The sequence below is a fragment of the Saccostrea cucullata genome, unplaced genomic scaffold (assembly GCF_032062105.1).
Source record: "Saccostrea cucullata isolate Sc308-1 unplaced genomic scaffold, CSIRO_AGI_Scuc_v1 ctg2612, whole genome shotgun sequence".
NCBI lineage: Eukaryota > Metazoa > Mollusca > Bivalvia > Ostreida > Ostreidae > Saccostrea > Saccostrea cuccullata.
In genome coordinates this window covers 160,023-232,111 of record NW_026926865.1, presented here as the reverse complement: position 1 = coordinate 232,111, position 72,089 = coordinate 160,023, and the positions used below count along the sequence as shown (strand labels likewise).

At 34.1% G+C, this 72,089-nt stretch overlaps 1 protein-coding gene, 1 long non-coding RNA gene and 1 pseudogene across 4 annotated transcripts; 1 reads left to right on the top strand and 2 right to left on the bottom strand.

Moving 5' to 3' along the window:
* Positions 1 to 32,563: 32,563 nt before the first annotated feature.
* On the bottom strand, positions 32,564 to 37,848 carry LOC134272787 (uncharacterized; annotated as a pseudogene).
* On the bottom strand, positions 33,920 to 36,681 carry LOC134272784 (uncharacterized). Of its 3 annotated transcripts, none has more exons than XR_009993288.1 (3): positions 36,575 to 36,681; positions 35,035 to 35,156; positions 33,920 to 34,458 (listed from the first exon to the last, which is right to left on the bottom strand). It is a non-coding gene; the product is annotated as an uncharacterized LOC134272784 (long non-coding RNA). The 3 variants fall into 3 exon arrangements; XR_009993289.1 differs by having other exon boundaries at positions 36,604 to 36,681; XR_009993287.1 differs by having other exon boundaries at positions 35,035 to 35,182; positions 36,575 to 36,675.
* Positions 37,849 to 39,198: 1,350 nt separating the features above from the next.
* On the top strand, positions 39,199 to 40,797 carry LOC134272783 (uncharacterized). The gene is made up of 3 exons (XM_062754957.1): positions 39,199 to 39,460; positions 39,720 to 39,833; positions 40,039 to 40,797. Exons 1-3 carry the CDS (start codon positions 39,423 to 39,425, stop codon positions 40,265 to 40,267), a joined length of 381 nt encoding a protein of 126 aa, XP_062610941.1. The 5' UTR covers positions 39,199 to 39,422; the 3' UTR covers positions 40,268 to 40,797.
* The last annotated feature ends 31,292 nt before the right edge of the window (positions 40,798 to 72,089 follow it).

Sequence of the window (72,089 nt, the reverse complement as noted above, 5' to 3'; positions counted from 1 at the left end):
CAGTGTAGGCCTAACTTCACATTTAAAACATATTGCAGTAGTTAATTAATTAAGAGAAAGGAAATATAACTTCATAACTGAAATTGGTATACTTACAAATTTAACAGAAACTGAAAAGGCTTTAAAAAATGCACACTTACTTCAGGTCAATACTAATACATGAAACCTTCAATTTTCATTTTTTTTAACATGTAAATTTAAATCAAATTATGTATGAATTAAATTAAATCCTTTTTCAATAAAAGAATTCTCAATACACAAATACTTTGTATATATATGTATAAAATTTAATATAAATGGTAAATATGTTGTGAATGTCGTTACGCGTTATGACCAGATTTTTTTCTTTCAAAATCTGGTCATGACCAGATTTTTACATGCTGGAGGTTGGCAAGTATGTTCTACACGTTACACGATCTTGCACGATTGTTAACGCAAACGCACGTTTCTTCACTCAAATAGTTCAAAATATTTAGGAATTAATATTTTTAAAACGAAATAAAACTTAATACTTATTAAGATTTCAAAGACTTATTAATATTATTTCATAGACTTTAAAAAAAAAACGGAAAATGAAATTTCTCTCTGTAACTAAATATATGCAAGACTTAATATTTCAGATTAAAAATAATTATTTCTAAGGTAACTCTCCGATCAAAGAAAACGGATTTTGTTCGTTCTATTAGACGATGTACTTGTATGTGGGTCGTATAATTTGATTGAATTGGATATCATGATATGCAGAAAGGGGGATACGATTCAACAAAAATGGCAGCATTGAATGACTTAAATTATAATAACTAATTTTGTCCTTACGTTTCCATTTATTCAATGTCTGATAAACTTGCTAATTATTCAACTTTTTTATTTGAGGAAATTTAAAATTAATTAGTTACAAATAAGCTCAAGACATACACACAGATAATCAAAACTCGAGAAAATCATGCCGTGTGCATGAACATTTGTCGACAAACTGCAATGTAAGCATTGAGAAATGTTTATTTCTTTGTAAAAAAAATATTTTTTTTATTTATTATTTATATTATTTATTTTCAATGAATTGATTTCAAGATTATCTTGACCACAATAAGAAGTAAATAATAATTAAATCAGATTTTTCAGAAAGGCGAAAGAGATCTAAGTACGGTTTATCACAATATTGATCGCGCTATGTGACGAGAACTTAATATTGTACGACTTACTATATTTCTTGTTAACGAGCGATAATTAGTTCGTTCTGCATTCTATTATGTTAAATGTGCTTTTCATTTTATTTAATAAATTAAGAAAACCAAACAAGGGAAATGCTTATTTTAGAAATAACATTCCGATAAAAACTTACAAAACGAAATTTACACGATTCTAAACGCACGATCTCGCACGATTAAAAACGCACACGATTGAGCCTGATACACGAACGATCTTTCACGTTAAACGAACGATCACTCAAGTAACACGAACAATTCTACACGATTGGTTTGTCAACAATAACGTTCCAGCCACCGTACGTACGTCCAGCCGCTGTTGAGAAAACAAAATCCATTCAAACACCTTAAAAAATAGTAAATCGAATATTTTTATCAAAATATTAAATTATTAAATTGTTTTATATTTTTCCTGGCTCCTTTGACTGATATTTTACAAAGCAATTCAAAAGGTGCGAAAGGTTTTCACCAGGTATCCCTGTCTGCGTCATATTCTATAAATAAAGGTTGTACTATCAGGCTAGTTAACAAACAGGGAACATCATTAATGACATGATGCAATTCTCCCCGCTGAGGACACATCAGTCCAGAGTCTTTTGACCTCAATTTATCTTGTTGCAACGGAGTTTATTTACTTCTGTTTGTAATAAAACGCCGAAACGATACATGTGATAAATATTTTACGTTGTTAATTTCTAGCTATATTTTATTTAATTTTTAAAACTTTTTAATACTAAACATGCCATTTAGATATTTTTGTGTGTAACATATCCTCTAAACGTCTGAACATTATTTTAAACTGTCACCATTGTCTTTTTTTAATTAACATGTAAATGAGCGCGGCTTTCAGTACTTCCGAGTACTTTGATTTATAAACCGATTCGCGGTTTATAAAGCGTAAACTGTCCCAAGTTATGTTATATCGAATAACATAAGTTGAAATTAGCTTCATTCCTTAATTAAAACAGTGGCCTGTATAACGGTTGTACTGAACATTAGTACCATTTGGCAAAATACTTTAAGTAGCATTCGCAACACAGAATTGCACGCAGCTGCACAGATGCTTGTAGTGCTGTTTGATTCTAAAGTGGCCTGAGATGGTGCTATTTCCTCAGCATTTTGCGCCGGTGCTGCCCCGAATGTGACACTACTTACAGTGTTTGTTCTGTTGATTGACCCGCAAAGTCATCATCTTGTTTTGGAAAAACATCAGCTTTTCTAAGTTCACCTAAAACACCCTGAGTTTCCGCTGATGTAATTGTTTCTACCATTGAAGCTGAAGGCGGTTCATTGTTTGTCTCTGACACTTTCCTTTTGGTTTTTTAGCTCACCTGAGCCGAAGGCTCAAGTGAGCTTTTCTGATCACATTTTGTCCGTCGTCCGTCCGTCCGTCCGTCTGTCCATCTGTCCGTCTGTCTGTCTGTCCGTCTGTAAACTTTTCACATTTTCCACTTCTTCTCAAGAACCACTGGGCCAATTTTGACCAAACTTGGTACAAAGCATCCTTGGGTAAAGGGGAATTTAAATTGTTAAAATGAAGGGACATATCCCCTCGCAAGGGGAGATAATCAAGAAAAGACAAAAATAGGGTTGGGTCATTAAAAAATCTTCTTCTCAAGAACCACTGGGCCAGTAAAGCTGAAACTTAAGTGGAAGCATCCTGGTATAGTGTAGATTCTAAATTGTTCAAATCATGACCCCCGGGGGAAGGGCGGGGCCACAATGCGGAATCAAAGTTTTATATAGAAATATATAGGAAAAATCTTTGAAAATCTTCTTCTCAAGAACCACTGGGCCAGAAAAGGTGAAACTTATGTGGAAGCATCCTGGTATAGTGTAGATTCTAAATTGTTAAAATCATGACCCCCGGGGGAAGGGCGGGGCCACAATGGGGAATCAAAGTTTTATATAGAAATATATAGGAAAAATCTTTGAAAATCTTCTTCTCAAAAACCACTGGGCCAGAAAAGGTGAAACTTATGTGGAAGCATCCTGGTATAGTGTAGATTTTAAATTGTTCAAATAATGACACCTGGGGGAAGGGCGGGGCCACAATGGGGAATCAAAGTTTTATATAGAAATATATAGGAAAAATCTTTGAAAATCTTCTTCTCAAGAACCACTGGGCCAGAAAAGCTGAAACTTATGTGAAAGCATCCTGGTATAGTGTAGATTCTAAATTGTTAAAATCATGACCCCCGGGGGAAGGGCGGGGCCACAATGGGGAATCAAAGCTTTACATAGAAATATATAGGAAAAATCTTTGAAAATCTTCTTCTCAAGAACCACTGGGCCAGAAAAGCTGAAACTTATGTGAAAGCATCCTGGTATAGTGTAGATTCTAAATTGTTAAAATCATGACCCCCGGGGGAAGGGCGGGGCCACAATGGGGAATCAAAGTTTTACATAGAAATATATAGGAAAAATCTTTGAAAATCTTCTTCTCAAGAACCACTGGGCCAGTAAAGCTGAAACTTATGTGGAAGCATCCTGATAAAGTGTAGATTTTAAATTGTTCAAATAATGACACCTGGGGGAAGGGTAGGGCCACAATGGGGTATCAAAGTTTTATATAGAAATATATAGGAAAAATCTTCTTCTCAAGAACCACTGGGCCAGAAAAGCTGAAACTTATATGGAAGCATCCTGGTATAGTGTAGATTCTAAATTGTTCAAATCATGACCCCCGGGGGAAGGGCGGGGCCACAATGGGGAATCAAAGTTTTACATAGAAATATATAGGAAAAATCTTTGAAAATCTTCTTCTCAAGAACCACTGGGCCAGTAAAGCTGAAACTTATGTGGAAGCATCCTGGTATAATGTAGATTCTAAATTGTTCAAATAATGACCCCCGGGGGATGGGTGGGGCCACAATCGGGAATCAAAGTTTTACATAGAAATATATAGGAAAAATCTTTGAAAATCTTCTTCTCAAGAACCACTGGGCCAGAAAAGGTGAAACTTATGTGGAAGCATCCTGGTAGTGTAGATTCCAAATTGTTCAAATCATGACCCCCAGGGGAAGGGGGGGGGCACAATGGGGTATCAAAGTTTTATACAGAAATATATAGGAAAAATCTTTGAAAATCTTCTTCTCAAGAACCACTGGGCCAGAAAATCTGAAACTTATGTGGAAGCATCCTGATATAGTGTAGATTTTAGATTGTTCAAATAATGACACCTGGGGGAAGGGTGGGGCCACAATAAGGAATCAAAGTTTTATATAGAAATATATAGGAAAAATCTTTGAAAATCTTCTTCTCAAGAACCACTGGGCCAGAAAAGCTGAAACTTATGTGGAAGCATTCTGGGGTAGTGTAAATTCTTAATTGTAGGAATCATGACCCCCAGGGGAAGGGCGGGGCCATTATAGGGAATCAAAGTTTTACATAGAAATATATAGGAAAAATCTTTGAAAATCTTCTTTTCAGGAACCACTGGGCCAAAAGAGCTGAAACATATGTGCCAATGGAAGGATCATGGGGTAGTGTAGATTTCAAAATGTCTAAATTATGATCAGTGGGATAATGTGGGGATGCATTATGTGTAACAAAGGTGAAATCTGGTAAAGAACAGAATGGTCAAAGCTTCTCAGGTGAGCGATGTGGCCCATGGGCCTCTTGTTTAGTTGATCTACTATTACTCCTGGCTTTGTTTGTCTGTTTCGTAGGTCTCATCCTGTAATTTTCTGGAGCTGTTAAGAATATATATGAATAATATGTTTAATGAAATCAACTAACTTAAATAACGCATTCTACTGAATACTTTACATCAAGGAACGTGATGGGTTTTATTTAATAACCATCAAATATTGTGTTTTTTAAGGTAAGCAATATGTACGTGTATATCAGATAACATGATACAAAAATGTTTCTTGACCGACGCCTAAGCCTAACTTCACTGCGTGATGGAAATGCGATAACAGACATTGTGAATTAAGACTCAATATTGAAATACTCAATACTAAGTACCTTTACATAATCCAGAATACTTTGTTTATCAATTAAAAATCCAAAAACATGGAAATCTATTTGATTTAAAATGTAACATAATCACCAATGCACATGGCAAATATCAAATCTCAAGCTTTAATTCATGTATACTTTAATAAATTCAATAATAGTATTCAAAGTACATGTATTTCTATTTGATAAATGTTACACAATACCAGCGTACTTTGCCTAAATCAAGTATAATTATCAAATATTTAACATATACATTGTATATTAACTGCCAAATTAAAAGGCATAAATCAAGTATGTTACCATACCTAAAGTACAAGAAAATTACTTTTCATAAATGCACAATATAATGCCCAGTTACTTAATGATATTTCCAAAATACATGGAAATTTCTAATGCATTTATTGATAATCTTTTTATATATTTTGCTTGATTTCCTGCAATGGCACTTTCTCTGAATACAAAATTGAAAGTTTTGTCATCTTACGGGGTATTTTTTTTTACTTTATTCTTTTCCAACTTAGGAACAAAACTTGAACTCAGCCCATAATGAATCGTTACTGACCATCATCATTAAATCTCCTTATCTAATAGTCAGAACGTGGTATTGCATACCATTGTAAAGAACATTCCAAGATAAACATTGTTCATAAATCTACAATAGAGCATGAAATACAGCCAATCGAGAGCTTTCATCTTACAGAGTCCTCTGTTATAAGATGTCGCACAAGAATCACTGACATATTTGTTGATCATCTTAAACAAGTTTTTCTTGTACTACCTCCCACTAGTGAACGCCAGGAAATAATAGACAAACCTGAAATTTGAACAAAAAATATTTCAAGGTCTATTGGGTGCTATAGATGGAGCTCAAACTGCTATGAAAGTACCTAAAAACCATCCAGAAACTTATCTTAACAGAAAGGGGTTTTACTCAAAATTTTTGCAAGGATGTTCTTCTAGATCAAGGCTTTCGTCCTCCAGCTGCAGAGTTGAGCAGTCGTAGCCACCACTACCTGATAAAAGTAAAATTAATAGAATATTTATTTTCGGGGGCACTTAATACCATCTATATCGGATGTATGATTCATTTCCCAGTCCTGATACATAAATTTCATTTAACAGCCCTTTCATACATGAATTGACATTGTTCCGTAAGATTATACCAATTAATTTTATTGTTCTGAAAAAAGTAGTAGCGGGCGAGTGATAAAATAATATTTTCACGTAGAACAGGAATAAAATTGACCAAATAAATATCTTTTTCCTACTTTTTAGCTCTACTGTTCAGAGACCAGAAGAGCTTATGCGATAGTAATGCGTCCGGCGTCCGTCCGTCTGTCTGTAAACAATTTTTCAAAATGCTACTCCTCCTACAGTTTTGGTCTAATTTCAATATAACTTGGCACACAAGTAGACTACACTAAGATACATAATTCTGTGTATCGGTTTTTGATTTCGATGAACGATGTTGCCGTGGTTACTAAAAATATAATTTTCTGTTAAATGCTTTCAAAATGCTTATCCTACAGTTTTGGTCTGATTTCAGTATTACTTGGCACACAAGTAGACTACACTAAGAACATGAAGAGACTTTATCAACAATCATTATTCTATTTAGTTTCAAATCCCAGCTGCTTAAGTACTTTTCTCTTCCTTTGCCATAAGTTCAAACCAGTAGAGCTTCAGTCTCGACAGAGACTTCTGGTTATTGATTTGTAGCGTAAGAAGATGTAACTTTCTGTACAGTTTTACTTCCTCCCGAATTCTTACGCCATGAGTAACAGACTCATCCCTAACAAAAAACCAGAATTCTCTTTCAAGAGTGTAGCAATACTGGTTTGTACTTTAATAAAAAAAACCATTGCAGTATTTTATGTATATTTGTGTAGTCTATTTGTGTGCCAACTTATTTTGAAATCAAACTTAAACTGTAAAAGGAGTAACGTTTTAAAGGAATTTCACAGAAAATTCTATTTTTAGTAACCATGGTAACACCGTTCATCGAAATCAAAAACTGATGCACTATTCTATTATCTTAGTGTAGTCTACTTGTGTGCCAAGTTATATTGAAATCAGACCAAAACAGTAGAAGGAATAGCGTTTTAAAATTCTATTTTTAGTAACCATGCCAACACCGTTCACCGAAAACAAAAACCGATGCATTATTCTATGTATCTTAGTGTAGTCTACTTGTGTGCCACGTCATATTGAAATCAGACCAAAACTGTAGAAGGAGTAGTGTTTTAATGGAATTTCACAGAGAATTCTATTTTTAGTAATTATGCGAACACCATTCACCGAATTCAAAAACCGATGCACTTTTCTATGTATCTTAGTATAGTTATACTTGTGTGCCAAGTAATATTGAAATCAGACTAAAATTGTAGGAGGAGAAGCGTTTTGAGAAATTGTTTACAGACAGACGGACGGACACATTACTATCGCATACGCTCTTCTAGTCTCTGACCAGTAGAGCTTACTATAGTTAAACTATAGTTAACTATAATTTAAAATAGTTAAACAAAGTAAATCAAAGTGTCAAAGTTTTTGTCAATGTTTTTCAAAGTGTCGAAGTTTTTCTCGAAGTTAGTCAAAGTTTCAGAGCTATCATACTGATCACTAAATTGAATCAAAATAATTATTTAAGTGATTACCAAATAGTTTTAACTACAATTAATCTGTTTTCCAAAAACTTTCACTAACTATTGCCAACAAACAATTGAAGCCATAGCTACAAACATTACAAATTTAATTGTCAAACTTTCACATTCAGGCAATACTTTTGATAAATAAATGTTACACTAACACTTGCGAGGCGAGCAACAAATTACTTTGATCTTTGCATTGAATTACGATTGCCTTTGGCCATTTTGACACATATATAAAACTCTATATTGTGTTTCCACTTACCGGTACAAGTTCATCCCATTCATAATGGCTAGGCAAACAAATAACAAACGTATCATTGCCTTTAATCATATACAACACTTTGAAAATTATCAGCATTTACAATAACTCTAGATCGAGTTTCCTTTACTTTGGTAAGAAAAAATTGAAGCACCAGCTTCATCATCTGATATCAACTCAATTTCTATCTTTTCAAGCTTTTTACCAACAATATGAGGTGTTTTACACCCACAATTGATTCAAGAATACTGGCAGTTTTGATCAAACATCATTTATTTTTCAACAACCCAAAAAAAGTTTTCTTTTTGTTTAAATAACATAATTGATGGATTTCCCGCTACAATTCCTGTAACTTCAGAATTTATTAAATTGTCTTTCAGAAGAAAGTATAAAAAATAACTGCACATGGATTGTTTAACCCAACATTCAAATAATTCTCTATTGCTACTTGCTCAAAGATTTTAAAACATCTAAATACCATTTTGCCTTTCCCTAAAAGTTAACTGCTTAACATGACTTATGATTTTTGAAGCCTTTTCCCTTGCAATTTATAACAAAACTTTTGCACATCATCAGGGGCATTTGCCAGGCATAGTAAAGAAAGTTTCTTTGGCTCTTGAAACATAATTAATGACTTGCCGATAAGGTCTGAAACATACTGTGTTCCATTAAACAATTTCAATAAATTGCCACAATTGCCCTTAAAGGGGAAGTTGAAATGCCTTAAATGGGTCCCCACTTTCGACCACTCTCAGCCACATGTAAAGGTTGATTTACAGTAAAACTCATGTGCTCTACACAATACAATGTCTGCACTTGAAAAAAAAATTTCTGAGTGCCCTCTCTGCCAAATCGATTTCTCCTAAAGTCACAGATGATTGTAATAAAGTGTATATACCAAAAACTAAAAGAAAAAGTGATTCACATACTGTTGTGGTAGAACTCCTGGTAGAACAATCATGGAATAGAATACCGTATAGCGGGTTATTTTAGCGGGGTGCTAATTTTGGCTTATTTTGGCGTTTTGACGATAGTCCGCTAAAATTTTAATCGCTAAAATAGTAAGTTCATAGTAAGTTCTCCTTTAAGTGTTCATATGAAAAGAGCTGAAACACTGTGTCCGCTAAAATAAATTACGCCAAAATTGATAGCATACCTTTGAGCAGGTAAAACGCCAAATTTTACACCCGCAAAGAAAACCCGCTATACGGTAACAGAAAGGCTCTTCATTCTGAGATTTCCAGAATAGGCGGGTGAAAAGGGTACGGGGACGGTGTGTAATCTCAAAGGGTGGCTTTAGATTCACCAGTTTCTGATCAAGAATTCTGCTTTGCAGACCAACGTAGAAAGGTTTCCCATGGTTGGACGAATCAAGCCAAAGGCTCATAAACTGTTTTACCAGACCTCGGCATACACTGTGCAGGTACTATGACACAAATCCTATCACCATGTTAAATACAGTCAGGAGGCTCAGTGGAATCAGTCCTTTGACACCATTTACCACACGGGACAAGGTACATGCCTTAAGTTCATCTTTAACAAAAGAATCATGTATACTTTCTCTGTACTCATGGGGGATATGCTCACACGTATCCGTCACCTTTGGGCAATTGAATCACTGCTGCACAGAATGGCGGGGACCTTGGTGCAAAGCTGCCACTGCACGAAAAATTGCGTTTAATGTAAAATTATATACCAGTTAATCCCAATTTAAACGCCAGGTTTCAGCGTATAATAAAGATTTAATATTGAATTATATTTGTTATTTAATTTGAGTTTACCTTGGGGTATAATTTTTGTTATAAACGCCGAAATTTAATGGCATTTAGTCTTAAACTTTTACTTCAATTATAAAAGATTAAATTTCAAGTTTTTAAATTTATTATAATTTACCAAAAATTCAAACAACCAGCTAAAATTTTAACCAAGTCCAATTCTCAGTTGTAATTCACTAAAACTTAAACAAAACTTCCTATAAAATTCCACAAATATTCCAAAAGTTCCTAAAAATCCTTAAAATAACACTGGCTCTACCTAAAATAAAACTTAAAAAGTCATTATTAAATCTATTGATTGATTGTTTAAAGTCCCTCTTGAGATTTTTCACTCATATCGAGACGCCACCACTTGCCGGTGGAGGGCTATTTTGTCCTATGCTCGGCACTCAGGGCCTTTGAGCAGTTAGGGATCTTTCACTGCGACACGATACCTCTGTTTATACAGTCTCATCCGAAGGACCGGTCTCCACGTCCTGCAGTGGGATTCGAACCCCCGACGTAAGGATTGGCTCCATACTTCGCGACTCTAGAGCAGACGCTCTAACCACTAGCAAAAATTCCTTGAATCTCTCCCTTTTATACAATTACATGACGTAATTAATTAGTTGGAAACTGTTGGTCTCGTTGGAAAACGTCGAGAATCTCTCGTGACATTTCCCATAAGCAGCAAAGTCTATAGAAAAATCTAATAAATACATACAAGATGACTTTTCTGAATGAAAGTAATCTCCAAATACACTCTTTAATCAAAATAATTAAATTAATCTTCATTTAAATCAACAAATAACACAATTAACTCCAAAACTTTTACGATCGGGCTCGACCTACACAATTTACGACCGCCAAGTTCGTAAACACACCTACCAGTCTATAAACTGCCGCTAATTAACTGAAAACAAGTTCAGCTTCAAGAAAACATGATTTCATCCATAAATCTATGGTTCATATACTACAGATGACCAATTGAAGTTCCTGAAACATGAAGTAAGGTAAAATAACACCACAATTTTACTACTGCTATGATCAGCTGATTTCTACATAACTCAAAACATGTGGAAAACTATTTCAACTCATGTAAATCACTTAAACATGTCAATAATCACGTATCGCCTACATGCAAAGCATAAATTAACACCTGTTTCTGCAATGTCAAGTAATTGTTACACATATAAACTCATCTTAACTCTCCTACAAAGTCAACAATAATCAGGTCAATAACTCTGTATAAAATTAATTTGTCATATCTCCGGACCGTGACACTACCCTCCTCTCAAATGATTTGTGTCCTCACAAATGACTTATCTCAAATAAATGTCAAATCTATACATTAAGGTCAAACTGTCTACCGTACAATGTGCAATCATCAATGCATTACAATATTATGACATGATATCTGAAATTATAACTTTGGGTATAATTTTCAATACTTTAATTTACCGTCCTTCATTCTTCCCTAGAATAGAATATCACTTTGTACAGTTCCATTTAAAACAATCACACGCGATTCCTGGTCCGTCTCATCAAGGCATCGTCTAGTCAGATTACGTCTTACCGTCTAGCATCACAGTCGGTACCTCAGGTCGAATCCCTATCACCCTTACTGTTAGCGTCGCCTCCTCGATCCTGTCTCCGGCAGTCTAGTCGTCTGTAGTCCTCTAATGGTCCTCCGTAATCCTCCCATCTCGACAGCTACCAAGGTCTGCAGCTGTAGAATTTCCATATCTTCCCCTGTACCTATCCGCTGGAACTGGGGTGGCAGTGGATGACATCGGAGCAGATGGCCTGGCTTTCTCAGCCAGGGCCTCAAGAGTCGGCCTGACCACAGAAGGTGTAGGTGTTGTTTCTTGGCTTCCCAATGAGTTGTCGAGTCTTCTCTACTGAGAGGAACAAAGTCAGCAATGGTGAATTTATTGGGTGGCCGTTTCTCTTCAAGTAATGTTCATCAATCACAAACTCTTCATGCTTTCAATCCTAGCTCGCTCATGGGGTAGAAATGTTAGGGTGTGTCTCCTTTGGTCGGAGTAGGTCTTGGTGCTGTACTGACAAAGACTGCAATAAAAAGGAGAATCCTCTGGGTCCAAATGGTACTTATAATGGTGTGTTTCCATTCTCCCCCTTTCCGCAACAAATTCAGGGCACTTAACGCACCGGTAAGCCCCCCCCCCCCTTCAGTGCCGTCATCTTCGATATTGTAAATGTTCTAGAATATAAAAGCATGATAAACTCATCTTAACTCTCCTACAATGTCAACAATAATCAGGTTCAATAACTCTGTATAAAATTAATCTGTCAAATCTCTGGACCGGAACACTATATATATTTGTATCACTGAAATATCAGAAGAAAATTGAGAGGGAATATGCATATGTTATATGGACTACATAGAAACCCGGGAAAAAGATATAATTAAGTGAACTATCCACTCATGTCCCTCTTTTACATGAGTAGGTTAAGGTCTGCTGGAAGGGAAGACATCCTATACCCTTCTGATCAACTTTCGCTTTGAGCGACTCGATTGATTCCGTTCATACTTGGAATCAAGATCTTCCATATACTTTTTATATTCTTCAGACCTCCTAGGAAGAGGTTTAACAATAAAAATCTCTTCGTCATCACTGACAAGCTCTTCCTCGGAGGACTTGTCAGATAACTCTAATGCCTCTTTTATCTTTTCTCTTCATCCCACCCACTTTTTCTCTCAACCATCGATTTTCTCCATTTTTATTTATACTTATAAACAAGACTGTCTTTATAAAATGTTTGAGCTTTCAAATTACTATCATTTTAAAAAAGTGTTGACATATCGGACGATTTATAGTAACCGGTTATTCGCTTCATCTTCCGATCGAGCAACCGGTTACTCGGATGATTTTTCGTATCAACATCTTTTATTTATCTTAATAAAATGCTTAACTTATCGGTAGTACAAATATACTGTATATATGGATATTTTATTTACAATACACACATGCATTTTGTCAAGGAATTTTGATTTTAGATTTAAAAAATTGGATTTGACACACGAAAAAGACAAATAAAGACACCGTCAATCACTGTCTCTCAATTGCTTTCCTTATGCTTTCCTTTTCAGCCCGGCCGAAATATGTCGCTATCAAAGAGATAATATCTACATACTTAGAACGGGTGCGTTTCTTACCGCTACTTTTTCAAAATTTTCATTACCGCTACATTGACATTACCGCTATAAAAAACCTTACGTTACCGTTACATAAGAAAGTATACATTACCGCTTCATTTCGTCTTTCGTTTGCCAGTCACTTATGCGTGTACGGTACAACCTATACATGAACATGCAAAAGACCAGTTCCTCCTGCTCACCACGGAGAGATAAAAGTATGACTTTGAACAGGTTTTTTTTTTTAATTAAAATCAACATATAATTCGTCGAGGTCTGTTTTGCAGGTGCTTTTGCAATTCTTTTCAACGCATATCCACAAGTTGTGTTTTTGAAAGTCTTTTTTTTCTAAATTCATACAAAAAAAAAAAAAAACAATAAGTAAGCCGGCATTTCCTCGATTTGTAACAACCTCTCAATGGTGGTCATAGATCTAATGTTCAGATGACGCTAAATAATTAAATTTCGACTGCAGAGTTATTTATATATTTGTATATGTACTCATTTTGATTAGATAGTGAGTAAATTCTGTTGATTAGAACTCATGTAAACCGAACCATACATGGCTAATTCGATATGTAACGGTAATGAGTTGATTTGGGCTGATTCAGTATGTAGCAGTAATGAGTTGATTTTTGCCTGAAAATTGTAGCGATAATGATCGGTCGAAAATCTGACAAAATGTAGCGGTACTGAGTTGAAATTTTATCAATGTACATGTAACGGTAATGTTGACCTCCCTAAAGTACCCCGTAGTTAATAAATTATTTGTTGAATTTTGAATCAACTGTTGTTTCTTACAGTTGCACCTTACCCTTAATTTGTCTTAGGCGGCTTCTATTTAAATTATCAAATGAGGTAATCATAACCCAGACCTTTAAAAGTTGTATATCCACAAGAAATCAAAGCCATTAATTATATAAACTGTGAAAACTTATCAAACAATTTGACCCATTTCAACAATGTATTAGATAAAGTCAAACGGTACCTAAAATAAGGAAATGTGTAAGTATGCATTTAAAGATTATAAAAAAAATCTTTTATATGGATTTACTATGTAGACTTTTTTTCATGCGATAACCGAATAGCAGTTTTACTAACCGATATTTAATATTGAAATGAAATGAAAACACTTTGATCAGATCATTTAATGTCTACTTAATTAACTTAATCAAATTATTAAAATGTTTAAAATTACCACTGGGTGAAAAAGTGGTTTCCCATCATTGGAAACTTTATGGAAACCTCAAGTTTACATCATGTTTCCCAGTGATCTCCGTAGCGGATGCTAGGTTATTCCGCCAAGTTTCCGTGACACGGAAACCCCCTACGCTCCGATTCCATAAGGTATCCCGAACCACGGTAACCACTGTAAACACTGGAAACCTGAAAATTCCACTGGTTTCCAGAATCAGGAAACTTGATGGAATCGGAGCTTAGGGGGTTTCCGTGAAATGGAAACTTGATGGAATCTTTAGGTTTCCCTTTACGCGAAACTACATGGAAGATAGGGAAACCTCACTATTCCTAAAGTTTCCTTGACTCAGGAAACCATATGGAATCGGAGCGTAGTGGTTTCCGTAGAATGGAAACTTGATGGAATCTTTAGGTTTCCTTTAACGGGAAACTACATGGCAGCTCGGGAAACCTCACGATTCCTAAAGTTTCCTTGACTCGGGAAACGATATGGAATATCAGCGTAGTGGTTTCCGTGGAATGGAAACTTGATGGAATCTTAAGGTTTTCTTTTATGGGAAACTATATGGAAACTCGTGAAACCTTATGATTTCTGAAGTTTCCTTGACTCGGGAAAGTATATGGAACTTGTGTAGCACTTTCTGTGTGGCGGAAACTTGGTGGAATTATCTGGAGTCCCATTCCTGGTGGAAATTACTGGGAAACTTCAAGATTACTTAACTTTTCTATAGGAAGCAATGTGATATAATGTGTATTCTTTTAAAAATATATCAAACAAATTTATTACATGTAAAAGAAAAAAAAGCATTACCATTTTATATGTTTAATAAATCATTTGATGTACAAAAACTGTAACTGAAATTTTCAATGATATCAAAATATTAAATAAATTCATATATCTTAGATAAACAATGGAACAGTCTTTCAGATTTTAGTCCATTCATAAGGGTCATTAAGTACTTTTTTCAACATCAGTTTCCTGGTTTTCTACACATCATCTATGATCTGCAATATTCATACAAAATTATTATATGATGTCAGAATTATAATTCTTGAATATCACTTGGAAATCTGAAAGATCAGTCAATGCCCTTCAATATACCAATATCACTAATTATTTTCCATGACCATGATACATATGAATTTAGTATTTAATGTATCTCTTTAATATTTAATACTCTATGATAAGTGAAAAATATAAAATACTATAAATAATGTTTTCAGCCTTATTATGTCATTGAGAATATATTACTACATGTATCTCATACTAAGAACCCTGCTTTAAGTTTGATTAGTTTGAGAGAAAACATACTCTTTATAATAACAGAAATATTAGGGGGAGATTTTTTTTTTGAAATGTTGATATTTGATCTAGAAATTTGTTGAAGATCATTGCAGACCCTCCACCTTATTGCACAAAAGCTTGATTACACCAGGGGAGAAATATACTCTGGACTAGTATTTTAAATAAAGATATACCGTAGATTTTGATACTGACCTTTGACCTAGAAAATTAGTCCAAGGCCACTCTTCATCCTCTATCCACATGCTCTCTGTAGTTTAAGTTTGAGAGAGAGATATGTCCGGATCAAGTGATATCAGATGGAGTGATTCACACTTAGGGCATCCACAGAACAGGACCTAAACATAATGCAATATATATGTATTACATTATATATACACATGTACTTGTATGTTAATGATTTATCATATGTTGCATTGGACACATATGATTTTATCATGGTTTAAGTATACATGTATCTTATGAGTATTGCATGTACACTCAGTTTATTTAAGAAATAAATAAAAATTTTATAAACTTTAATGGGAGAGATACCACAAATGTATATATAAACAAGTAATTCAAGTTTGTTTTACATATATTGACCAACATTATCTGCATCCATTCATCATGTTCATGAATTTGCTGATAAAAATTCAGTCAGTTTTAGATCTATATGATTTACAATAAAGGGCTTTCACATTTACAAAAGTTATTCCCCTTCGCAGGGTCGATCTGGGGTCAACCGGCTTGAGACGCTGTTTTCCCTCTTTAATCGTATCAATTTTATCTTGGAAATAATCATGATTTTCATGTTGCCCCATACTCTGGCAATAAAGATACATATCTTGATTGTCCAATATTTTTGAAGATTGAAAATATTAACAAGTAACTTACAAAGGACAAAGTGGGAAAAATGAGCGATACGCCGACAATTGGAGAAAACTCTTAGGAATGTGAAATTCGTCTATTGGTGATGACAATTCCTATTTTAATGTTACTGAAAATTAAGAGACTTTAAAAATTTAAGCCCTATTGTCATACACGCATGCTGTTTTTTTTTTTTATTTTTACAATAGCATGGAAATGTTCGTAATCCTCAATAACATGATACAAAAATATCTTTTTTCTTTCTTCGTCATGGTTTGAACTGACGTAAAAGAACTTGTTCCCCAGATCAGAGCTAACAACGTAAATATTGACATTGAAAAATTCCTCTAGTCTCGGGATGGTTTCATACGTCAACGGTTGATCACTGTTAATATGTAATGCTTGACATACTTTGTTTGTTAGACTGTCTTGCTTTTTATCCTTATTGTCGCGTACATGTTCCCAGAACCACATGGAACATTTCTGAAACTGCAAGAATATGTTAGCGTTGGAGAGAGTTGGATACAAAGCCGAGATTCTCTGAAATTCTTCATTATCTGTTTTACACAGGTTGCAATCAGATACCAGAGTCGCTCTTATCAAAAATAAATTATCGGAATTTTTAATTCGAACAATAGACATCTTCGTGTTGATCGATTCATTGATAGAAATCATTTTTGAGCCCTTTCCGCCACGCGGGTACTTTATGGCACCAACGTCAACATGACAAGTCGAATCAAAAGGGAGATCCTGATTACTGTTTAATACAGAAGTCAGACTTTCCATCATGGCCCCAGCGTCCATATCTTCCATGGGACGACATGGAACACAAATAGGAAAGTCCAAATTCTCATTATGGATGGCTGCCCTCATAATGTCACCAGGACGAAGGTTTTTCTTAACATCATTAATAATTTTATGGAATGAATTCATGAGAACTTTCACCTCTTTCAATTTTTTCTTTTCTGTGAACAACTTGTCGTGAAATGTCAGCTGATAATTAACATCGACGACATTCATATTTTTCGATGACCTTTCATTGAATAATTTTATGTGAAAGTCATCTTGTCCTGCCCCGACTTGAAATTCTTAGGCACTTTCACCAGAAAAGAGTTACCTCTCTTTACCTTACCCGTTTTTTTTTTTTGGGGGGGGGGGGTAGTAATCTCTCAGCTTAATTTATGATTCAGTTTCTATGTAAATAAAAAATGTAATTTAATTACATACCTGACATTTTCCTTTTCATGTAATCTTTCATGAAGTGACATTCTATCATATTTGTCAAACAGACAAAACCCACACCGATACATTTTGTTAAGGCTAAAAAAATATTCCTAGTTAAATAGTCTTCATTGTTAAGATCACATCATGGAACTATGATACTGAATTTAATATTAACATCTAATATTTTAATACGAGTCATTTTTTTTTTCAATGGCTGCCTCTGACGACGCAGGAAAACATCTTCAACAATCGTAACTACTCGGCCATTTCCGTGAACGATAAATAACCTCGTAAGCAGAGAGGAGAAAACCTTCATAAATTATTCGCTGGAAGTGATACCGCAATGCGGCATGTATAGTCCCCAACATGGAGGAGAGTCTCGAATTTGCCCGGAATAAGTTGGGAATTGATTTTTCGCTAAAGGAAAAGCAGTTAAAAACTCTTCGAAATTTTTGGGAGCGACGGGATGTAATAAGTGTGTTACCAACTGGTTATGGTAAAAGTGTCCTGTACCAATTACTCCCGTGGTTTTTACAAGGCGAAAGAGAAAGAGCTGGGATCGTCATTGTCAGTGCCCCCTTAACCTTGATTATTGTTGACGATAATTGGTGTCAGGTCCACCTCATTTTTCATCAATAAACTTAGTATTGATTCTGTTTTAAACAAGGCACACTTTTTGCTGGAAATGCAAAAATATTTGCTTTTTGCTACCCCACAACATAAACAAATAGGATAGCTGGGCGCAGCCATCTTGTCTACCACGTGACTAGAAATAGTTCGGTGATTTGCCGATTCCTACACAGTCTGCGTACGAGGTTATTTCTCTTTCGGAAAATGGCCGAGTAGTTACGAATGCTTCTTCAAAAGTGACAAGAATATCCATTATAAATTAAATAACTGTATATATTTCATGATTCTTCATTTTGCAATTCATAACTTTTTAATGATCACCTTTTCATTGTTCATTAACCATTCATTCACCTTAAATTCAAACCATGACGTTCACTTTAAATTTAATGTTTTGAATTATTTTACAAAGAAACCTTTTTTTTTAAAATAAATATCTGCCCAATATCACCTTAGTATCAATTTTATGTACAAAGTACATCATTTGAAAATTTCTAATCTCACTTTCACATTAATTCACTCAATTCTTACAACACCTTTAATATAAAAAAAGTTATAATGATTTTTATCACTTCTTGACTTCTGCACTCTCTCTTTGAACCTGTATAAATTGCAAAATTCAGTTTGCATTCATCTTTAACGAAAAATAACCAGCAGAAATGTTCCTTTTTGTGTATCTTTTAATTTTTTTTTTTTTGTTGAATTCAAGGAAATTTTAAACAATAAATCGTTTCATATATAATCTGTATCATCAACTTCGATCTTCTGTTAGTTGCTACTACCAATTTTGATTTTCTTCTTGTATGATTTTATCATTACTTGTATACCCTGATGGACCCCAAATGGGTATCAATAAATCTTATCTTATCTATAATCTCATTAATAAAATGATTATTATAAAAATAATACACAAAATGGGATCGGCGATGACTTTATTTAAGACACAATGCTCTACAATTATTTCACAGGTCCCTTACTCCTTAGGTGTGGAGGAGACGGGGGCCGGGGGGGGGGGGGGGTTGGTGTTGCCTGAGCTGTCACAGTTATGGTGGATTCCATCCTACTACAATCGCATGCACTGGATTCAAATGAGGATGGAGGTGTCAAGAACATTGGCTGACGTGGAGGCTCCGGGCGCAAAGTAAATACGGAGCGGGGGTGCGTGGAGGTGAAAGTGCCAGCCGCTTCCTCATCGTCATCGGGCCGGACTCCGGGGAGGGGGGGGGGGGCTCCCTTTTGCGGGCCCTGTACCTGTGACATCTCCGCAAAAGATATCGCAGGCACAAGGACACCGCGATGTAAACATCCAGTGACAAGGCCGAAACTGCGATGTCATAAGCATCAGTAACTGGAAATATAAGAAAAAAAGGGTTTATATTACAAATTAAATTTTAAATTATTTAAGCGGTATATCAATAACCAGAAGTCTCTGTCGAGACTGAAGCTCTACTGGTTTGAACTTATAGCAAAGGAAGAGTAAAGTACATAAGCAGCTGGGATTTGAAACTTTACAACAGCAATAAGTAGAATAATGATCATTGACAAAGTCTCTTTATGTTCTTAGTGTAGTTTACTTGTGTGCCAAGTTATATTGAAATCAGACCAAAACTGTAGAAGGAGTAGCATTTTGAAACAATTTTACAAACATTTCTATTTTTAATAACCACGGCAACACCGTTCATCAAAATTAAAATTCGATACACAGAATTATGTATCTTAGTGTAGTCTACTTGTGTGCCAAGATATATTAAAATCAGACCAAAACTGTAGGAGGAGTAGCATTTTAAAAGAATTTCACAGAAATTTCTATATTTAGTAACCACGGCAACACCATTCATCGAAATCAAAAATCGATACACAGAATTATGTATCTCAGTGTATTCTACTTGTGTGTCAAGTTATATTGAAATCAGACCAAAACTGTAGGAGGAGTAGCATTTTAAAAGAATTTCACAGAAATTTCTATATTTAGTAACCACGGCAACACCGTTCATCGAAATCAAAAATCGATACACAGAATTATGTATCTCAGTGTATTCTGCTTGTGTGTCAAGTTATATTGAAATCAGACCAAAACTGTAGGAGGAGTAGCATTTTTAAAGAATTTCACAGAAATTTCTATATTTAGTAACCACGGCAACACCGTTCATTGAAATCAAAAATCGATACACAGAATTATGTATCTTAGTGTAGTCTACTTGTGTGCCAAGTTATATTGAAATCAGACCAAAACTGTAGGAGTAGCATTTTGAAACAATTTTACAGATATTTCTATTTTTAGTAACCACGGCAACACCGTTCATCGAAATCAAAAATCGATACACAGAATTATGTATCTTAGTGTAGTCTACTTGTGTGCCAAGTTATATTGAAATCAGACCAAAACTGTATGAGGAGTAGCATTTTAAAAGAATTTCACAGAAATTTCTATTTTTAGTAACCACGGCAACACTGTTCATCAAAATCAAGAACCGATACACAGAATTATTTATCTTAGTGTAGTCTACTTGTGTGCCAAGATACATTGAAATCAGACCAAAACTGTAGGAGGAGTAGCATTTTAAAAGAATTTCACAGAAATTTCTATATTTAGTAACCACGGCAACACCGTTCATCGAAATCAAAAACCGTTACACAGAATTATGTATCTAAGTGTATTCTACTTGTGTGTCAAGTTATATTGAAATCAGACCAAAAACTGTAGGAGGAGTAGCATTTTAAAAGAATTTAAAAGAATGTAGGAGGAGTAGCATTTCAAAAAATCGTTAACAGACAGGCGGACAGACAGACAGACAGACAGACGGACGGACGCCGGACGCATTAATATCGCATAAGCTCTTCTGGTCTCTGACCAGTAGAGCTAATAAAAACGATAAATATTTTTTTAATAATTTTTTTTCTTTCATTCATAAAATTGATAACATACATAAAATATTTTTTGATTAAGGAAATGAATCGCAAGATGATATTAAATTAAAAATGATTGTTTTTTTTTCTCTTATTTTTAGCTCTACTGGTCAGAGCTGTCTGTCTGTCCGTCTGTCTGTAAACAATTTTTCAAAATGCTACTCCTCCTACAGTTTTGGTCCGATTTCAAAATAACTTGGCACACAAGTAGACTACACTTATATACATATTTCTGTGCATCGGTTTTGGATATCGGTGAACGATGTTGCCATGGTTACTAAAAATAGAAATTTCTGTGAATTTCTTTCAAAATGCTACTTCTCCTACAGTTTTGATTTGATTTCAATATAACTTGGCACACAAGTAGACTACACTAAGTTACATAATTCTGTGCATCGGTTTTGGTTTTCAATAAACGGTGTTGCCATGGTTACTAAAAATAGAAATTTTTGTGAAATTCTTTCAAAATGCTACTCCTTCTACAGTTTTTGTCTGATTTCAATATAACTTGGCACACAAGTAGGCTATACTAAGGTACATAATTCTGTGCATTGGTTTTGGATTTTGATAAACGATGTTGCCATGGTTACTATGTATCGTTTTGTATTGGTTTTATAATGTGGGTTCCCTGGCTGGATATGCGGATTCAGAACTGACAACACGTGCGTACAAAACAGGAAAACGTTTATTCAACGACACACATGAGTAACTCGTACATCATTCAGTTCGTACATTTACATATTCGTACTATAATAACATTACATCTCCCTTCTTTTGAGTGAATAACATGTATGCAGAAAAATTTAAAAAAAATACAAAATCTGAAAACACATGTTTGACCTAACAAGACCATTTTCCTACTTAACATCTACATAGACACAATTACTTTGGGCTTAACAATCCTACCATAGCGAGTTATGTAAGGGGAGGGGTTACAGGTAGCAGGGGGGCCATGCTAAGCCTCAGTAGCTGGTTCGGAGATTGGTTCAACAGGATTCGGAAGACTAGTTGCTGTAGTTGGAATGGGAGGTGAGGTAGAAGGTTCTGCGAAATTGACGATATTGGAATCTGATACATCAGGCTCGAACTTTTCTTTTGACTTGATCAGGTGTCGTCTGTTTCTCCGGTATACTGCTCCCTCAGTGCTTTTAACTGTGTACGATCTGTCTCCTTCTTCTTTGGTGACTATTCCTTGTTTCCATAGTTTCCCTTCTTGGTACCTTATACTATCTCCTACTGAAAGGGGTGGTAAAGGCTTAGCACTGCGATCATAATATTTTTTCTGTTTCTCTCTCTCTGCTACCATCAATTCCTTAACTCTGACTGGCACCTTTGGTTTCAGCTCCTCTGGAACTACTGGAAGTATGGATCTCAACTTGCGACTCATCAATAGTTGGGCGGGTGAGTAGCCTAAACTCAAAGGAGTTGTCCTGTATTCTAGTAGTCCTAGGTTATAATCTTTCCCATCTGCCTTGCTCTTGTCCAAAATTCTTTTTGCAGTCTGTACTGTCTTTTCCGCTAGTCCATTGGACTGTGGATACTTTGGACTGGAAGCGACATGGTTAAAGTCATACTCCTGAGCAAATGTGGAGAAATCTTGGCTTGCGTATTGTGGACCATTATCCGATACGACTTTTCGTGGAATACCAAGCCTACTAAACATCTTCATTTTCTCTATAACAGCTTGACTGGTTGTCTTGTGTAGTTTCTCTACTTCAAAGTATCTACTGTAGTAATCAACTACTAAGAGGTACTCCTGGTTGTTCCATGTGAACAAATCTGTAGCTATGGTCTCCCATGGGTAGTCTGGAATATCATGACTGATCAGTGGCTCCTTGGTGTTTGAGTTTCTTCTCTCTAAGCAAACTCCACATTCCAGAACCATGTTTGTGATGTCTGCTGACATCCTGGGCCAAAATATAATGTCTCTGGCTCTCCTCAAGCATTTTTCCACACCCATGTGACATATGTGTACAGCTTCCATCATCTGGCGTCTTAAGTCTCTTGGTATGATGATCTTGTGACCCTTAAATATAATGCCATCTATCTCTGTCAACTCATCCCTATGGTTCCAATACTCTAGTGCTTGGGATGGACATTTCTTGCGTTTTTCGGGCCAACCATCGTGTATAATGTTCATAAGTATCTTCATCTGTGGGTCAGCTTGGGTTGCTAATCTGACTTCCTCTAATCTTCTATCACTCATCCTTGTACTGGACATAACTGTGTGCACATGTAAGTCCATGCCTGCGGTTAGCTGTGGGTAAGTATCTGGCAAAAACTTGCGTGAAAGGGTATCCGCAATAGGTATGTCCTTGCCTGGGATGTGCGTCAACTTCAGATCATAAGCCTGCAGTTGCAAAAGCATCCTTTGTAGCCTCGCTGGAGCCTGTGCTAGTGGCTTTGCGTGAATGGCAACTAGAGGTTTGTGGTCTGTATGGACCTGGACTTCCCTACCATATAGGTACTGGTGAAATTTCTTGCAGCCGAAAAGGATAGACAACATCTCCTTGTCTATCTGGGCGTACTTGATTTCCGCTTGGGTTAGTGACTTTGAAGCAAATGCAACTGGTTTGCCATCCTGCAAAAGTGTTGCTCCGAGCCCAAACTGAGATGCGTCAGTCTCCAACAATACTGGTTTTCCCGGGTCAAAGTGTGTAAGCAGAGGTCCAGGTGTTCTGGTTACAAGGTCCTTGACCTTCTGGAATGCCTGGGCCTGTGGTGTATCCCATATAAATTCCGAGTCTTTCAGCAGCAGCTGACGTAACGGGCTGGTGATGTTAGCAAGATTTGGTGCGAACTTTGACAGGTAAGTGATCATACCCATGATAGTCTGAAGCTCTGACTTATTGGAAGGAGGCTCCATATCCTTGATAGCAGCTACCTTAGAGGGATCTGGCTTCAATCCATCTGCTGAGAGGATGTGGCCAAAATATTCAACTTCCTGAACTCCCACTTGTAACTTCTCCTTGTTCAACTTGATGCCCACACTCCTGCATTTATCTAACACCTTGATGAGATTGTCATTGTGCTCCTTTTGGGTCCTGCCGTAAACCAATATGTCATCAACAATGGCAGCAACTCCGGACATTCCTTCGAAGCATTGGTCTATCTTCTGCTGGAAGATGTCTTGTGAGTTCTTCAAGCCAAATGGTAAAAGCAGGTAGCGATATCTCCCGAATGGAGTATTGAATGTAGTGAGCAGTGATGATTCACGTGAAAGTCTAACAGTCCAGTAACCAGAGCTGGCATCTAGCTTGGAAAAGTACTTGGCACCTGAGACTTGAGGAAGGATATCATCCAAGGTCCTCATAGGGTAGTGTGGTCTCATAATGGCTTTGTTGAGTTCCATGGGATCCAAACATACTCTAAGCTTTCCTGATGCTGGCTTTGTAGTAACGACTAATGAGTTCACCCATTCTGTTGGTTCTGTTACCTTGGTGATGATTTGCGCTGACTCCATTCTGTCTAACTCTACTTTTAGCTTGTCGCGTAGGGCTACAGGCACCTTGCGCGGGGGGTTGACAACCGGTCTAACATTTGGATCAACCTGAAAAGTACATTCTCCTGCAAACAGACCTATCCCGTGAAATTCATCAGAGTACTGACTAAGTACATGACTCTTACTGAAGGGCATAACCTTATCAACAGAGTAATCGAGGTGAACTATGCCTAAATCTAAGCATGCTCGTAAACCTAGAATTGGATGCGAATGTGTCTGTACGACCTGATACTCTATGCTATAGTCCTTACCCTTAAGGTTGCTTTGAATAACAGAATAGCCTATGGGGTGTACAGAGTGGCCATTATAGGCAAAAAGCTTAATCTTAGATTTGCCTAATGTGTGATAGGGGGCTAAATCAATGTACAAGGATTCGGGCAAAATATTGACTTGAGACCCTATATCTACTTTGAACCTAACCTCTTTGTGGTTTGGGCCTAGCTTAATGTTAATAAATGCTTGATCATGCTCAACATTGCTATCAACATTGTCAATATTAAAATCTGAATCTGACTCATGAACAACATTGCCAAGTACATTACATGTATCATGATTAATGTCAACAGATCTCTGTGCATTGTCACTTTCACGATTATCATTGTTCATTTCACTGGGCTTCTGCAGACAGTCACTCGAGTTCACATGGTTAATGTCATTTACGGATCGCGAACGACACACACTGGCGAAGTGGTTCCACTTGTGGCAATTGTTGCACCTCTGACCTTGTGCCGGACAAGTATCCTGAGTTCCATGTCGCGTTCCGCACTTTCCGCATGGCTTCGTCTTCGGGGTAGACGGAAACTTTGTCGGAGTCTTTGGCGGAGTGGATCGCGTCTTCGTCTGGTGGGGTGGTCTCCTACCACTCCTCTCTGCAGGTGAGTGTGCATGGGGTGTAGACTTGGACAATGCTTGTACGTGTACTGATTGCTGTCCCATGAGTTTGAGCTGTTCCTGAGAGTACTCGTATGCCTGAGCTATCTGTACAGCCTTATTTAGGGTGAGTGCCTCGCCAACGTTAATAAGTTTTTCCCGAATTTTTTCTGATTGTATCCCAAACACGACCCTGTCTCTTATCATTTCCTCTGCGTCTTGAAAGTTGCAGTCTCTTGCTAATAGTTTTAGTTTAGTCACAAACTGATCAAACGTGTTTGTTCCCTGTACTTCATTGTTAAACTTGTATCTGGCGAAGATTGGGTTTAACTTGGGTTGAACGTACCTGAGGAATCTATCATAGTGTGGTTGTAGTTTCTTCATGTCGTCGTTCGAAAATGCTTGGAAAGTGTTATAAATATCACGACCTTTCTCGCCAATCCACAGTAGAAGGTATGAGACTTGTTCTTCTTCATTCTTTTCTTTCAATGGGCCTGCGAAAATCAGCTTCACATGTTGTTCAAACTTTTTCCAGGCTTCGGGCAAATTCGAACTAGACCAGTCCATGGTCGGTGGGGGAATGCCGCATAATTCCATGATAGCCGTGTCTTCTATTAATTGCTATCTTAAAGTTTCAAGTCCCAGCTGCTACTTTTCTCCTCTTCCTTTGATTTATGTATAAACAAGTAGAGCTACAGTCTCGACAGAGACTTCTGGTTTAAACATCTTTTTCGATATAATTTTTACGATTGTTGATGTGTCATTATTGTTACTAAAATCATATTAGTCCTCTATTGTATGAATTTCCTTTCAATTAAATACATGCTTACACGAAATATAAGACAAGAATATTAAATATTCCATAAATTTGAATCATCATGCAATATACCCAATGCGTCGGTGGTATCCGAGTCGTCGTCGCCTGAAGTTCCAATTGGCGTCGTTCGTCGATTAATGTTTTCAGACACAGGGTTGATATACGAAGTATAAGTGTGATGTATTTTAGTAGTGTCATCAGAATTATCAGTGTAAGGTGAAAATGTTGTTGAAGTCTGAGAAGTGTTTGTAGAATCATGTGTGATTGGAGTTATATTATGGACCGTGCTAGTGTCGATAGTAAATGTAGTCTTGTCGGTCGTATGCTTGTAAGTCGTCATCCTTAAAAGGATCGTAAAAAAGATGTGTCCAACAATACTGTTGTTTATCTTTTAATTTTTAGTGTCGATGATTCATTAGAATCTGAAGTCCAATAAAATAACTTTGTAAGAAAAAATTATTATAAATGTATATAAGGACATTTTTTTTACTTCGAAGATTGTAAAGAAACACAAAATAAAAATAGAACTGAATGATAAACAAACTGGAAAAATTAAAATAAAGAAATTAAAAATCAGAAATGTAAAGTGTGTAGAAAAAATATTTCGTTATAAATTATTTCAATTGTTTGAATTATCTTTTCACATTTCTGACTTTTGTTTTAAACATCTGGGGCCCGTTTTACAAAAGGACTTTCGACTTAAGACCAACTTTAATTCTTTGTATAACTTTGTTATAAGCATTATATTGAAAATTATTTTAAACTTTTTAAAAGAAATGTGGTATGATATTTTTACACAAACAATTTTAAAGAAAAATAATTGATTTTGCAATATATTACAAAAATCTGAAGTTTCTGGTCATAGTCGTTATTTCTTTTGTAAAACGGACCCCTGAAATTTCTTAGTCAAATGATAGTCGTTTTCTTAAGATATCATATCTTATGTTGAATTTGTTGTCCCACACTCCCTCCTCCTCCTTAAAACTCATCCGTCTGTCCCAATCAGTCTAAATGTCCGGTGTAAATATCTGTCATATAAACACTTCAACTTAATCATAGGTTTTGAGTGCTAGAAGAGATATGACTCTCATATTTCACGTGTACATCACAAGTAAGGCACTAAAAGCGGGGGGGGGGGGGGGGTTAAATTAATATAAATGTTGTTTTCAAATGTTTCAGTTACTGTATTGAAAAGGCGCAGATAGAGTTACACTTGACAGAAATACATAGATTATTAAAAAGACCAGCATGCCAGTAAGTGTCTTTTTTTACTTTATTTTCCTAAATTTATGATTATTTTTATTCCTCTCTAATTTTATCTTTCATTACTTCAACATCTATTTTTGTGATAAATGATATTCACCCCATTTATAATCAAAATCAAACATTTTTATCACTGATTTTTTTTTATTTATATAATTATAGACGGTGTCATCAGCCGATGACCTCAACTCCCGTACAGTGCGTATTCTTTCCTTCTTATTATTAAACTTTTATCGTAAAATACAATTCTAAGTCTTTTTCAATGAAATTTTACCCTATATAATAAAGTATTTTCATAAAACTACACAATCCTTTTCATTTAGAAACAATCAGAATCAAACACCTATGGCATCATGAAGACAATGGTCAGTAAATTCTTTTTGGTTTTGATTTAAAACAATTATCAAACCGGTACCAAAAGTTAAAAAAAATGATCTTTTATTATTATTATTTTAATTAGATTATCTAGTTTTCTTTTCCCCATTTTTTAAAGCCAGCCGAGGAGAATTTTAGACCTTTTTTCATTCATTTTATATTAATGTTATTATTTTTTTCTTTTCTTCTCAAATAAATAACCGTATTAAATATAAGTTACTTTCATCTTCAGGTCAAAATATTTCCCTATATACATCGATTCAAAGTGAGTTGAAAACTTTATTTTTTTTCCAGACGTCAAATTAAAATTAAAAGCATTGTAAATTTTTCAATTATGGATTTCAATTCTTTTTCCCTTGATGTCTGAATATTGAAAATTAAGACTTTTATACATAATCTTTATTTTTAGTGAGGAAACCGATGTCTTCCTCCTGAACCCCTTGTAAGTTTTTCTCGTTTTAATTTTATATCCCCCCTTTTTTTTCTAAAATCTGAACGACGAAATATATTTTCCTTCTATTTTCATTTTCAGCTTGGATTCAACAGATCAAGAGAATGAAGAGAAGGATGAAGAGAAAGAGGTGGATATCATCATTCCACTGTAAGTGCATTATTTCATCCCCCCTCTATCTTTATCTGTCTCAAAATGAAAAAAAATTAATCCAGAGCTGTCTTTCTTTACCTTATTTAATTTCATTATCGAACCAAAAATACGAATTATTGATAATATTAATCCTTAATATTTTCTTTTTTGATTCCTTTCAGCTCACAGTACCACATTTCGAAAAATTAAAGCGGCTTCCATCCGTGTATGTCCGGTGGCTACAAAAAGACCCACTGAGTTCTCGTTTATACTGTGTCTCACCTGGAACATTTTTCGAGCCAACAACATTTTTGGTCATGAGTAATTTGTGATTGTGCGTTTGCCTGTCTGTTTAAATTTTTTTTCAATCAACTTTTATTGGTGAATTTTTAAATAACCTTCTTTGACATTTCTTCGTGCGAAAAAAATGTGATTGTGAAATAATATAAATGAAAAAAACTCCTAGCTTATTTTGTGTTTGCGTATCTGTATGTTTTAGTGAACCTTTGCCGATGTATAGTTTTATCTAAGTTAATACAATTTAATTTGTGTGTGTGTGTGTGTGTGTGTGTGTGTGTGTGTGTGTGTGTGTTTGCTATAAATGTAACGTTCTTTTCATAAAATAAAAAAAATACTAGAGGTACTGTGAGCTTGAGCTCACTAAATGATACCCCCCGCCTCCCATATGGTTATAACTGGTGAAAAAGTCCATGTTTTCCTGTGGCCGGGAAACCCAAAATATGTGTCAGATCAAAAAGTAAAATAGGAGGTGCACAATGGCAATATGTAATAAAGATTCTGTGAAAGTTTCATCAAATTTCATTCAGTGGTATGAGAGGAGTTGCGGATAAGAGATGGGTACCCCAAAGCGTAACAGACGGACGGACAGACAGACAGACGGACGGACGGACGTACAGACGGACGGACGGACGGAATTAACGATTACTATATACCCTCCCGCTTTTCAAGCGGGGGGTATAAAAATAGGAAATCTGTTTTTATGTCATATTCATATATAATAATGATCCTTAAAAGGAGCTGAAAACATGGACAAAAGTGTACTAGTACAAGAGAAAATATTTAAAACCCAGTGACGATCATTCAAGGATATTTTTTCTTTAAAAAAAATGAAAGAAAAGACAAAGAGAATTTGTTTGTTCTTGAAAACTGGAGTCATTTCTTTTCAAAAGGAAAACAAATCAACAAAAACCGAAAAAAAAACTCAAGTCTTATTTATCAGATCTTCTTTCTTACTCTCGTGAGTTTGACAATCCCAATAATTAGGAGAAAGTAATCTTTTATTATCATTAATTAAAAAAAAGACTTCCAATTGTCGTATGGTATTATATTACCCACTCTTTATTATCGATTGGATCTGTCAGCCTTTTTTTTTGTCTTCTATGTATAGGAATTCTTATTGTTATCACTCATATCTTCATCAATTATTAACATTTAAAAAAAAAAACCCATATTCATTTACCAGCTGTTCTAATTAACACCTGTCCGATAAATACCTCAAATGAACTTCATTAATTATTCAAATAAATAACAATGAATATGAGTACCATTAATCGATTTTCCGATAATTCACCTTAATTAATTCTTTAATTATGCAAATTAATAGTCATTAATTATGTATATTTGAGGGGTGGACAGACGCTTATACTACTTGCGTGTTTGATTGACACAGTTTAAAATCATCATTTAGATCAATCATTTCATTCATCATAGTTATTAAATTGACATTGCTAATACTTGACTAATTTTATTGAATTGTAATTTGTTTTTAGATAGTATATATCCTTTGATTTACAGGTTCCTGATACATTGCTTGCAGTATTTTCAGTTTTAATATTTCAGATTACGTAGGCGATACTGGGGGAGCAATTTCAGATATATAGTTAGTGTTTTCTATATTCCATATTACCAGGAATTAGCAGAATTTAATTTAAATTTAAACCAAAACTTACATTTGTATTTAGTTTGTATTTATTTGCTTAAAGAATTTGATTTACTTTACTTAGCTTTGATATTTAATGAGTAATAGTAAATTACAGAAATATTTGGATAAACCAGTAGATCAGAAGAAATTAGTTAGTCAACCAGTATTGATTAGTACAAGTTTATGTAACTACCTGAAAAAACATTTAGATCTATTAAAAGAATTTCATCTATACTTGCATTTTGAATGTAAACCTGGTGCTCGATTTACAGATTTTTACTGTTAGTTAAATTACAATTTACGTGCTCTTTTGGAAAAGCACGGCCATTTGACGTTGTATATTTGGCTGGGTACATGAGACATCACAAGAAAATTTGGTAAGTTTATTTCTTTAGTTTCTGATGATTCTCAGTCTATTGTAGAGGATGTTGTTCACCATATAGATAGTTTTCATTCAATTGTCAGAGTTAAACTTATATTTTTGGAAATTCCCCGTTATTCTATAGCAGAATGGAATAAAAGCAGAGGATATTGTAATCCATTGTAATAATTGTTTTCTTGCTCAGGACAAAGTTTTGATTGAAGTTATCAATTTCATTAATTTTCATTTAAGGGAAGTCAATGACAAATTATCCTTTCATAGCCCCAGGTATAAATTGTCTGTTCATAGTCCCAGGTATAAGCTAGATGTTTTGAAGTATAGAAAAGAGAAAGACAAATGTCAAAGAGTTTCATTGAATTTTCAATTGTATTTGGATGGAGTACATCCCGGACCAATGTTAGCCAGAGTGTGGGTAAAAAGACTTATAGAGAACACTTTTGTACATTGTTCCTAGATATATACAGTGTTATTGATACATTACTTTTACATTTGGAGCATGTGTCTGTTGGCAGGGACTGACCCAATCACAGAATTCTTACCAGTTATCCAATACACTGTATCATAGATTTGTTCATGTATATAGTATTACACTGTTGGGTTTGTGTTGGTAGGGGATTGACCCAATCATACTTTTATACCTTATCAGTTGTTTTATTAGTACACGTTATATTTCTGTCATTCATTTACATAATGGCAGGCTCAGGTAAGGAAAAATCAGGTAAGAATAAGTCAGATAAGGTAGAATCAGACAAGAAAAAGTCAGATAAGAAAGAATCAGGTAAGGAAGAATCAGGTAAAGAAACGACTAAGATGTCATCAGCTAAAATAGTAAGAAAGGAGGACACAGGTGCAAGTTCTTTACAGCATCACATATCTGAGGTACAAAAAGATCCAAACTACAGAGTCTTAACTAAGGAAGAGTATGATCTTTTAGTAAATGCTAGTTTAAAGCATGGTAAAACTAGTACCCCTTTAGTTAAACAACAATGGAAAAAGTCTTACATAGTGCAGGTAAACCGGTGCATTTTGATTTTCCAAAGACACAAGATGTCCCTCCTACCCCTACATGTACAATTAGCACCCAATACGACTTTCCAAAGTAACCAACATTTAGTGGTGCTGATGATTCCAAGCAACGTGAGGTAAAATATGAAGTGTGGAACTTTGAGGTCAAAAGTCTTCAAAATTCAGGTCAGTACCTGGAGCACATTTTATTACAGTCGGTAAGAAATTCACTGAAAGGGCTTGCCCGATCAATGTTAGTGTCTATTGGAGAAAATGCTTCTCTGAAAGATATTCTAACCAAACGAGATGAATTTTTTGGAAGTGTTGCTTCAGGGGAAACTCTTATGCAATCTTTATTAATGATATGCAAAAAGAGGGAGAATCACTTGTAGTGTATGCATGTAGATTAGAGGATACATTATCCAAAGCTATAAAATATGGTCATATACATGTAGATGGCCTAGCAAAAGACGGTATATGCTTAGAAGCAAGTTTTGGACTGGAAGAAATAGTTTTCACTCTGTTTAATTCTATTTCAGATGCAGAAGGAAGTTTCTACTGTTTATGTGGTTTATAGATTTTCCGTCTTTGAAATATTTGTTTTCTAAATGATGTTTTGTTTATTTTAGATTTACATATGTGTTTTTTAATAACATCTTTGATGGAAATAAATATACCTGCTAAAGTACAAATACAAAGTCCTACATTAATACACAACAGAATGACTATAGTATATGCTGACCTGTGGCTGTGGGAATAACAAACATCTAGTCATCATCATCATCTTCGTTATCATGGGATCCTAACGTAAAACAAATTAATATATGAATACTTGTAATAAATATTTAGTATACATAATTATCAATTTTCTATTACAAGACAACTGTTGACTAACCTTTTCTTGATGCCTTTACGGTCTTTAATATCTGACCGGTTGTGGGCCGATCTGTAACCAGGCTTGCCTTGATGGAACTATCGAGGTAATCATTATCTTCCGACTAGTTGTGGGCCGATCTGTAACCAGGACTTGCCTTGATGGAACTATCGAGGTAATCATTATCTTCCGACTAGTTGTGGGCTGATCTGTAACCAGGGCTTGCCTTGATGGAACTATCGAGGTAATCATTATCTTCCGACTAGTTGTGGGCCGATCTGTAACCAGGGCTTGCCTTGATGGAACTATCGAGATAATCATTATCTTCCGACTAGTTGTGGGCCGATCTGTAACCAGGGCTTGCCTTGATGGAACTATCGAGGTAATCATTATCTTCCGACGGGTTGTTGGCCTATCTGTAAGCAGGGCTTGCCTTGCTGGAGCCCTTGAGGTAATCATAATCTTATGACGGGTTATATATATAACATTGTAATACCCATATTTCATGTTGCAAAATTAATTTCAATCAGTCAGTAAAATGTTTATATGTACATGTCAGTAAAATGTTGTTGACTGACACTTTTGTATTACTTTTAAATATTTGATAATATATGATACATTAATATGAGAGGGACTAAGGTAATGAGTGGTTCGTTTAGTCTAGGGACTTCGAGTGATCAGAGTTTTTTTTTACATGTTAATCTTCATTAGACACATCTACAGTAGATTTTTTACACATAGGTGGTTACTATTTTGTTTTTTTTCTCTTGTAAGAAAAAAAAAAAAACCTAACTTTTTTAATCTTTAAATAATAATTTTGGATTAATATATTTATATTCAATCTATTGAGTTTTTGGTCGTTTCAGTTCTGAAAAATTACATCAGAGACTTTTAGATCTATTAAATAACAAAACAAGAGATTTTCATTTACTAACAAGCATGATAATCATAAAAATGTATTACCTTCATTCGTAACAGTAACTTGACTTGTAAATGGCTCTAAAGTGTTGGATTCCACCGTCTTGAAGTGTCGGTAATCTACAACATTCAAAGAAAAAGTTTACTTCCGGTAAACAACCTCTAGGGAAAAGACCACTAATTATTTTCCCATAGAACTCCATACAAACCTTAAGCCCTCTCAGTACTTTACTATGACAATTTCAGAAAAATCTTTAGCATCATTTCAAACTTTGTTCTAAGACCTAACAAAAAATACTGAAAAAAATATATGGTCCCATGGCGTTTATAGGTCAAAATTGCAGTTATTTTCAACTTATAGAGATTCGCAGTAAATAACACGCGGCATAAAAAATCAACCCCCACTCCTAAAATCTTCCCTGGTATTTCTATAGTTTCTGTAATATTCCCTCATCCCATCATTTATTTCAAAGGTCATTAATTTTACTTTAAAATGAAAACAATTAAATACCTGATTTCAGCCAATGGCGTAACGCCTACCCATTCAGTATTCGGTTTAATGTTCCATAACAAACAAAGCCATGTGTTCATCCGGGGATTTGGTGCTCTCTTTCCTATACTCACATACTTACCTATCTCAGAATTAGTCAATTGTGGTAATTTCAAAGACTATACACCTACCTGTGAACATGTATGAAATTTGAGTCCTGTGACTTCACTGTATTGGATACTGTGACCATCTCAAATGATGATACCTTACTGCTTCCAGCACAATTCAATGGAGTGAATGACGTCTGGGGCGGTGATGATATTTGGATATATTGGAGACTGTAATAAATAAAATATTTGTACAATGAATTGTTTTTGTGTTTTAATGTTAATAAAGTGATATGAAGTCAAAATTGAGTCAATAATTTCATAAGGGTGGATTCTACCCAGAATTAGGTAAAAAGCTCCAAAATTGGATAAATCATAGTTAATTAAGCAAAATTCAAAGGTTTTAAAAAGACTGATATAGAATTTTTTTATGCTTATGCAAAGTAAATTATTTAAGACTCTGATATACTAATTGATTCTTATCTAATCCCTCCTATTGCTTAAGTATGTACAAAAAAGTTTCCCCACCCCCCAGTGAAAAACACTTAAAGAAATAACAGGTGCCCCCTTTTATTTTTGTTTACAATTAATTTAGACAAGTTTAAATCAATCCTTTTGATAACAAATCAAAGTTCAATGTCTGTAGTCTTATACATTACAATCAGAAGCTACTTTTTGAATTTTATGCTAAGAAAAGGAGAATTTAAATAATTTTTTTTAAAAATTAAAGAAAAGCAAAAACTGACTTCAACCCCCAAAATGTACTATACAATAATAGGCTGGAAAGTTAATAAATAAAAAAATTACCTGCAATGTACAGAAAACTGTCCGACAAAATACATCAGGTGGGTAGGGAATCTCCATTTTCTTCTTATGTAGAGAAAATGCCCCTGCTGATCAGAGACCGAACACTCCCGGGGCCAAGAAAGCTGAAAGATGAAATTCCTCTAAAGTGCTTAAATGAAAATAAATCAATAAAATTAGTCAAATTAAGCATAAATCATGAAAGAAACAACAATATTTTTCAAGTTTTATAAAAATTTCCTTAATTACATGTCTTCTACATAGCTAAATGTATGAAAAATGGAGCCGCCAAGGGTGGAATACATGTTTTTTCAATATTACATAATATTACATGTAAATATAATAAAGTTCAAATGTCATACATGCAGTTCAAGGTCATTACAATAATTTATGAAAAAAAATCAGAAGCCAAAGGTCACAACTGTTAAGATATCATCATGTTGAAATTCCACCTGTCTGGTCAGCAGGTCTAAGGGAAGTAACTCTAAGTACAAGAACTAGAAACCATTAGAGAGTGAGTCGCAGCGAGTAATTCTGAGGAAACTACGAAGAGCGAAAAAAGAGAAAACATAGACCTTTGTGTAGCTACAACATAGAAACAAAAAAAAACTACAAACTGATCACCCTGCAGCCAAGAAAGGGGGGGGGGGCAATCCAGAGGAACACATACACTACCAAACATGAGATGACAAGACAGAAAATGTCCTCCTTTCACTTGTCCGTAACAAAAATTCCTTTTATGTGCCACCTTAATTATTTGAAAAACTGCTAAAAATGCAAAAGTCTAGGAAACGAAAAAAAATGAACACCAGGTCACTGTCCTACACTTCCATAATATACACAGATAGAGCAAAACATAATAAATACACAGTCACATGTACATGCAAAATACATACATAAATCTATGCATACATACAATCATTCATCTTAAGAACAATTTAATACATTTTCTTAACTTACCTTCCTCCTTTGACCATGTCAACTGTACAGGACTTTACTAACTTCTATCTTCTCTTACCCCCCCCCCCTCCTCTCTTTAAAAGACCCAAATCACCTCTAACCCCATTACCGCAGTAAACTAATTCAAATTTTTGCTAAATTTTCTCTCGAAATGTCATCAATCTTCAAATAATTAGCAAAAAATAACATTTCATGACTTTCAAATCACTTTAAATTGTAAAAATTGGGGTCTCTATAGGGAAAAGACCACTAATTATTTTCCCATAGAACTCCATACAAACCTTAAGCCCTCTCAGTACTTTACTATGACAATTTCAGAAAAATCTTTAGCATCATTTCAAACTTTGTTCTAAGCCCTAACAAAAAATACTGAAAAAAATATATGGTCCCATGGCGTTTATAGGTCAAAATTGCAGTTATTTTCAACTTATAGAGATTCGCAGTAAATAACACGCGGCATAAAAAATCAACCCCCACTCCTAAAATCTTCCCTGGTATTTCTATAGTTTCTGTAATATTCCCTCATCCCATCATTTATTTCAAAGGTCATTAATTTTACTTTAAAATGAAAACAATTAAATACCTGATTTCAGCCAATGGCGTAACGCCTACCCATTCAGTATTCGGTTTAATGTTCCATAACAAACAAAGCCATGTGTTCATCCGGGGATTTGGTGCTCTCTTTCCTATCTAGCAAAGGGAACGTTTCCAAACTTCCAATTTTCACATCCCGAACCCGATCTTAAGAGAACATTATTTTGTGATCGGCTTTGATACTAGCCACAGTTTAAGAATGAAAACGTGTGTAATTAATTTGTTCATATTTTACCGAAAACTTTAAGAGTAAGTTAAGATTAAATTACGTAATTAAATATCAAAACACATTCCAAAATTAAAATACTACGTCTTCTCCGTATTCTATCGGTCCGTTTTCACTAAAATTTCCCCGAAAAACGGAAAGAGGCTGTAGTGGTCGAAAGTACTCACCTTCACAGATCTTTGCATTGCCATCTCTAATATTAACAGGAAAATCCGGGGACCATCCATTTGGTATTATCCAGACATCGCAATTGAAAAGCCGAATTTCAAGAATTGTACTTTCTGTTCCATGAATAACGGCGCATTTGGAGAAACGTGGACTTTGACAATTAAATACGCCAAACTCTCCGATACACATTTGACAATCATGATTGTAAGTCATTACACACCCGAAAATCACAATGAACAGCGCAGCTCGTAACATTTTCTGGATGCACATTTCTCCACCGAGCTGCGGACTTCTGGCGCGAATACTGCACGAGCTTTTGGTCATGTGACGGGAAGTAAGAGCAGTTCATTATATGGGAGGGGTGATTGATTATTTGTTTCTGAAGGGAGGGGGGGGGGGGGTAATTAATAACAACAGTAAAAATGACAGTGCGGGTATCACAATGTGTTCTTTCTGTCATCATAATTATTTAATGTATGCAAAGACCCTTTTTCATGCAAAAGTTCATATCAGGTCATGTGTATGTCAGGGCCCGTAGCCCTATTTTATCCTCGCATATCTTTTAATTCGCTAAACGTTGGACATGGTGATGATGTATAATGTTCAATCCCCTTAACAAGTGTAGACGTACATATTCAGCATAATACAAAGTTTTGTTGCTGTGTGAACAATAATCTCCTTCACTCACAGAGTGCAGATAACCCCCCCCCCTTTTTTCATTAACTATAAAATAATTATTATAAGTATTCTCCTTAGAATTATAAACACAGTAAAATATGTAAAGATGCATTTAAATTTTTTATATAAAAAGTCATTCGTCATGGTTATTATCAGGTAAATTCTGATCAGCCTGACAAGCCATGTTGTCTTATTTTACTTTCAATTGATATATGGACACCTACCGTTGTAATTGTGTTTAAGGACCCTTTCTATACAAGTGATTTTTTTGGACATTGAGAAAAATATATAGTATAAAGGAGTTAATATTAAGCTTATTTATTTAATTTTCAATGTATGGTGCGTGGCATTTACTCCCGGGAAAAATGTTTAAAGACAACATGGTATCAATGAATAGAAATCACTGTTAATTACTTCAATAGAGAAAACACATGTAATTATTATCGTCTGGATAATACTAATATACCAGTAGTTAAAAGACGTGTTGACCATTAATTAAAGTACCAATACCAGGTCATGCTAGGACACGTTACGTACTGGGTTCCTATTCTCAAATTGTTATCATTGTAACTTATTGATGTCGTTTCATCGATGTTCATATTGTAAGATATCTTTTTTTTGTATCGTATAAGCTATACTGCTCTTGGAAATGTGTGAGATACAAAATCAGAATTTTTGAATCAAGGTGCCGAATTAAAGTATGCAGCACTCTACACTTACTCAGTATAACTAGGTCAGGTTATGTTGAAATGCTTACAGGTATGCGTGAACTAACCACGCAGGTATGTCACGATTTAGAGCGGTATTTTTAAAAGGACATTTCTGCACCATTTATTTTTCTGATCAACAGGCACATGACGTAAACCTAATTATTTATCCCAAGTCTCAAGCTTTCACACCCAAATATAGAATTGAAGTGTTTTTAGAGGGGTGGGACTGATCCTCTACCTCCGTAAAATCGTGATGTTCCATCTTTTTATGTCTAAATACCCTACCCACGTGTATTCCTTCTCAGGGTATATAAAAAAAAATGTAGTTACAAAGTGAATTATCTTTGACAGAAAATTGACAACATGGCAGAAGAATTCCTTGACTTTTTGTAAGTAAAAAAGTTTAAATATTTTTTAGATATTGATTAAACATAACTTTAGTTATTCACCGAAGAAAAAATGATCTAAAATCATATCACTGCCAATTTAAATATATATATTTCATAACATAGAAATTTCCCAGAAACTTCTTGTCTGACGGTTGAATATTAAAAAAGTATAACCATAAAATATCTTTGAAATACAGGTTGTTTTTTTTTTTTTAAGTTAATTTTATTCTTTTAATTCTATATGTAAATATTTTTTTAAAAAATTGCGATTTTAAGAATAAAATATTTGAATTATATTTTTTGATTTCCCTTAAAGTTTTAATAGAACTTTTACAATTTGGTATGAGAAATTTTTGTTTTATTATTATTTCAATGCCAACACAAAGTATGTTTTTTTTTTTATTTTTTTTTTATATTTGTGTTAGAAACTTATTCAAAGGTTCTGAATGAAACAAAATTACATTGTTTAATAAGGTTGTACAAAATACGAGATGCAAGATTTGTATAATATAATTTTAACTAGTAAATTTCTGATTTGGATTAATAATAATAATTTAAAAAGAAAAACAATTGTTTGCTCGTAGAGTTGAATTATACATTTTTTATCACAGTGACGCAACAAAATCAGCAAAATCCTTTGCGAAGTTTGAGGAATTGTGGGTCAAAATGGGGGAGGAGTTGGAAAAGACTGCGTTTCCACCTCCGTAAGTGCAACTTTTCAAAACATTATCCTCAAATTACGTTATAAGTTTTTAACGACATTTACTGTTTTAACTCCTTAGATGACATTTCCCTCTCAACCCCTTTTGTAATTATATTACAATAAAATATGTTCAAATCATTCTATTTCGTTCCCCACAAGATGAAACCTATTTGCTTTAGTTAAAGACTAGTGCATTTTCTTTAATAAATAAATGTTATACGTATTTTATTTTTTACATTTTTTGTCTCTCTTCATTAAAGTAACATTCCATCCCCTCCCTCTCCAAGTTACCACTCCACATTGCAACTCATAGGAGCAACAACACCTGTAGTAAATGAGTCTGAAAATTCGTCTTTGAGCGTACCATTTCAAAGGTTAAAATAATTGATTTAAACACGAACATATATAACTGTAATTGTAAATACGGGATATTTTTCAAATGTTTTTTAATAATGCGTATATAGTCTTTCATTTAAAAAACTGCTTTCAATACAAAAAAAGGAAAATTACTGCTTCTACTTTTAAAGTTGTTTAACGTAAGCAGAATGAAACTTAAATGTTATATTTTCTCTTATTTAGACCCTTAACCCCCATCCCTGAAAGTGAATTAAACTTTCATGGCAGCTACGCACCAGCAGTTGAAAGTCCAAATAGTTATTCCCCTGCCGACGACTCAAACTACCCACCAACATTGAATTCTGGATTGGTGATTGATGAGGAGCCCTTATCATTTCGCGATGTAGAGGACTCCGTTTTGACCACCTACGGTAATAAATTAATACCTTTTTTTCTTCTTTTGTTTAAGTAAACACCAAGTTTATATCTTTTTTTTTTTCATTTTTCTAATTACTTAACTATTACCTTGATTACCATTGTATTTACACTATTGCAAAGTTAATACATAGGAAAAGTAATTCCCCGGAAACCATCTATGTAATTTAAAAAGTAAACTTAGTAAATAACGTTTTTATTCATGTTAATTGTAGGCGAAGAAATCCAGAGAAACATCAACAATTAGAAAAACGGATGAGGGAGCCGTTAAAATCTGTCCAGAACTGTGAAGAGCAGATGATATTGATGATTACACTTCTGGAAAGAGTTACCAAGGATGTTGCACAAATAAAAATTATCATGAATTATTTGGAGAATCAGTTGCAGAAGTCGCACCAGAAAAGAGTAACATTTATGACCTTGTAAATTGTTGTCCAAGGACCTGTGTATCAGTTTTACTTATGGGTAGATTATTAGAGACTGTGTTCAAAATATCCACGTGTGTTTAATTTACATATCATAACATATAAAAATTTTTACTGAGAATTAACACTTTTATATCTTGTTGTATAAGATGAAGATGTACATGTATAATACATAATAAATCATAAATATGGTGTTGTTTTATTAAATCTAAGAGAGTTTATTGAAAAAAAGCTTACAACTACCAATTTACTACATTAGGTTGCTGAATGGTTGTTCTTCTGACGAAAGAAGTGACTGTACAAATACTAACAGATTTTGGACTTTTTATACTTTGTATAGGGTGTGACCCTATTGAGAAGGATTCTTAGTTACGGTTGGTAAATCTAAATTTAGTTATACCCTTATACTGTTACTGTGGATACAGATGGCAATTCTAAATTTAGTTATACCCTTATACTGTTACTGTGGATACAGATGGCAATTCTAAATTTAGTTATACCCTTATACTGTTACTGTGGATACAGCTGTTGCGTTTGAACCAATCTATCATCTTAAAATTGGTGTTCATTATACACTGTCTCTAGGTATACCTATAGCTCTTGGATCACCAACAGACTGCAGATGGTAAATTTAGTCTGAACTGCTGACTGTTGTTAAGTGTATGGTAGTTAATATATTCCAAAAATAAAATTAGCTGTTACTGGGTGAAAAGTTATGAACTTTATGAGTGTAGCCTTGATTTTCCAGTAATTGCATCGATGAATGAAGACTCTTCTTGACTGTGAATTATTCTATCCAGTCAGTGACTGTATACCCCCCATCCTTGACTGTGTACTCACCCCTTGACTATGACCTCAATTATGACCTATGTGGGTGGGGTCTGGAAAACCCCATGACGTCATCTTGACTGTATACTGACTGTGTACTGTCCCCCTTACTACTAACATAAGAGGGTCTGGGAGTTGTGGGCATTTTTAGATTATTTTATCTTCTGTAGAAGAAGAATTCAAAAAGAAAAAAAAAGATACGCAAGAAAAAAATGATCAAATATAAATATTAAAACTAAAATCTATGAAATTTTCTTAGTCAAATGATAGTCGTTGTCTTAAGATATCATATCTTATGTTTAATTTGTTGTCCCCACACCCCCTCCCCCTCCTTAAAACTCATCCGTCTGACCCATTCATTAGTCTAAATGTTCGGAGAAAATAGCTGTCATATAAACACTTCAACTTAATCATAGCTTTTGAGTGCTAGAAGAGATATGACTTTCATATTTCACATGTACATCACAAGTAAGGCACTAAAAGCGGGGGGGGGGGGGGGATTTTTTTTCAAATTAATATAAATGTTTTCAAATTCAAATGTTTCAGTTACTGTATTGAAAAGGTGCAGATAGAGTTACACTTGACAGAAATACGTAGATTATTAGAAAGACTATCATGCCAGTAAGTGTCTTTTTTTTTACTTTATTTTCCTAAATTTATGATTATTTTTATTCCTCTCTAATTTTATCTTTCAATACTTCAACATCTATTTTTGTGATGAATGATATTCACCCCATTTATAATCAAAATCAAACATTTTTATCACTGATTTTTTTTTAAATTTATATAACTATAGACGGTGTCATCAGCAGATGACCTCAACTACCGTACAGTGCATATTTTTTCCTTCTTATTATTAAACTTTTATCGTAAAATACAATTCTAAGTCTTTTTTAATGAAATTTTACCCTATATAATAAGTATTTTCATAAAAACACCCAATCCTTTTCATTTAGAAACAATCAGAATCCAACACCTATGGCACCAAGAAGGCAATGGTAAGTAAATTCTTTTTGGTTTTTGATTTAAAACAATTAACAAACCGGTACCAAAAGTTAAAAAAATGATCTTTTTTATTTTTATTATTTTAATTAAATTATTTAGTTTTCTTTCCCCCATTTTTTTAAGCCAGCGAGGAGAATTTTAGACCAGTGTGGGTCATATTTGACCCATATTTCCCCTATAGGGTTAGACATTTTAATTCTTTTTTTCATTCATTTTATATTCATGTTATTATTTTTTCTTTTCTTCTCAAATAAATAACCGTATTAAATATAAGTTACTTTCATCTTCAGGTCAAAAAATTTCCCTATATACATCGATTCAAAGTGAGTTGAAAACTTTATTTTTTTTCCAGACGTCGAATTAAAATTAAAAGCATTGTAAATATTTCAATTATGGATTTCAATCCTTTTTCCCTTGATGTCTGAATATTGAAAATTATGACTTTTATACATAATCTTTATTGTTTAGTGAGGAACCGATGTCATTTTCGGAAGATGAGGGCTTCCTCCTCAACCCCTTGTAAGTTTTTCTCGTATTAATTTTATATCCCCCCTTTTTTCTAAAATCTGAACGATGAAATATATTTTCCTTCTATTTTCATTTTCAGCTTGGATTCAACAGACCAAGATAACGAAGAGAAGGAAAAGAAAAATGAAGAGAAGGAAGAGGAGGAAGAGGTGGATATCATCATTCCACCGTAAGTGCATTATTTCATCCCCCCTCTATCTTTATCTGTCTCAAAATGAAAAAAAATTAATCCAGAGCTGTCTTTCTTTACCTTATTTAATTTCATTATGTAACCAAAAATACGAATTATTGATAATATTATTCCTTAATATTTTCTTTTTTGATTCCTTTCAGCTCACAGTACCACATTTCGAAAAATTAAAGAGGCTTCCATACGTGTATGTCCGGTGGCTACAAAAAAGACCCACTGAGTTCTCGTTTATACTGTGTCTCACCTGGAACATTTTTCGAGCCAACAACTTTTTTTTGGTCATGAGTGATTTGTGATTTTGTGTTTGCCTGTCTGTTTAAATTTTTTTTAATCAACTTTTACTGGTGTGTTTTTATATAACCTTCTATGACATTTCTTCGTGCGAAAAAAAAATGTTATTTTGAAATAATATTAATGACAAAAACTCCTAGCTTATTTTGTGTTTGCGTATCTGTATGTCTGTTTGTAATTTTTAGTGAACATTTGCCGATGTATAGTTTTATCTAAGTTAATAGAATTTAATTTGCATGTGTGTGTGTGTGTGTGTGTGCGTGCTATAAATGTAACGTTCTTTTCATATAAATTAAAAAAAAAATGGGAAATCTGTTTTATGTCATATTCATATATAATGATACTTAAAACGAGCTGAAAACAAGGACAAAAGTGTACAAGTACAAGAGGAAATATTTAAAACCCAGTGACGATCATTCAAGGATATTTTTTCTTTAACAAAATGAAAGAAAAGACAAAGAGAATTTGTTTGTTTTCGAAAACTGGAGTCATTTCTTTTTAAAAGGAAAACAAATCTTCTTTCTTACTCTTGTATTAGTTTGACAATCCCAATAATTGGGAAAAAGAAATCTTGAATTATCATTAATTAAAAAAAAGACCTCAATTGTCGTATGGTGTTATATTACCCACTTTTTTATCGATTGGATTGGTCAGCCATTTTTTCTATGTCTTCTATGTATAGGAATTCTTATTATTATCACTTCCTCAATTATTTACATTTAAAAAAAAACAATATTCATTTACCAGCTGTTCTAATTAACACCTGTCCGATAATTACCTTTAATGAACTTCATTAATTATCCAAATAAATAACAATGAATATGAGTACCATTAATGGATTTTCCGATAATTCAATTAATTAATTTATTAATTATGCAAATCTATAGTCATTAATTATGTATATTTGAGGGGTGGACAGACACTTACACTACTTGCGTGTTTGATTGACACAGTTTAAAATCATCATTTATATCATTCATTTCATTCATCATAGTCATTATATTGACATTGCTAATATTTGACTAATTTTATTGAATTGTATTTTGTTTTTAGATAGTATATATCATTTGATTTACAGGTTCCTGATACATTGCTTGCAGTATTTTCAGTTTTATATATCAGATTACGTACGCGATACTGGGGTAGCAATTTCAGATATATAGTTAGTGTTTTCTATATTCCAGATTACCAGGAATTAGCAGAATTTAAAACAAAACTTACATTTGTATTTTGTTTGTATTTATTTGCTTAAGAAGTTTGATTTACTTTAATTAGCTTTGATTTTTAATGAGTAATAGTAAATTACAGAATTATTTAGATAAATCAGTAGATAAGAAGAAATTAGTTAGTCAACCCGTATTGATTAGTACAAGTTTAGGTAACTACCTGAAAAAACATTTAGATCTATTAAAAGAATTTCTTCAACTCTTGCATTTTGAATGTAGACCTGGTGCTCAATTTACAGATTTTTACTGTTGGTTAAATTACAATTTACGTGCTCTTTTGGAAAAGTACGGCCATTTGACGTTGTATATTTGGCTGGGTACATGTGACATCACAAGAAAATTTGGTAAGGTTATTTCTTTAGTTACTGATGATTCTCAGTCTATTGTAGAGAATGTTGTTCACCATATAGATAGTTTTCATTCAATTGTCAGAGAATTTAAGGGAGTTAAACTCATATTTTTGGAAATTCCCCGTTATTCTATAGCAAAATGGAATAAAAGCAGAGGACATTGTAATCCATTGTAATAATTGTTTTCTTGCTCAGGACAAAGTTTTGATTGAAGTTATCAATTTCATTAATTTTCATTTAAGGGAAGTCAATGACAAATTATCTGTTCATAGTCCAAGGTATAAGCTAGATGTTTTGAAGTATAGAAAAGAGAAAAACAAATCTCAAAGAGTTTCATTGAATTTTCAATTGTATTTGGATGGAGTACATCCCGGACCAATGTTAGCCAGAGTGTGGGTAAAAAGACTTATATAGAACACTTTTGTACATTGTTCCTAGATATATACAGTGTTATTGATACATTACTGTTACATTTGGAGCATGTGTCTGTTGGCAGGGACTGACCCAATCAAAGAATTCTTACCAGTTATCCAATACACTGTATCATAGATTAGTTCATGTATATAGTATTACACTGTTGGGTTTGTGTTGGTAGGGATTGACCCAATCATACTTTTATACCTTATCAGTTGTTTTACTAGTACACGTTATATTTATGTCATTCATTTACAAAATGATTGACTCAGGTAAGGAAGAATCAGGTAAGAATAAGTCAGATAAGGTAGAATCAGACAAGAAAGAGTCAAATAAGAAAGAATGAGGTAAGGAAAAATCAGGTAAAGAAACGACTAAGATGCCTTCAGCTGAAGTAGTAAGAAAGGAGGATACAGGTGCAAGTTCTTTACAGCATCACATATCTGAGGTACAAAAAGATCCAAACTACAGAGTCTTAACTAAAGAAGAGTATGATCTTTTAGTAAATGCTAGTTTAAAGCAAGGTAAAACTAGTACCTATTTAGTTAAAACAAAGATCTCAACAATGGAAAAAGTCTTACATAGTGCAGGTAAACCGGTGCATTTTGATTTTCCAAAGACACAAGATGTCCCTCCTACCCCTACATGTACAATTAGCACAACTTTCCAAAGTAACCAACATTTAGTGGTGCTGATGTTTCAAAGCAGTGTGAGGTAAAATATATAGTGTGGAACTTTGAGGTCAAATGTCTTCAAAATTCAGGTCAGTACCCGGGAAACATTTTATTACAGTCGGTAAGAAATTCACTTAAAGGGCTTGCCCGATCAATGTTAGTGTCTATTGGAGAAAATGCTTCTCTGAAAGATATTCTATATTGTAATGTAAGTGCTGCAAAAGTGGTTGATACTTTAGATTCACCATTGTTAGATTCCAAAGACTATACGTCTTTTAATGTTGTGGATGCAGGTATAAAGGTTTATCATAATAATTGAACCTCAGATCAGTCAGAAGAGTGTCATAATTTTCTTCATAAGTGGAAACACATCTTTTCTACATCTTTTAAGGACATAGGGCGAACAGATTTAGTAGAACATGAAATTAAACTAACAGATAGTGTTCCTTTTAAAGAACCATGCAGGAGGATTCCACCAGCAATGTTTGAGGAGGTAAGACATCATCTCAAAGAAATGCTAGATGCTGATGTTATTAGAAAATCTAAAAGTCCTTATTGTTCTAATGTAGTACTAGCCAGAAAATCACTTAGGTTTTGTATAGATCTCAGGAAGTTAAACAACAAAACTATTAAAGATGCATATAATCTTCCTAGAGTGGATGAAACAATTGACACTTTAATTGGCAGTAAGTATTTTTCTAAGTTAGACTTAAGATCTGGTTATTGTTTAAAACAATTTAAGCCATATTTTAAAAATTGTTAATATCAATCAAATACAAATCACTTTTGGGCTTTCTTTTCCATTTTTTTTTAACAAATGAAATGTACTTTCGGTCAAACAGGACCGAAGACTTACTTTTTTCTTTGCAACGAACTTTACTTTAGTTTCATGTATTTTTTTTAAATTTGCTTACTTTTATTTATTTTAAAAATAATAATTCTCCAAAAGACCCACACAAATCCCCTTTTTCAAAAAAGAGGAAAATTGAAGAAGCAGAGGATTCCCTAATTTTGAATCAAAAAAAAAAATTGGGAAGCAACCTGTAAAACCGCGGGTGTTCACACGACAGATTGAACAAGAAGACCCCATGTTGAAGAATTACAGGTATTGGATTTATGTCCGAATGTCGAGGTTTTATTTTTGTCTTGAACAATTTAGTTGAAATTCTTAAAACATTAATGTATACGCTTATATTTTTTAAATCATTTTTCTGTTATATGGTTGCTTAAAGCTTTCATTACTTTCTTTGAAACAGACAGGAAAACCATTCGAAATATATAAATTGGAGAAGAGACTGACTACAAGAGATTTGTTTAATACTTCGTTCACACAGAAACGCGCATCTACAACGATATTCAGCCCAGTCACTCCATCGGACGTCCCTTTGCAAACCCAATCCCCGCCGGGGTATAGCCCAGTGTCTCCAACGATCGTCCCTCTGTAAACCCAACCTCGGGACGTACGCCGATTGAAGCACCGGGGTATTGGAATAAACCCATCCAGTTTCCTCTTAAAGAGGAAGTGAATGCCCTGAATGAACTTATGGACAACGTCCGAATAGACCTGCTACAAACCCCTATGTTGGTGAATTACATGAAGGACTTTATGAAAAAAAAATCAAAATTGACATTGAAACGTGCACCAGGTGTTTGAATAGAACCCACCTAAAGTTTGATTGCCTTTAACGAACTTGTGGACAATATCCGAATGGACCTGTTACAAACCTCTATATTGGTGAATTATATTCAGCACTTCATGAATAATTTCAAAATCAATAACGAAACACCAGATGTTTGAATATAACCGGACTATTTTTTTCTTTTTAATGTACGGGAATTTATCCATTGGATGAAATGTTAAACATACAGTACCCAAATGAATCTTTAAAGAAACTTCTGTGTTAGTGAATTACAAGTAGGACCTTCATAAAAAAAATTTAACCGTATTCTTACTATACGGGGTACAATTAAATACTGTTCATTATATTAAAAAAATAATAATAAATGGGGATCATCATCGTCGCGATTTCAATTTCCATACAAAGAAAAAAATGTCAGAAAACGTAGAGCGGACGCAGGCGCAAAGCTGATGGGAATTATGAAGTCCCAGAAGGAACGAAACTGTGAAACGAAACTGTGAAAAAAAGAATAAGTAGGGATCATGATTTTTGCTTTGTTTTGTTATTTAAAAAAATGATCTTTCATAATGAGCTCTATTTTAAATGTCAATTAAGCCTGTAAAAACAAGAACTGGAAGAAGAATTAAACCCAGGATGATCAACTCAACATAACTTTTATATCAATTATTTCAGATAAGTGAATTTTATCTGTAATATGAAAGTAACATATTTTTCAAAAATATTATTTGTAATCATTTGTTATTTCAAATTTGTGTAGTTAACATTTGGAAATTTATTTTTATCTATTATTTCATGATAATATAAAAGAGTTGGAATATTTAAAAAAACAGTTGGACTGTTGGCGCCCTATTCCTATACTCTGGTATTACCTTGGTACAATTGATTGATTTTGAAAAAATCCTAATAATTGTCATACAACTATTTTTCTGGATTGCTTAATGGACGTTTTGGAGTTTTTAGTGACGCAGGAAGAGATGGATGAACGAGATAGCGACATCCGATCGGCTTGGCAGGAAGGTGGAATGCCTGAACACCTACAAACCCTACAAGGGACCCTGGCAGGAGATCCACAAAGCTTCTATTGAAATCTTTCACTGTGGAGTAGAAAACTGCAGGTATGTCAGTAAACAAAAAAACCAGGTGCGTCGACACCCCCGTCACAATTCCTCTATAGGAAAGCATGTAAGGAACATCAAATTCAAGGATCCCGGTCAGGGAATCATACCCCTGGTCCCAAACTCGGCAGCCAGGAAGAGATACCGGGATCAACAGGTTAACCTGAGGAGGACCAACTGTGCTACAACAGGGAACACACTCGTGAGGTCGGAGACAAACGCCAGAGATCAAGACGTCATTACAGAGGGGGGGGGGCACTTTTGTGGTGACCGGACGCCTGTGGGGTCCAACCAGCAAAAAGACAGTGAAAAAATTATGAACATTATAAAGTTAATGTTATCCTGATATTTTTTAAAATTATATTTTACCTTTGTTGTTTAATTGAATTTTTTTTTCTCATTCATTCATTCCTGCTATAGGTATATTAAAATTTTGAATAAATGACATAATCATTTATTTCTTAAGAAGGGGGGAGTGTAGCAGGAATGGATTTTGTTATATGCATTTATACCCTTGTATTTGAGACATAACATTTTATTATCAATGTTTTCATACATATATGTGTAGACTGCCTTATCCCAAATACATTTGTTTACATTTAGCATGTTTACAACCCGTCTCAGGGAAAAGCACTTGTTGCTTCCATCAAATCATTTTGGGTTAATGTTTATCTAAATTTTGATTGGTTATTTATACGGATGTTAACCTTTTGGGTATCACTAATATCAGTCAAAGTTCATCCCCTTTGGGTGCATCCACTAAGATTGTACATGTAAGTTGAATTTTCCATTATTTCCAAAAAGTATAAAAACTCGTGTAATTGCTACTTTTCGTGGGGAATCGTGAAAAGTATTGATTTCCTGTAAGTTCTCTCACTTTTTTAGAGGTTTATTAGGTATTTAACAGGTTGCCTCCTTAGAAATTATGTTTAAATATAATTAGGTATTTGTACAAAAATTGTCGTCTATAGCAACTGGCAAATTTATTAGGCCATACAACTAAAAGTTAGGAGTAAGGTTTTGAAAAATAAATGTAAATAAAGGGTTTTTTAATTTACCTAGGCCTTTTCCTCCGGCTAGGTTGGGCTAGCGTTTCCGTACGCTAGGTTGCATGGGGGTGATTTTTGCTGAACTTTCATAAATAGGGTTTTTTTTTCATAAGGCAGAAATTAACGGTTGTTATTTTTTATACCATTTTTTGTCTGTCTATTCAAAGTTTCAATAAATTAAAAATTTTGTTGTTTATTGAAACTGGTGTTTTCATTGCAATTGACACGAGGTGTTGAAATAAGGTACAAACAGGCTCGGAAATAAGACCAAGCAGAATCTCAAATCAAAACAAGAGGCCCACGGGCCTTATAGGTCACCTGAGCATCATGCAACAACTTTCAAATGATTGAATTTGGTTCATGTTTTAAGCTAGATGCTATTGCATTCACGATTTTGAAAGAGGCCTCTTGCTCAACATAACTATGTACTTAGTTTATTTAAAACTTAGGAGCAGAGAAGAAGATTTTCAAAGATTTAATGCATTTTCACTATATAATCAATAGAGCCCCGTCCTAACATCAGAATCCCTGACCCTGGGGCCATAAAATTCACAATTTTGGTAGAGGCACTCTTGCTCATCATAATTATTTACTGAATTAGTGTATTTAATACCTAGGAGCAGAGAAGAAGATTATCAAAGATTTAATGCATTTTCATTATATAATCAATATAGAGCCCCGCCCTAACACCAGAACCCCTGACCCTGGGGCCATAAAATTCACAATTTATGAAGAGACACTCTTGCTCATCATAACTATGTGCTTAATTAGATTATTTAATACTCAGGAACAGAGAAGAAGATTTTCAAAGAAATATTGCATTTTCACTATATAATCAATAGAGCCCCGCCCAAACACCAGAACCCCTGACCCTGGGGCCATACAATTCACAAATTTGGTAGAGCCACTCTTGCTCATCATAACTATGAACTTAATTTGTTTATTTAATACCCAGGAGCAGAGAAGAAGAATTTTAAAGACTTACTGCATTTTCACTATATAATCAATAGAGCCCCACCCTAACACCAGAACCCCTGACCCTGGGGCCATGAATTTCACAATTTTGGTAGAGGACTCAATGCTGATTGCAATCATACCAACAGTTTGACTGCTTGATGTCCGGGAGTAAAGAAGAAGATTTTTAAGGATTGCACTATTTTTAGTGGTTTTTGTCCCACCCCCCAGACCCCAGGGGACCACGTAATTCACAATTTTTGTTTCCCTTCACCCATAGATGCTTTATGCCAAATTTGGTTGAAATTGGTTCAGTGGTTTCAGAGAAGAAGCTGAAAATGTTTAAATGTTAACGCACAACGCACGACAGACGACGACGGACAAAAACGGATAGCAATAGGTCACCTGAGTTGACCTAATAATAACCGGGAAATAATTTAATAAAACATAGGAGAGTGTAGAAACTTATGACAATGGTGTTCTGTAGACATACTCATATTACACATTCCTAGTTTATTGTCTTTTAATGAATCTCAAACATAAATCAATCGGTGCTCTTCCGATACTGTATTAAATCTATAATGCAAAACAACCCAGTAATTTGACTAATTTCGAGTGTTTTCCTCGGTATTTACTCTCCCACTTTCTCGCGTGCGGCACCTTTCTCTTTGTTCAAAATCTAACATAATGTACAGAAAACGTAGCTACGTATATTGCGTCATTTTAAAACATCAAATCGAATCAATCGCAGTGCGACATATTTTGGGACGAAATACATAAAAACAAAATAAAAAAGAAGGAACTCTTCCTTCCGAATTGATTTCCCGAAAGTAAGTTTTTTTAAATTTACATTCATATTCACAAAACAAAAAAAAATCTTAAGTCTGATTTGATTGATTAAATATTTATTATGATAAAAGAGAAATATCTAGAGAGCATATAACTTGAATATAAAAATATCATTTTCATTCCCCTGTTTTTTACCTCTTTTAAATTTTAACACGTAAGAATGCACAAACACAGATATCGATCGAACAGGTGCTATTTAAAAAGTTAATTATTCAGATAGATGAGTCACATTAATGAAAGAATTTGACACACCAAACGTTCTCAATTTGCACACAGAAATGTTTGCGGAAAGAGCAAATAATATGATTTAGAATCAGATATGATAGGGGAGGGGGATAAGAAAAAGGATATGTTAATTGTAATTAATGAATTTATAATAACTATTTTTTGAAAACCAATTAAAATTCGGCACTATTGCAGTATTCCACTTTTCTTTTATGATGTGCAATCTTTTCTCGACAATTTGACCACTCATTTTAAATAAAACTTTCTTCGTTTACTTCGTTGATTAAAAAAATCATTCATTTTGTAGATGTTAAAAAAATTATCTTGATATATGAAATCGAATACAAAAAGGGTATCCTGATCCGCAAACTGCAAAGACCAAGCAATGATAATTGTACTTCAATTAATGCCAGACTTTTAATAGGCCTTCATAAAGGATTGAACAAGACAATATCGAAAAAAAAAATTACTTTGACATTTCTACGAATCCAGAAACTGCGTGTACCCGTTCAATTGAAGTCGGATACCTCACAAACGGAATCGCAGCAACACGGGTCATTTTAAAGATTTTCCCGGAAATACTAACCTCGGTGACTCTTTGCAACACCAATATTGTGTCTGGAAATGTAATTGTTGCACTAAAAATGGCAGCATAATCTTCATTTAGTATAATGGGGTGTCAAAAGTACAAATTTAAATATTTACATTAGATATGTTACAAGTGTCCTGTACAAAAATATGAATTTTTCAATTAAAATTTGTATATGACAATTGTCATATACAAATTTTAATTGAAAAATTCAAATTTTTGTAGAGGACACAAGTACGTAAATAATTTGGTTTTTAATACCTTCTATGGGTAATGAACATGTTCCTGAGCACATCATTTGTACAGTCAAGACCTGTAGCATTTAAATTGTACCAAAAATGACCAGCAAGGCTTGTGACCATTTTACGGACCAGACATTCATGTTCTTCTTGTTTTTGAACAGTGTTCATCATAATTCTTCAGTACCTTTCAATAATGATTAGAGGAAGATGATAATTTGTAACACTCATTTTTGTTTGATAATGGCACACAATAGTAATGACTTCTTGGTCTTCATTTTTTTTTCTGTCTTCTTAAAAATATAAGAAACATATCCCCCGTTCTTCCACTTCAATCTTCCCGGGGGACGCTGCTCTCTCTCTCTCTCTCTCCATTTCTTCATCCCAGCCTTCTCTCGGTGGGATGTCTTCGTACTGAGGAATGCTTAATGTCAATTTAATAAATCGCCATTTTTACACACAAGTGTTTTAATCAAATAAAAAGTATACTTAATAAGTATACACGTACTGAATGGTATCCGTAAGTTCTTAAAAATGTTATGCTCAAACTTCATCAAATGAATTTGCACAATCATGCTTAAAAAAACAGCGCCTGATCAGATGTTAACTTCGCGTCATGAATGTATTTTTGACTTAACTGCCATTTTTAAATACAACCAAAACTAGAGGTACTGTGAGCGATGAGCTCACTGAAAGATACCCCTCCATATAGTTAGCATGGCAAAGTCCATGTTTTGTTGGGGCTGAGAAATCCAAAATATGTGTCGGATCAAAAAGTAAAATATATAGGAGCTGCACAATGGCAATATGTAATAAAGATTCTGCGAAAGATTCATCAAATACCACTCAGTGATATGAGAGAAGTTGCGGATAAGAGACGGGTACCCCAAAGCGTAACATACGGACGGATTAACGATTTCTATATACCCTCCCGCTTTTCAAGCGGGGGTAATAATAAACATTCAAATATTGGAGGGTTAATCTGCAGCATTCACCGTCTTCAATGTTTACAAGTCCATTCGTTCGTCAAGAAGGCTTTTTAAAATTGGGTTTGCTCTCAAAGAACGCTGATCAATGAAACGTTTTCTTCGTAGCGTTTATAATACTACACTTCAAAGATCCAAGGCAAGCAAAATCAGCCAAAATGTCCAACCAAATTCAGGTTCAAAACGTACAAGGACTGATGAGTTGAGTATTCCGCTATGCGTCTCTGTACAGATAAAGATTGAGGTTAAAATACGTAATAGAAAATATAAATCACGGTAAAGAATATTAGCAGAAATTACAGTCAAATAAGACAAGTATGTAATGAAATGTAAACGACCACGGGGAATATTTCGGTTCCGTTTTCATTCAAGTTACATGGCTTTGATGTTTTTTATCCTCTTTATCTATCGTAGAAGAGGAAGTTATTAGGGCTGTTGGTCTGATCTAAAGAAATACATAAGGTATAAGTTTCATGGATTCTGATGAAAAAAAAAATCATAGTTTTTAAAGGATTTCCTACACATAATTATTAAAAAGCTCCATGCGTATGAGGCACTAGATGAAAACACAAATCAGACACAGAAACGGTATCAAAATCCTGACATCATGCAAGCTACACTGTACCCCTAGAATCATTTTAAAACCATTTTGGCTGAATGCATTTTAATTGGGTAGGGTACTGTTAAGAAACATTTTTTTCGTTTTAAGCCTTGTTAAATGTTCTACGAAAAATATTCATGACACATAGATATTGATCAATATCACTCAGACAATTTGTTGTAATTTTTACATGTCGTTCATTTTCTTAACCTCTATTCTTTGATCTATACCTTGCAGAACAGCATCTAACGATGATTTAGATTTAACCATCTCATTCTGTTATTCCACAATGCAGGAATCCCGGATTTCAATTATTGTTACTTGTTTTAAAGCGAAGTGATTCTGAGCTTTAAAATGTATGTATTTCAACGATATGAATTATTAAAATGATTGTCTATTTAGCTATGCAAAACATTTAATGCAATGTTTAAAAACCAACAAAAACTCATTGGCGAACTCGGGGAATGCATGCAATTTATCACCCGAATCAATTTTATTTTTGTAAAAAGGGTGAATAGAAATACACTTTAACTGACCAAACCGTTTCTTTAGGTGTCGATGTTTTCCTAGCTTCTGAATCTCCGTGCTCTTTTCGTCTATATTAAAAGAAGCCGGAAGTTAATCAGTGGGAAAATTAAAGATAAATTACTTAACATTAAAAATTGAACAGATTTTCCATACAATTTAATTAACTGTACTAATAAAGAGATACTCTCGGACACTTTACAGTAGCTAGTACGTCCTGGGCTTGGCCAGGAAGTACTTGACTTCTTCCATTTTTTCGCAATTGCAGGTGCTGCGATATTTTAAAATAAGTTTACTATAAGACTATTAAATCATTTTATTTATTTTCTTTCTATTTAGATATACTGTATTTCTATCTTTTTATTTATTTTCTTTCTATTTAGATATATTTCTATATTTTTATTCATTTAATTATGCATGAAAAATACAGAGTGATAATAGTAAAAATCAGAAATTAAGATAGGGGTGTTATATTCACTCACCTTGCCTTTTTTTTCCCAAGTATAAATCACTAACAGAATAAAGAAAGTTGAAAGTAGTCCCGATCCTCACTGTCACGAAAATGATTATACAACACATCTTTTACACCCCTCCCTCCCCGATCCCTAGCAGAGATTTAGTTTTAATGTCAAAATAATAGGAGTAAATAAATAAAATTATTGAGTCCTGACAGGGTGGAGCCAAGGTTACAAAATAAGATACTCAGTAATTTGAGTACCCCTCACCGCTCATTTGTACAGAACGCATCCGTTGGTACGTCCGCCCATGAGTCTATCACGGGGATCTAGACGATCGATCAGATCGAGTCCGTCGACGAAATCCTGAAACGCAACGTTCGATTGCACAGAGCATCATAGTCGATCATTAACTGAGAACAGACTTAAGTCAAAATTTCAAATTAATTTAACTTTTGAAATGATTTGGATATTGAAACAAAATTCTCATCGTAGATTTAAATTGTAATGTTATACAATACTGCAAAATTTTAAGCAACTATGTTAAATAAAAAGCATGATAGTATTGAAAATCAAAATTTGGACTCCAATTTATTTTCCCTTTATGGCCTTGAAGCCAAGTAATTAACCAGTATCTTAATTTGCTGTTGTCCTTGATTATAATTTCAGCTGAATGATCCACCAGCTCCATTTTTCCTTGTCGTTCTGTGTTAGTGTAACGGTTCCTTTATCTGTTTATTCCAAATTCTCACCTTTCTTGTAATCTATATTTTGAATGATTACATTAAAAAAAAGGTCACATCAATTTTTCTTTAAATTAATTATACATCCAACATTTTTAAAGTTTTAAAAAAGCCCTCTTTTTTTTATAAGGAAGATTTCGAGTCTCCACGTGAATCCAAATTTTTTTTTTGTAATTTAAGGCATTATTGAAAGTATTGAAGTGAAGTGGAAGTTCATGACAGATGCATGTAAATAGTGATGTGTCGATCACACGATGTTTTTATGTCTACTTATTGTTTGTCTATATAAACTTCTCTTAGTGGACTAACGAAATTAAGTATTATAGATTTTATAAAAAGATGAACATTTTTTTAAGTTTTAATAAAAAAAATCAAGTAAACCTGTTACAAAAAATTTTCAAGTTCCATAATGAATCCTAGTACTTACGGACAGGGTATTGTCCCCACAAGATCGATAATTTTCGATAAGTTTTTAAGACCTTTTTGACGTCGTCGCAAATGCACCTGCTTTAAAATAATTTAAATTTTTTTAAAGAAATGACCTGCGCCTAATGAAATATGTGTAAAACATTAAAATAGACATACTTTGCCATGGTATTCCCGCAAGAGTTAGATTTTAAGTGTTTACTTTTTTTTTATACCGATTTCCCATGTGATTTTCTGGAGGTATATAAATGGAAAATATTAAAAAAAAACGCATTTACTTAAGATTAAAAAAAACTGGCTTTGAATGGAAATGGCAAAATTCAATTAATCAGTCAAATCTCACACCTTAAAAATTATCTAGGTCTCACAAAAACAGGTTGGAAGATCACGAGTGAAATGCAGGATCTACATTGTTATCAATAATTACGTCTCTCATCCCCCCTCCTGAAATATTTGTCTTCTGCCAATGTAAGATGTCAAAGTGTACATTGCGTGAGGGTCAGCCTTTACACACATATATCAACATTTTTTTTCACTTAAACCTATCAGATCGACGTGAATTTGATAATCGTACAAAAAATTCTTAACGAAACACAAAAAACCAACATGTTTTGTTTGTTTTATTATATTTTGTATAGAATATAAATTTCTCCTTTAGATGTGAACTTACACCTACTTTCGAATACCCTTTCACTGGGTGGGTCAGATGCTCGGGAGAAATTGTGTGTGTTTTAAATCTTGAATATGATCAAGTAGAAGTGCATTGCTTCATCAAAGAAATAAAACCCTCGGATATCGTCATTAAACGTTTATTTATCAACGGGGAGTGTGAATCAATTATGAACGTTTTTGTAATTCATATTTCAAACAGGAGATCAACATGGAAAATGACCAAAACAAATTTAGGAATTTTTTTTTGCGATAACAGAGTTCCAGCATCTTTAAGTGATATTTGAATTTATTAATTCTTTTATTTATACAGGTTACTATTACAATGGTAAACGACAACACCCGTAAGTACGTCCTTGTATCATAATGGTTTAAACTGATTTTTGTTCTCACCTAAACACACACCGTGACTACCCCCTACCAAACACACACTGTGACTACCCCCACCCAAACACACACTGTGACTACCCAACCCATACACACACCGTGGCTACCCCAACCCATACACACACCGTGACTACCCCCAGCCAAGAGCACACCGTGACTTTATATCACACAATGTTTTGCAGCTATTGTAAAAAAAAGATTAAGACATGTTGATATTTGACGAAACCTTAAAGCTACTTCTTTTTGAATTTAACTACCGCCATAACTGTATTAGCAAGGGAGGTTAGAAGATTTGGCGGGATGACCTGGGGCCCAAATATTGGAGATTAAAGCCATACTTAAAACCCTGGAATATGGAATCGCAATCCGACTAAGTGTTTATATGCTGAATGTATACGTTTATAGATATGGATGTTTCTATTTTGGATGTACAGTGTATTTAAAAATGGCGAAGGGACAATTATAGATTTATGACGCAAGGTTGTGCATTTCATAAAATGACATCTGAGGATGCGCCATCTACGGAATCTATAATTAGCAATTCATAAAAAATGACATCTGACATGCGCCATTTATGAAAAATAAAGTAGGAGTCTTTAGCAAAATTAGGTGATTCATAAAAAATGAAGTATGATAACTCCTCTAATTCTTCACTTATTTCACAAAGTCTGTTCTCTAACTCCTGTCTTTGATGTTCTAAATCCCTCTTTCTCGTTAAAAAATGTTTTAATTATTTTTTTGTCTTCATCTTCATCAATTTCCATTAGTTCTTCTTTTCTGTCTTCCTCCTCTCTATTTATTTCATTCTCTCTGACTTCATCCTCTCTATTTATTTCTCCCTCTCTGACTTCTTCCTCTCTCACGTCTTCCTTCTCTCCGTACTCTCTCTCCTCTCCGTTGTCTTCCACTTGTTATTCCTTTTCCTCTTTTGTGTCTTCTGCAGTTTCTTTTTGAATCCTTTTTTGTTTACTATAATAATTTGAAATTAACGATAATAAGATTTTGTAAATGAATTGATTTGTTAAAGTTGAAGTCTGCTTACAACTTTTTAAAATAATTTTTCACACTTGTTATCAAAATAAATATCCTTCAGTTTATTACATACCTTATAATTAACTCAACTTTAATTTCATCATCATTCTGTAGGTCATTCATGGTCCTGAGAAAAAATAGAATAAACAAATTAAAATTTTAATCTTTCAAACAGTTTGAATTATAAATTGTGTTAAATTTTTGAAAAGAAAAATTGTGATTTTATATTTTTTTTTTCAATTTACCTTAACGTGAATTCCATCCTTTCTTTTGAGTTTTAATAGCCGATGAAAACCAAAGTACTGAAAGCACTCATAAGAGTTGAACGTGATGTTAAATAAAATCTTTGATCGTGAGGTAAAGTGAGTGAAAAATATTATTATTTCAAATACAAACAACTGTTTCAGATTTTTTGAGTTGCAAAAATCTTGATAAAGACATTCAGAGACATGGAATACCAAAAAAAAAATGCAGTGGGCACATTGTTGCCTGCCAATAGTATTAGCGGCTATACACCGGGGGTAAACAATGGGTCTTTTGTTAGAACGAACAATGGATCTATTGTTAGAATGACCTTGACCGATTTTCAGTGCATAGGTAGTAAACAATGACCTAGACTTACTAAATACAATTAGACTCTCGGAAAAACAATGGGTCTTTTGTTATTTATAGACCATGACCAATGCGCTGCAACAGTAATAGGAATGGGGGAGAACGACTCTCTACGTCACGGACAGATGTCACGCTACAGTCTACTAATTGGGAACAGACACAATGGAAGGGGTAATGGTAATGCGATAGTTAGGTGTCCGTCGTCCGTCCGTCTGTCTGTCTGTCTGTCTTGAAACAATTGTTCAAAACGCTACTCCTCCTACAATTTTGGTCTGATTTTAATATAACTTGGCACACAAGTACACTACACAAAGATACATAAGATAGTGCATCGGATTTTGATTTCGATGAATTGTGTTGCCATGGTTACTAGAAATAGGATTTCTAAGAAATTCCTTTAAAACTCTACTTCTTCTTCAGTTTTGGTCTGAGTTCAATATAACTTGGCACACTAGTAGACTACACTAAGATACATAAAATAGTGCATTGGATTTTTATTTCGATGAATGGTGTTGCCATGGTTACTAAAAATAGAATTTTCTGTGAAATTCCTTTAAACCGCTAATCCTTCTAAAGTTTTGGTCTGATTTCATTATAACTTGGCACACAAGTAGACTACACTAAGATACATAAAATAGTGCATTGGATTTTGATTTCGATGAACGGTGTTGCCATGGTTACTAAAAATAGAATTTTCTGTGAAATTCCTTTAAAACGCTACTTTTCTACAGTGTTGGTCTGATTTCAATATAACCTGGCACTAATCTGATATATAATCTGAGTTCTAGAAATTTCGAAATTCAAACTAATATATATTAATATTCTAACACTCAAAATCATTTTATAAATTTGAATTGTTAAGTGTAACACGGACCAAGAATTACCTTACTCAATGTATATTTATAAAAAAAAAAAAATAAACAATATTCAGACATTTGTATTCTCAAACATTTTAGGCAAAAATCCAAAGTATTAAGATTTAAAAACTTGTTTGGAAATTGGAAATTGTAGATTTTTGAACTAAAATATTAAATTTAAATATACCAAATCAGTTTAAGTTTTCGAAATTTAGATATTTGAAATAATGTATGAACATTCGAAAACTCAAAATCAATTTAGAAATTTGAATTTTTAAGTGTTACACGGACCGAATAGTATGCAAAGACCTCTCATAAAAACGTTATCTAGTTATTCCTTGTACCCTTACATAATTCAATGTTCAAAAGAACACTATTCTTAATAAGAATGACAGGATTGTTTACAGTCGTCCATGTAAATTCCCTTGTTGACATTAGATACAACCCCATTGTTCCCTTTCTTGACGTCACTGGTTTTTCCCCACACTCCATTGTTCCCTTTTTTCTATACCCCATTGTTCCTTTGTACTCTTCCCTTTCTAGGTCAAGGGTACACCATTGTCCAAGGGCACTCGACCATAAGTCGGACAAGGTCATCTGGGTCTCCATTGTCCCCTCCATTGTTCTCCCCATTGTTCTCTTACACAATACCCCATTGTTTATCCCCCCAGGTGTCGGTCATACTACTACTGATGACTTACATTACACATGTCTCCTCGAAGCTGAAGAGAAAGTTTTTTTTAGTCAGAGATTATAATGTAAGTATTGTATTTAATATATAGAATATGATTTAAGCTAAGTTAAAAAAAACCCAACTTGGATCCCAGCCCCTCTAAAAGGCAGTATCAATCGTTGCTGCTACTAAAGAAGTAATAAATATTCAAATAAATTTTCAAATAAATATATTTTGTAAAAGAAAGAGGAAGCGTAACTTGAATTCAATGTAAATACTTACTCATCACTTATTGTGATGATTTCAAGTTTCGTTCTACAAAGTAAAATGTGTAAATTCAAAAATTGAAATGATATATGGGTATGTTAAAAGTATAATTAAAATTGTCTGCATAAAATACTAACGGGTTCCTTATTGGTGCATTTGGCGGTTCGCTGAAAAAAAATCAATAAATAATATAATTAAAAAAAAAATCACTCCTAAAAAGAATTTCTTTACATAATTTTGTTTTGTTCTTCTTTTTTAAAGATTACTGACCCTACACCGGTTCGTCTTCTCTTGGGTGTTCTATGTATAAATTAAAAAAAATAATAATAATGTAATGTGAAACATATATTAATTATATGGACTCGCAATCATTTCTTTTTAAGAAAAAGAATTGTTGTGCAACACTCTTATGCATATATTTCTATTGTCAAAATGTGTTCATCAAAAATCATATACCTTGTTATTCGTTTTTCTCCTACTGCTTCATCCACATCTTCTATTCTATATATAAAAACAATAGGGGTGCAATTAAAGGAAAACATACATCTGACCTGTTACAGATAATTTTCAAGTTCCATTAGAAATCCTAGTACTCACGGGCAGGGTATCGCCCCCACGATGTCCATCGCTTTAGTAAGATTTACTATGACTTTTTTTAAGTCATCGCAAATACACCTGCTTTAAAAATATAAAAAAAGAGAAAAAATCACAAAATTTTAAAGAAATGACCTGCGCCTTAGTAATGTGTGTAAAACATAAAAATCAACATACTTTGCCATGGTACCAGCAAGAGTAAGATTTAAGGTGTTTCCTCTTTTTTTTTTATACCGATTTCCCATGTGATTTTTTGGAAGTATATCATTGGAAAATATTAAAAACAAGAGACCCACGGGCCTTATAGGTCACCTGAGTATCATGTGACAACTTTCCAGCGATTGTATTTGGTTCGTGTTTTAATCCAAAGCCATGAAATTCACAAATTTTGAAAGAGGCACCATTGCGTATCAAAGGGCAGATTTCAAAGCATTAATTTATTTTAGTCAAAGTACCCCCCTGGTACCCCTGACCCAGCGGCCCTGAAATTATCTATTTTGAAAGAGGCCCCTTTCTTCATTATAAGGCCAGCATTTTTTTTTTATGTTTAGGTTTAGTTATGAAATGAGAACAAAAAAGTCCCAAAGGATAAAGAAAAAAAATTTGATAAATCAATTATTAACATTTGTACATTCTTTTTTATGCTATTCTAATAGGCTCCTTACCACTGGACACATAATGCTTACAAATAGGAAAGTAGAACATTTAATTGCTTATTTCATCATATGCAAGTTTGGGTCAGTTATATAAATTTTGTGATGTTGGTCAAAATATATTTTAAAAAACCAATTCTTTTAAAGTCTATCAATATATCTTCATTTTTTAAATATGTGTTAGGTAAATGTATAGACATTGTTCTAAAATTTACTTGTTGCCTAAAATTAATTCCTATCATAAAACAGACAGGGAGTATTGGGGGGTAGGGTGAACATTAAGTTAAGTGTAAAATAATTTTTCTGGCTTATACAAATGATACTACATGCCTGTATATATATTGTATATATTCTTGCTTTTTAATAGTTAATTTTTTTTATTTCTTCGGGTTATTGTTTATTTCTTCCTCAAATGGACTTAACTTCTCCTATAGTTTTATTCATTACATGATCATCTGATGCATAAGCAACCCTTTTCTGAAGAATGATGCTTAGACTGTAAGCTATAACAGAGACCTAAACAATGTCGCTGGCAAATGCCGCAATATGCAATATTATAGCTACCACAGGTAATTTAAAACCTGGGGGACGAAAATAATTAACAGACAGATACTTTTGAAATGATTCAAATGGATACATAATTATCTCACCAGCATGTCATTGTTCAACAAAGTTGTCAGCATTTTATTTGTCCTTTGAACGGGTGAAACGTTTTGAATGGCACTCGTTTCGATGAATTTTACACTAAACCAGGCAATCTTCTTAGATCTAGCTTTATTTACCCGCCGTTTCATCTTAAAACCGGAAGTGCGAGTTCATAAATTTGAAATCTCGATCCCGACTCAAATTTGACATTGGAAACAAAAAAATTGCTTTATTTTTTTTCTGAAAATCAAAAACCTTGAGCGGAGGGTTTGTAAAACTGAAAATAAAATAAATCATGCCCTTAAATATGTAATTTGATCATTAGTATATTAACCAGGAGCAAAGGATAAGATGTTCAAAGAATACATGCATTTCACTATATAATCATTAGAGCCCCACCCTAAAACAAGAACCCCTGACCCTAGGGCCATAAAATTTACAATTTTGGTAGAGGCACTCTTGCACATAGTAACTATCTACTTACCGTATATACTCGCCTATAAGTCTGTCCGCCTATAAGTCGGTTGCATTTAATAAGCTTATATCATAGAGACTGACCTCATATAATACCATTCATTTAATAGCTCGCCTATAAGTCGGACATAGAGTTTTGGACCAGAAATTAACTCCCAAAAATCCGACTTAGAGGCGAGTATATACGGTAGTTAGTTTATTTAATACCCAGGAGCAGAGAAGAAAATTTTCAAAGAAGTCATGTATTTTCACTATATAATCAATAGAGCCCCGCCCTAACACCAGAACCCTGACCCCAGGGCCATGAATTTCACAATTTTGTTAGAGGCACTCTTGCTCATCATCACTATGTACTTAGTTGGTTAATTTAATACCTAGGAGCAGAGAAGAAAATTTTCAAAGAAATATTGCATTTTCACTACCTACTTATTTAGCCCCGCCCTAGCACTAGAACCCCTGACCCCAGGGCCATGAATTTCACAATTTTGGTAGAGGACTCATTGCTGATTACAATCATGCAAAAAGTTTGACTGCTTGATGTCCAGGAGTGAAGAATATTTTCAAAGATTGCATTAATTTTAGTGGTTTTGGCCCCACCCCTCAGGCCCCAGGGGGGCAGGGATCATGAAATTCACAATTTTTGTTCCCCTTCACCCATAGATGCTTTGTGCCAAATTTGGTTGAAATTGGTTCAGTGGTTCCAGAGAAGAAGCTGAAAATGTTCAAATGTTAACGGACGACGCACGACGACGGACGAAAACAGTTAGCAATAGGTCACTTGAGTTTACTCAGGTGACCTAAAAACGCAATAACTTAAAGCCGCGTAACCCGAAACAGGCACTTATTATCTTACACAATAAAAGTACGTCATTTCATAGATAATATTGAAAAATAAATTATAGGATTGATTTAATAGTTTATTACAACAATCCTTACATGGAAAACGCAGATCAAAAACCTTATTGACAAACAGTAGTTCCTGAGGGAAGTTGTGAAGTCAATTTTGAAAAAAAATAAGTTTATCGGATATATCTAATAATCAACATAACTCGAACCCGGGTATTTTCTTCTTTATTATTAGAAGTTTTAGTCATAATACATCTTTTCAAAATTAAGAAATTAATTGAATACAATTCGTAGTAATTTTAATATTAATATGCATAATAAAAGAATAAAGGAAAATCAGATATTTTAAATGATTTTTAAAGGAGCTTAGATATTGTCCGTGTAAAGGTAATATATGTACTTTGTTGTGAAAAAATATGCTTGAGTGTGTTCTTCATGAGATAAACATGTAAGCGATAAATTCAATTTTTCGAAGGTGATTTCACGCAATATCAACAATGATCTACATAGGATTATTTTTTGTGTGACCTAACAAAAATTATTTTTTAACTTTCGAATTTTGATATTTTTTAAAAGAAAAGGACTTTGGGTATATAATTTGACAAAAGTTTAAACAATTTATGGACAATTATTTTTCAAGAAGAAAATTGAATATGTATTTTTAGCGATTAGAATTGGACCAACATTTTAAAAACTGGTTTTCAATGGAAATGGAAAAATTCAATTAATTTAACCTAATTTTAGTCAAATCTCACACCTTAAAAATTATCTAGGTCTCACAAAAACAGGTCGGAAGATCACGAGTGAAATGCGGGATCTACATTTTTATCAATAATTACGTCTCTCATCCCCCCTCCTCAAATATTTGTCTTCTGTCAATGTAAAATGTCAAAGTGTACATTGCATGAGGGTCAGCCTATACACACATATATAAACATTTTTTTGTCACTTAAACCTATCAGATCGACGTATATTGGATAATCGCACAGAAATTCTTTAAAAAAAAAAAAAAAAAAAAACATGTTTTGTTTGTTTTATTATATTTTGTATAGGATTATAAATTTATCCTTTGGATGTGAACTGACCCCTACTTGCAAATACCCTTTCACGGGGTGGGTCAGATGTTCAGGAGAAACTATCTGTGTTTTAAATCTTGAATATAATAAGGAAATAAAACCCTCGGATATCATCATTAAACGCTTATTTATCGATGGGGAGTGTGATAACAGTGAACCAATCATCAACTATGAACGTTTTTGTAATTCATATTTCATACAGGAGATCATCATGGAAAATGGCCAGGGTCAAGTCCGATGTGGAGGTAAAATAAAACTTTTCTTTCTCTCATTTCTCTCTCTCTTTTAATCACCCCCGTTCTCGTGATTCGTTTACTCTCCCATGAGGAAAAAGCGGCGCAGCTTTGAAGTTAAAAGCTGACGTCACTAAAAATCGCTGATTTTGTCACTCATGGCTTGTTCTTTCAACGGGGAAGACGTTTTTTGTCCAGGTACATGACTAAAACAAATTTAGGAAGATTTTTTGTGATAATGGAGTCACATTCCAGCATCTTCAAGTGATATTTGAATTTATCATTTCTTTTATTTATAGAGGTTACTAAAATGGTGAACGACAACACCCGTAAGTACATCTTTGTATCATAATGGTTTCAATTGATTTTTGTTCTCTTTCTTGTTTATTTGTTTGTTTGTGTTTTGGAGTTGTTTTGTTTGTTGTTTGTGGGAGGGGGGTGAACTTTTTTATGGTATTTGTTTTTTTTCCATTTTTTTGTTGATCTCTAGATACAAGTTTGCTTCCAAACAATACAAGTGACTTTATTTCAACGTCACCAGCATCAGTCGAAACAAATATTCCAAACATTCAAACTTCATTTTCACATAAAATCGGATCAAAAACATCTGAGATTAAAGAAATGACATTGCCTCGTTTGTTTACAGACCGAATGCATAATGTAACTCCCCCACCGTCACTACTTACACCACAGACACTACTCTGTCACTCACTTGTTCTATGAATGACGACACCACCAAAACACACACTGTGACTACCCCCACCCAAACACACACTGTAACTACCCCTACTGACACTACCCAAACACACACCGTGACTACCCCCACCCATACACACACTGTGACTACCCCAACCCAAACACACACTGTGACTACCCCTACCCAAACACACACTGTTACTACCCCTACTGACACCATCCAAACACACACCGTGACTACCCCCACCCGTACACACACCGTGACTACCCCCACCCAAACACACACCGCGACTACCCCTTCCCAAACACACACTGTGACTACCCCCACCCAAACACACACCGCGACTACCCCACAAAAACACACACTGTGACTACCCCCACCCAAACACACACCGCAACTACCCAAACAGACACCGTGACTAACCCCACCCAAACACACACCGCAACTACCCCCACTCAAACACACACTGTTACTGATCATTTCCACACTGATACCATCCAGGCTACCACAGACATGACCACGCCTCCAAACACCTTGAGTCCAATTTCTGGTGATAAAAGAAAATACTTGTTTGCTTATTATTTTTTCGGTTTATTATACATTCACATATTTATTCTCCCATGTATTTGTATTCATAGTCGTAGACAGAAAAAAATAATGCTGCATTTTCTCCAAATTATGATCACATTGAGAGAGAGGAGAGTGATGAGAAATTCACTAAAGAAAATCCACGCATGCCAAAAGATTACTTTAAAATGACTAATTTTAGACAATGTTAGGCTTGTATGATTAACATCCCACTTCCTTTACATGTAACATATTTACCCCCCCCCCTAAATAAATAAATTCTATGTTAACAATTTCTTTATATCTTACATTGGATACTATAAACTTCACAAGTGTTGACGATTTATAACACATGAGTTTTTATTGTATGAATGATTTTTTTTTGTTTGGAATAAATTTTTGACCCTTACTTCCTGTGTTTTCTTCATTCTGTGTGTTTTATTTGTAAAAGGTCCTAAATAAAGGGAACCCCGATCCTTCAACTGGCGTCGGAATTTCATAAATATTATGGATTTTGTTGAAAATTACGCCAGACGATGGGCTAGATATGAAAAAGAAGACATTGACACCTTGTCAGAATGGATTAAATGTATCAGTTCCATGTTAAAGTCGCGTATTAAAAGATTGAGGGGCAAAATGAAAACCATCTATCCTTCTGTGTTCAATAAACCAGAAGTGAAAAAAGAATTAGATAGATTACACGATCAGTACGTACTGGTTCCTGCCGACAAAGCAGGTAACAACATTGTCTTTGTTTGTAAGGCTCATTATATAAATTGCATTCTAGAAGAACTTGGATTTAATTCTACAAGTGGTAATCCTACTTATACATATACTTCTCTTTCTAAGGAAGAAATTATTCAAAATCACCTGTCAGTTTTGAATACTTTTAATATTCCACAGAGCCAAAATGAATTTGAACTACCTTATATATATTGGATTCCGAAACTTCATAAGAATCCCTACAAAGATACATTGCAGGTTCCAGTAAATGTTCAACCAAGCCTCTTTCGTTACTTCTCACTAAAATATTGACAGTAGTGAAGGACAAACTTCAAGAGTACTGTACAACTATATATTCAAGAAGTGGTGTAAATCAAATGTGGATTCTAAAAAATTCTAAAGAACTTTTGGACAATTTGAAATCACAAGACTTTACAAAAATCAACAGCATAAAAACTTACGACTTTTCAACTTTATACACAACAATTCCCCACGACAAATAAAAATCCAGGCTTTTTGATATCATTGACAGCTGCTTCTTCAACAAAAATGGAACTCGTAAGTTTACTTACCTCGTCATTGGTCATTTGAAAGATTATTTTGTTAAAACAGATTCTGATTGTACACATAAGTACTCTGAAGTTGATATCAAGAAGATGCTTGAGTTTCTGATTGACAATATCTACGTGGTTTTTGGAGACCAGGTATTCCAACAATCTATTGGAATTCCCATGGGTACAAATTGCGCTCCGTTTTTAGCAGACTTATTTTTATATTCATATGAAGCAGAATTTATGCAAAATCTTTTGCGTGAAAAGAAGAAAACACTCGCTGTGGCCTTCAACTCGACATTTAGATATATCGACGACGTATTGTCAATTAATAATGATAATTTCCATTCCTACGTCGACACGATATATCCTGGTGAGCTTGAGATAAAAGATACCACAGAGTCCGACACTTCTGCTTAATACTTGGATATTTTACTTGAAAAAGACACTAATGGTAATCTAACAACCAAGCTATATGATAAACGTGATGACTTTAACTTTTCTATCGTCAACTTCCCTTACTTATGCAGCAATATACCTTCATCACCTGCATACGGAGTATTTATATCTCAGTTGATTCGATACGCAAGTGCATGCTCTACGTATGAACAATTTCTTAAACGAGGTAAATTATTGACAAGCAAGTTGATGAAACAAGAATATCAACAGTCTCGTTTAAAGTCATCATTTCGTAAATTCTATGGTCGATACAATGACCTTGTCAGCAAATACAATTTATCATTGAATGAAATGCTGACTGACGTTTTTCATACCAATTGTTAGTCCATTATTTATACACTGAATTGACCGCGGATTTTTCCCGTTATTTCCTGATTATGACAACGAACACACGGCGGGTGTGACCGGTCGGCAGGGGATGCTCACTCCTCCATGGCACCTGATCCCACCTTTGATGTTTCGGAGGTCCGTGTTTGCTCTGCTCTTATTTTGTATATTTGTTTAATGGACGTTGAGATTGAATACTGTTCGTTATTTCCATATCCTTCTTGTAAGTAAACGCATGATGTGATGGCGATTCAAGTTACAAGTTTATGTAAGTAGATGTATGATAGCGTTTAACCTTGTATCATATATATGAATTGATACATAAAATTTTATTAAAGAAAAAGAGGATACATATTTTATTTGAAGGTTAAAATAAAATCTTTTAATTCATATGGGAAAAAGGAGAATCATTCATCTTAAAAATTGTTTAAAAAAAGTTTTCAGAGATTTTTAAAATTATATCTGAAGATTAAAGTGAATATGTATGAAAGAAAATGAATGAATTGTGTAATTAAATGTTAAGACTTGTGTGTAATTTCTTTTTTTTTAATTTCAGTATCGGATGCTTTCGGCGTGGGCATTGCAGCCCTGTGCCTCTGTCTCTTGTTTCTCATCATTTGGATAACGCGGTTAGTCATGAAACGCCTAGGATTCCAATGCAGGCCTCCTGTTGGAAGGCAACCAGCTCGCCCCCTAGGCAGACAACCCCGCAGGAGACGTGGTGATCCGGATCCAGAGGCCGCCGATATTGAAGACCTAGAAGAGGAGAGACGTTACGAGCTACGTCCCAGGGATGAGTAAATGGTATGTAGTAATTAAAATTTATAAGAGTATTCTTTAGGGGAAATACATATCAGTTTCACTTTTCTGCTAACAGATTTCACAAAAACCGAATTAAATGTGTAAATTAATGATGATGGTTAAATTTTGTTTATACTCTTACTGGTGTATCACTTATTTCATAGCTTTTAATAAGATGTTTTTTTTTTGCAGCTGAGGACTCTACTGCGCAACAATGGGACTGGTCCAGAAAGGACAGTGATTTTTATCCATGAACAGCTAATGTCACCGCTCAATGAAAATTAAAGTGGTCCAGAAAGGACAATTTTATTCTTCGATATCCATATTAGTGTACTCAAAAATAAAGTAAATACTGTTTGTATCTTTTTTTTCATTTATTAGGAGATTAAAATAAGATGTGTGAAGTAGACCAAGGAGAACTTGAATGTATTTTAAAATGCTTACACGTACAAATCTACCAACATTTGATAACCTGTTATCAGTTTCGGACCACTGACTAAGGCTTGCTAACGCAAAGGGACGTAACTCGAGTTTCTCTATTTTTATGTGTCTCAGACGTCATGCACATTTTTGACAGCGAGGATGGTTGTCTTTTACGACTTATTTCTAAATGAATACGAACGATGTGTTCCGAATAACTAGGGAACTATTTTAAGAAATGTTCCCGACACATGCCTTTAGCTAGAAAGACCGTAAAGCACATGTTACAACGAAAAAACAGAGGGAGAAAGTGAATGGTAAGTGTGTTTAAACCCTCAGAATGTGAAGGCACCCATCTAACTATAATATTTTAAACATTCAATGCTTTTTGTTGCTATTTATAATAAAAAACAGATAGTTAACGCAAGACAATATCTGTATTTAACGAAAAATTAAGTGGACTGTTCATGGCCTCGTTTTCGTTCATCAATGGCGGCTCCCATTGCAAGCATCATTTTTGCAATCATTTCAGCCTTTATTCACTTCCAAAATATTTCTTATCTGTTTAAATTGAATTGTCTGAACTTGTTTTTCATGCTTTTAAAACTGTAATAGTATAGAGTGTCTTTAATGAATATTACATGGTTTTACAGAAATGACAACAGACAAAATTCGAAATCATGTTATACTGCATTATACAGTCATGTGTTAAATTCATGAGACCGTTAGACGATGAGTAAATTAAATGATGCTTGATTAATTGTGGGTGTTTCAAGTTGTTATATAATAACTGCATTTACACTTCATCAATTAAACAAAGAGCAATTAACCATTTTAATTTCACTAAAGCAGAGCTCATATACATGTATTCATATAATATATATATAATGTATGTATGTAAATATAATTATAATGATTAAATTTTTAAACTCATGAAAGTCATTGAATCATTTAAGTTATTTCAAAGGTTTATATAGCTTATGATGTCTTGTGCATTATTTCAGACGTGCTAGTAGGTACTTGGAAAAAAATTTTCATGGAACCCGAATGGTACTACAGACAACATTAATACTGTTCCCTGTTAATTTTGGAAGGTAACAAATTTTTAAAGTCTTGCTGAGTTTTTCTGTGTATTAATTAACTTATATTAGAATCTAAATACAAAAAAAAAACACTGAGCAAAACAACCAAGTAAATGGCAGAAAAGCCTGTCGACCACACCAGCCAATTATAATAATTAATTTGTTAATTAAGAAATAAAAGTTTTTCGTTGAAAAATTCACATTGCATCTTGTTATTTTATCATTTGATTTGACCCCGTGGGGATCCGGGTTAGAATAGGTCCTCGGTACCCCCTTGCTTGTCGTAAAAGGCGACTAAATGGGGCGGTCCTTGGGATGAGACCGTACAAACCAAGGCCCCGTGTCACAGCAGGTGTGGCACGATAAAGATCCCTCCCTGCTCAAAGGCCCTGAGTGCCGAGCATAGGCCTAAAATTGCAGCCCTTCACCGGCAATGGTGACGTCTCCATATCAGTGAAATATTCTGGAGCTGGACGTAAAACAGTATACAATCAATCAATCAATCATTTGATTTCAGTTTTTTCTCAGTTGTGAAAAGGTGTGAAAATGAAGGTGACATTTTGCCTCTAAAAATAGAAATGTAGGCATACAAATGGCAAACTTCAATTATTTTTAAAAAATCATGGATGTTGGAAATTTTCAAATACAATGCATTTTTGGTTTATTAAAAGGTAACAGAACAGAATTATGTAATGATTTTGATCCCAGAATTTCATTTTAAAATCTGCTTGGCAAGCCTAAATTTATTTTGTACATTTTAAGACAGAAAATATGAATAAATTTATGAGAAAATCTGATTTATTACGGATTTTTGAAATAATAAAAAGATCTTACCAAAAAAAAAATAAGCAACCTAATACCTTAATTTAAGAACATAGTCAATTATT

Excerpts from the sequence above, each read along its gene's own strand:
- LOC134272783 (XM_062754957.1), top strand. The coding sequence starts at position 39,423 with ATGGGGGAGGAGTTGGAAAAGACTGCGTTTCCACCTCC. Across the intron at positions 39,461-39,719 it reads AAGACTGCGTTTCCACCTCC|TAACATTCCATCCCCTCCCT; the intron begins GTAAGTGCAACT and ends TCTTCATTAAAG. Across the intron at positions 39,834-40,038 it reads TTGAGCGTACCATTTCAAAG|ACCCTTAACCCCCATCCCTG; the intron begins GTTAAAATAATT and ends TCTCTTATTTAG.